At 36.7% G+C, this 72,089-nt stretch overlaps 2 protein-coding genes and 1 non-coding gene across 3 annotated transcripts; 1 reads left to right on the top strand and 2 right to left on the bottom strand.

The window, feature by feature from the left end:
- Positions 1-39,240: 39,240 nt before the first annotated feature.
- LOC138695300 (spidroin-1-like) lies at positions 39,241-67,302 on the bottom strand. The gene is made up of 7 exons (XM_069819728.1): positions 65,373-67,302; positions 58,177-58,371; positions 55,252-55,411; positions 52,584-52,786; positions 47,593-47,805; positions 44,194-44,217; positions 39,241-39,405 (listed from the first exon to the last, which is right to left on the bottom strand). The coding sequence occupies exons 1-7, from the start codon at positions 67,285-67,287 to the stop codon at positions 39,395-39,397; spliced, it is 2,721 nt and encodes a 906-aa protein (XP_069675829.1). The 5' UTR covers positions 67,288-67,302; the 3' UTR covers positions 39,241-39,394.
- Positions 45,237-45,309, top strand: TRNAY-AUA (transfer RNA tyrosine (anticodon AUA)). Its single transcript has one exon. It is a non-coding gene; the product is annotated as a tRNA-Tyr (tRNA).
- Positions 67,303-67,316: 14 nt separating the features above from the next.
- On the bottom strand, positions 67,317-71,868 carry LOC138695184 (uncharacterized). Its single transcript, XM_069819643.1, has 3 exons — positions 71,770-71,868; positions 67,408-69,755; positions 67,317-67,346 (listed from the first exon to the last, which is right to left on the bottom strand). Exons 2-3 carry the CDS (start codon positions 69,745-69,747, stop codon positions 67,317-67,319), a joined length of 2,370 nt encoding a protein of 789 aa, XP_069675744.1. The 5' UTR covers positions 69,748-69,755; positions 71,770-71,868.
- Between the last annotated feature and the right edge of the window lie 221 nt (positions 71,869-72,089).

Genomic DNA, 72,089 nt, shown 5'->3' with positions numbered 1-72,089 from the left:
GATAATTTTGTTTTAATGCATGATAATGCACGGCCGCATATTGCTCATGCGGTCGGAGATTATCTCCAAGAAGTGGGAATCCATGTTCTTCCATGGCCAGCAAGGAGTCCAGACATGAATCCAATTGAACACGTGTGGGACATGCTGGGACGGCGTGTTAAGAATAGACGACCGAGACCAGAATCGTTACAAGAGTTGAGGCGAGCACTTGGCGAAGAATGGGAACTTATTCCTCAATAAGACATTGCTAACCAAATTGAGAGCATGCCAAGACGTATAGATGCAGTTATTCAAGCCAGAGGGAGTAATACCCGTTACTAAAAAGAGTTTTTAATGTTTAAGGCACCATAAAATGAAAAAACAGTTAGACCAAACGATGCCATAGTTATACGCCTTTTGTAATTGTTTGTAAATTTTCTCATCAGAGATTTTTTTCAAATGTTGTCGTATAAGGTGCTAAATGGAACATTATTTTGTTTGAATGGGTTTTGTTTCATTTTGAAATAATTGGCAACAAAATACAAGCAAATATAGAAGTGTCCGGTTTTTTTTTTTTTTGTCCCTGAGTGTATTTTCTGTTTCTGGAAAAATACCACTTTCAAACTCACACAAATTAGATCTTTATTTCAAATCGCAATTCAAAAAGTAACCGCGAAGGTTTGGTCAAATTGTGTTCAACGAGTAATTAAAGAAGAAGGTTTACTTTGGAACCTGACCAGGCTGGCTGCCACCGTAGTAGGGAGGATTGTTATAACAGCAGCACCGGTGACAAGTAAGTGGGCGAAGGAGTTCCCTTATCGATTTCAACGGTTCAATCATACACTCGAGACTTTTCCCACATAATGATTTGAGACTCAAATTTTGTTAGCGCCGTAAGGCTGTGAACGTATAAAAAGGGTATAATTTAGTGATAACAGTGGGAAAGTTTAATAACACACAAACACGGCAGTACAAATGTATTACTCCGCCGAAATACTGAGCGTGATTCCCACTCCTACCACAGCGCGCGAATTAGTACGTGCATGCTGTATTGTCTGGTGAATGACGCGTTATGTTGTTAAGAACCGAGACTATAATTTACTTCACAGCTTTATTGCATGTGACAAGTATCGTTCAAAGTAAGTCAGTGTACTATTGTAGTTAATACTAAATTTGGTGATTTTATTATTGGAGACGGATTTATAGATGTCAACATAATATTAATATTTGATAACGTTTCTTCAATTCCTTAATTTCCAGTAGATTAACTGGGACTATTTTTTTGCACTACGTCACCATTAGCCTGTTGATACATTCATATAAATTTGGACGTTCTTTCATGTTTCTCATTTTTGTTTACATCAAGTTTTTTTTTGGACGGTTTAGAGCAGCGATGGGCGTTTGAGTGCATTTTCCCTCCGTGCGCACGGGGTATTCCAAGTGCGAGCGCTGTGCAGGGCGCTGTAGTGTGCCAGCAGCTGTAACAGATCTTACACAGCTTTTAAATGAGCTAAATTTAGGACTTCAGGGAAAAGAAATTCTTAATACACAATTTACTGAGAGAATTGCAGCTTTTAAGGAGAAATTGCTGTTATGGATACGTCAAATACAAAAGGGCGAAATATATCATTCCCCATTCTTATCTAAGCGCATAGAATTTTGAACAATGAAAATTTCGAAATGTACGCATGTATTCTATCCGGTCTATTAGAGGAATTTACATCAAGGTTCCACGATTTAGATTGCCTGGAAATGGATTTGCGTGTTTTTGCTACATGTTCCGATTCCAACTGATTATTGATAACGTCCCCCCTTCATTATAGTGTGAATTGATTGACCTGCGATGTGGTCGAGAGATGCGAGCGAAATATGATTAAATGAGTCTTATGCAGTTTTATGCCACGGCATGGTGCGTCCTCAGGTTGCGGATAGAGGAGACGGCCTCCAGATATGGAGGGTAGCTGCGAATATATTGAATAAGCAGTCGTGGACAGCCGATAAGGGGTGGTACTCCAGCTTGGGGGTTGGGCGAAGGGCTAACAACCCATCACCGTAAAAAAACAGCTTGTTACGAATCCCTACAATAAGCCTCGGAATAGGACTGATTCTCTGGCACGACCACAGCAAAGGAATAAGTTTTTGAGATTTGGCACTTGGAACGTAACTAGTCTTTATAGAACAGGAGGGGTAACATTAGTAGCAAAAGAACTAGCTAGATATAGAATAGACTTCGTGGGAGTACAAGAGGTTAGGTTAGATGGGAATGGCATATCACAAATAGGAGATTACTTGTTGTATTATGGGGAAGGAAACAATAATCACCAATTAGGAACAGGATTCTTTGTTCATAAAAGAATAAAATCAGCAGTAAAAAAGGTCGAATTTATCAGTGACAGGTTATCATATTTAGTACTTAAGGGTAGATGGTGCGACATCATAGTTATAAATGCTCACGCCCCTACAGAAGAGAAAGACGACCATATAAAGGATAGCTTCTATGAGGAATTGGAACATACTTTTGATCAGTTCCCTAGATATCACATGAAAATTTTATTGGGGGATTTCAATGCTAAAGTAGGACGGGAGGATATTTTTAGACCAACTATTGGAAAAGAGAGCCTACACGCAATTAGTAGTGACAATAGAGTTAGATTAGTCACTTTGCCACATCGAAAAACTTAATTGTCAAAAGTACAACATTCCCCCATAAGGATATACATAAATATACTTGGACTTCTCCAGATGGATTGACACACAACCAAATAGATCACATATTGATAGATAAACGGAGACATATTAGTATAGTAGATATTCGAACTTTCAGGGGTGCAGACTGTAATTCTGAACATTATTTGGTGATTGGAGAATTAAGAAAAAGATTATCAGTAGCCAAGCGAGTAGAGCAACAAGTTAATATTACTAAATTTAAAATTTTGAAATTAAAGGACGAGGAAGCTAAGCAAAATTATCAGGTCGAAATTTCGAATAGGTTTGCCACATTAGAAAGTTCCGACGAAGTTGAGAAAGAATTAGATGTTAATAGCGTGTGGGAAAATATCAGAGATAGTATCAAAATTGCAGCTGAGCAGAGCATAGGTTATTATGAAACTAAGAAAAAGAAACCGTGGTTTGATGAAGATTGTTGCATGGTAGTAGAAAGAAGGAAACAGGCAAAATTGAAATTCTTACAGGATCCAGTTGAGGAGAAGAGAGATAATTATTTCAATGAAAGACGGGAAGCAAGTCGTACACTTAAGAATAAAAAGAGAGGTTACTTGAAGGACAAACTGAATGAGGTGGAAACAAATAGTAAGAATAAAAACATTCGAGATTTATATAAGGGTATAAAGGAATTTAAGAACGGATATCAGCCAAGGGTAAACGTGATCAAGGATGAGAATGGTGACTTGCTTGCAGACTCTCAATCAATCCTAAACAGATGGAAAAACTGTTTTGCGCAACTACTAAATGTACAGAGGCCAAATAGAAATGATCGGGACGAAATTGAAATACAAACTGCTGAGCCATTTATACCCGAATCCACGCTTTCAGAAGTCGAAATTGCGATAGAAAATCTGAAAAAGTACAAGTCTCCAGGTATCGATCAAATTCCAGCAGAATTAATACAAGAGGGTGGAAGTGCATTATATAGCGAAATTTATAAACTTGTACTTGCTATTTGGGAAAAGGAAATTGTACCAGAACAATGGAAGGAGTCCATAATTGTACCTATTTTTAAAAAGGGGGACAAAACCAACTGTGGTAACTTTCGAGGAATATCACTTTTGTTGACGTCGTACAAAATTTTGTCCAATATTCTTTTGAGAAGATTAACTCCGTACGTAGATGAAATTATTGGGAATCATCAGTGCGGTTTTCGGAGTAATAGATCGACTATTGATCAGATTTTTTGTATTCGACAGATAATGGAGAAAAAATGGGAGTATAAGGGTACAGTACATCAGTTATTCATAGATTTCAAAAAGGCATATGGCTCGGTTAAGAGGGAAGTATTATATGATATTCTTATTGAATTTGGTATTCCCAAGAAACTAGTTCGATTAATTAAAATGTGTCTCAGTGAAACATACAGCAGAGTCCGTATAGGTCAGTTTCTATCTGATGCTTTTCCAATTCACTGCGGGCTGAAGCAGGGAGATGCACTATCACCTTTACTTTTTAACTTCGCTCTAGAATATGCATTTAGGAAAGTTCAGGATAACAGGCAGGGTTTGGAATTGAATGGGTTACATCAGCTTCTTGTCTATGCGGATGACGTGAATATGTTAGGAGAAAATACACAAACGATTAGGGAAAACACGGAAATTTTACTTGAAGCAAGTAAAGCGATCGGTTTGGAAGTAAATCCCGAAAATACAAAGTATATGATTATGTCTCGTGACCAGAATATTGTACGAAATGGAAATATAAAAATTGGAGATTTATCCTTCGAAGAGGTGGGAAAATTCAAATATCTTGGAGCAACAGTAACAAATATAAATGACACTCAGGAGGAAATTAAACGCAGAATAAATATGGGAAATGCGTGTTATTATTCGGTTGAGAAGCTCTTATCATCCCGTCTGCTGTCCAAAAATCTGAAAGTTAGAATTTATAAAACAGTTATATTACCGGTTGTTCTGTATGGTTGTGAAACTTGGACTCTCACTCTGAGAGAGGAACATAGGTTAAGGGTGTTTGAGAATAATGTCCTTAGGAAAATATTTGGGGCTAAGAGGGATGAAGTTACAGGAGAATGGAGAAAGTTACACAATACAGAACTGCACGCATTGTATTCTTCACCTGACATAATTAGGAACATTAAATCCAGACGTTTGAGATGGGCAGGGCATGTAGCACGTATGGGGGAATCCAGAAATGCATATAGAGTGTTAGTTGGGAAACCGGAGGGAAAAAGACCTTTAGGGAGGCCGAGACGTAGATGGGAGGATAATATTAAAATGGATTTGAGGGAGGTGGGGTATGATTATAGAGACTGGATTAATCTTGCACAGGATAGGAACCGCTGGCGGGCTTATGTGAGGGCGGCAATGAACCTTCGGGTTCCTTAAAAGCCATTTGTAAGTAAGTAAGTATGCAGTTTTATGACGGATTCCCAAAAGGACGCTTTCCCAATCTGCATAAGCTGTGTGAGAAAGTTTTGTGTTTATTTGGTCCCACTTATAGATGTGAACAGTTATTTTCTATTACGAAAATAAACAAATCTCAAACAAGAAATGATGGGCTTGTAACGGCAATTCTTCGCATAGCTTGTACTAATACAGTTTCTCCAAATCTTGAGAAATTGAGTAATATGAATTAATGTGCAACAGATATGTTTTGTTTTGTGTTTAAGGAAGTGTTTCATTACTTTGTGTTCTTAGTTTGGTAGAAAGAATAACATTTTCTTTTGAAACATACAGTACGTACCGCAACTTGAATAAACCGGTTTTCGTGTACTCTAGAAGCACATTTCTCTCGTAGTACACCGTGCAAGCACAAAGTGCATAATTCTGCCCAACCCTGGTTTAGAGTATAGCGACACCGAGCGAATGCGCTCTCAGCTCAGTAACCGTTTTCACAGAACGAACATACCGCTGGAACTACCCCAACACTCTCGAACGAAAATGTTCGTTCTCCTGGCGTGTATTGTACGTTGACCCGATCAAACGAAGCATCGTTCAGTGTTAAGCCGCTACAGACTGTGTACGCTAAACATACCTGTCTTATTCTAATCTGTGTGTATATACAGTTAAGGCAGCATTAGTAGAGCCACAGCCAGTATTAGTAGTATCACAGCCAGTATTAGTAGAACCACAGCCAGTATTAGTAGAACTACAGCCAGTATTAGTAGAACCAAAGCCAGTATTAGTAGAACCAAAGCCAGTATCAGTAGTACCACAGCCAGTATTAGTAGTATCACAGCCAGTATTAGTAGAACCGAAGCCAGTATTAGTAGAACCAAAGCCAGTATTAGTAGTACCACAGCCAGTATTAGTAGAACCAAAGCCAGTATTAGTAGTACAACAGCCAGTATTAGTAGAACCACAGCCAGTATTAGTAGTACCACAGACAGTAAATACAGTCACAGCCAGCATTAGTACAGCCACAGCCAGCATTAGTGAAAAGGCCTGGAATCGTTCAACATGGGAATGAAAACTGGTAATAAAGCTATGGAAACCAGGCGACAATTATCTTACGATTGTTTAGCTGTTGCGATTAGCCTATTCCATTCATAGTTTGAAATTAGGAACAGCGACCGAGCTGTATTGCCGAGGTCCAAAATACATGAAATTATTGATGCCGATTACTCAACTTTGTATGAGGTTGAGTGGATACTGCAGTAGAAGTTACAAGATGGCAGTACTCTAATTGTATAAATGGGACATTCCACATCAAATCGGACAATAACTTGAAATATTGACTTTGGGTTTTTTAAAAACTTCGAAATTTTTATATACATGTAAAAAAAAAGAGTCAAAACAAATATTATATAAAATATAGATCCCTAATTGTAATAGATCTCATAAAAGATTTCCCTAAATGTATCGCATAAACAAAAAAAGTTTAATTCGGAGGCCGCAATTTCAGTTATCAGGTATGATCCGAGTATGTATTTCTGCGTTATGGTGTGTTGGCTTTGGCAATTGTTGTTGTTTATATCTCCAATGAAATACAATTTCCTACGATTCATTCTTTCAGTTTTACTGTATTTAATAGTGGCGACGAGGATAAAACAAGTAATATGGGTAGGAAAATGGATCCTTTTTATATATGAATCCATCGGCGTGGACAAACTACAGAAAAGATTTTCATTCCTCTTAGAATCGCAGAAATATTTCTAGTCCATCACTTCAGAGAGGAACGTTTTTATCCCAGGTGGGTGAACAAATATTCATTTTGCTAAATGCAGCATTAATTATCCCAGCAACATTGAATAGCAACTCTTATGAAGAGTTGGTTGAAATATTATCTAAACAATTTATTACGCGACCTATTGAAATTTATTAACGATACTGTTTTCAAAAACGTTTGCAGGATTCGAACAAGTCAGTAATGTCATATGTAGCGGAATTACTCCGTTTAGCTAAATCACAGTCTAGTATATGCAGTCACGAAGCTTGAGTTGTTGAGGATACTGGGTACTGTAGACTGTGTCGGTACACTTTCGCATTGTCTGTGATGAGGTGATAGTAGCGATCCTAATGATTAGCAACTATCTATGAATGCATATTCCCTACGTATTGAGCTTCGTGACTGTATATACTAGACTGTGGCTAAATCATGTAATTTTGGAGTGTTTGTTTAGTCATGCGTATAAGAGACAAAATGGTGTGTGGAATGCAAGGTTTGGAACGACTTCAGAATACGGCGTAAGTATATAATATGTTGTTAATGCTTTATTGAATTATTTATTTTTATTGAACATATCTTTGTTATGTACTTTTTATTTATCTAGTCTTGTGCTATCAATAAAAAACACGAATTTTAATTATTTTTATGCTCGACCATGCCGAAATGTAGTAATTATACACCTGGTAGCAGTCCTTTAATGCATGTCATTAAAGTACACCTACTCATTAAAGTACAGGTGTTCAGCCAATGACAACTCAGCTTACAGGTGTTCAGCCAATGACAAGTCAGCTTTGTACTGTTATAAAACCGCAAGTATCGATTATTCTCGGATATGCAATCGAAAGAGAATTAGCGAAAAGTCACGGAGGCTGGAAATCCAATAATGTCGCAGAAGGTTATGTTCTGTTACTATAATAATTAGAGTTAATTGTAAATAATATTCAAATAAATTCAATTTGTCATCTCGTTTTTCAATTCTAAATCAATTTTCATTTTATATCAGAGTAATGTTCATCTTATTCTGTGCCAAGGTCAATGAAATTTGGCCTCGGAAAAAATCAATACTTTCGCGTCTGCGCACATCTCACAATTCAGGTCAGTTCGCACATAACCATAATTTTGAATACTTTCAAGTTAGAAATACGGTCGAGCATAAAGAGTCGTATCAAACTTGCCTATAATGGTAATTAAGACGCTCGTATGAAATTATGAAACTCGCTTGCGTTCTTTTCATAAACAATCATACTTGCGTCTTAATTACTACCATTATAGGCTCGTTGCATAATGTACTATTAATTTACACAGTCATAAGTATTTACGCGTTATTCTGAAGTAGGGCTATATAGGGCAAGATGAGATTACACAGAAAAATTGTTAGATATTAAAGATCTTACCTTGCAGCAAGCTATTACAGAAATTTCAATGGCCGAGAAAGCAGCTTCATATTCTCGTAACATCAGAGGTCTTAATACTAATAGAACTAAAGAGTTCCAGGTTTTTAAGAAGGGTTGTAAGGAAACTTCAAATTCTGGTATAGTCCATTCAGTATCGTAAGCGACATCGCACCTTGCGCAGACTCGAGCAGCAATACCTCCACTCAAGCGACCCAAGCCCCCGATCTCCCCCTGCGGAGGCTGAGTGGTCAGACTGGCGGCTCGGGTTCGAGTCCCGGTCAGGTCTGGGATTTTTCATTGAAAAATCCATAGTGACAATTATGCCGCACAAGGTCGCAATTGTTTTTCTCTGGGTTCTCCCGTTGTTTCCCATATTAGGCATCTACATCATTCTGTCGCCATTTATCCATTTCGTCATCATTTCATAGTATTCTCCGATCGCTGCACAGTGTGTAATTTAGTCTAGCCGGCCAAAACTTATTTTTCGAAAACTAATCGCTCAATTTTCATAAAATTTGGTATGTAGCTTCAATTATTGACAGTGAGTAAGTTTTAAACAGTGAAAGTAAAAAGTAGCAACTAATTTTACAAAAGAAAATAATAAAATTAACACTATTATTACAATTTTTTTGATTCGAATGAAAAAATAAATTGATGTTCATAATGTGGAATGCGCTTAAAATTGAAAGAGTAAGACGAAGGAATATTGATACATATCATACTCGTTAGAAGTCAGATGGATCCCCATCAGAATCTATACCTTCACTGGTAGTCTCTTCTTCGTCAGTACCGAGTAATGAAGGCTCGGAGAGTAACTGCAGCACTTCTCTTGAAATCGACAGCGATTTTCTCTCCTTAGTTTCCTCACGCTGCGCTGGTGATGTAAGAGTCCAAAGAAATAAGTAGTCTGAGCAGAAGAGCGGTATTTGTCTTTTCTTGATGCTTTTCTTGTGAATACTTCTCTTAAAAGTATATTATCTTTGTTCCTCGTTTCCTGGACTTCCTCAGATAGTTTACTAGCAGGTTTTCTCTTGAAATTATTCAAATCAGCTTCACAGGGGACGACTATACCTGAAAGCTTGATTTGCATAATACACGTCACTGTTCGTTGACAGAGAAACCTCAATTCAAGTCACACAGAGCAGTGTGCACTCAATGTAGGTTGATTGACTGTTGTCAGCTCACTTTGAGGTCTGTGGACGTAAAAGGCAAAAATTAGGCCGGTGTTTGGTAGTTTCTGGGTAGCTCAGTTGGTAGAGCGTTGGTACGTTAATCAAAGGTGCCGTCTTCTATGCCCAGCCCCGGAATAATATTTGCCTTGAAATTTGCAGAGTAGTTATTCCCTAGCAAAATGCAGGAATGTGAGTCCATCAATTTATCTCCAAAAACTGTCGTACCACTGCTGCACTGACGCCACTGCGCTGGTGCGTGTTAACAGTAATACGACTCAACTGCTCGCTCTTCCAAGCTCTTGAGGCCTGACTGGCTCTTACGTCATAACTGCAGCTTCTGCCGGCCACTGTTTATAGTGATGCATTTCGTGGTCCTTACCGTGATACATATGGTTAAATATATCGTGATCCATATCATGGTACTTGTCGTGATCCATGTACTGATCTTTATCTTGGTCCTTGTCCTTGCCCTTATCGTTTTCCCTATTGTGGTGCTTATCATGTTCCATGTCCTAATCCTTATCGTTGTCCTTGTCTTTATCCTGATAGAGGTCCTTGTCGTGTTTGCCATATTCCTTATTTTAATTCTTGTTTTCTTTGTCATGGTCCTTATTATGGTCCTTGTCGTGGTCCTTATTGTGATGCTTATTGTGGTGATTATCGTGGCCCATGTCGTGATTCTTGTGGTGGTCTTTCTACCGTGAATTTTGCCATGGTTCTTATGATCCATGTTGTGATTCTTATCGTTGTCCTTATCCTTGTCGCGATCCTTATAGTGGTCTTTGTTGTCTTTTCTATGGTCATAATTGTGATCATTGTTGCCTTTGTCATGTTCCTTATCGTGATCCTTGTCTTTGTTATGATAGTTATCATTAAGCTGCGGATTTCTGCCTATTTGCCTATTTTAATCCTTAAGCTGAAAACGTAGGATGTTTGATTAATTACCCATTTTGTGGTACTTGGAATATTATATGCGAATTTTATAGTGCCTATAATACTTATTTTACTTATAAATGACTAAAAGTTGCCTAAATCTTATGACATCCTCCACTCCAGTCTGGCCGATAGGAGCACTTGGTTTCTGCTTACTTTGAAGCAGATAATAGTAAAATGTTGGAGATCCTATAATTAAATTGAAAAATCCGAAGTGTGGCCAATAAGGTCGCAGTTGGAGTTTTCTCGGGGTTCTTCCCCTTTCTCACGTTAGACAATCATTCCGTCCGATCTCCATTCCGTTATCATTCCATTGCATTCCCCGAATGCCGGCTGACGATGCAAGAAGAGGGCTGGTCTAGGGAAGGGGGGGATGCATACTCGAAACCTGGATACGCAGCTCGAAAATAAACGCAATAAGTCTTCTAGGTCGCAGTACTTGTTCGTGGTGCCCTCCTTCCATAGTAGAGTAGAATTACTCATTGCTGAATGGGCTATTGCACAAAGAAAGAAAATTGCCAAGAATCCATCTGCAGAACCGCTTTACTTGCAAGATCGAGTTAGGATCGAGTAGTAGTTTCCTGTGCTAAAAATAAGTTTCATTTAGTAAGTGGTAAATATCTATAAGTACTGGTTATGTCTTTTCGAGAAAAATACATTCCAAAAACTCCCGACTTTTGCTCTAAAAATGAAAACACTAAGAAAAAATGAGAGGAAAATATTAAAATTTTAAATACCTTAAAATCCTAAAAAATTAAATTTTGAAATAACTTCAAAAAATCTAGAACTCTTAACTTCTGCAAGTACATTCAAAACACAAAAAATTAGCAAAAACAAAACACTTTTAATATAGATCACTTCAAAGTTACATTTCAATTTATAATAACGATCAACTTAACATTCCTAAGCTAAACTAAGCTAATCTAACCTATGTCAACGACAAAACAGTTCGGTAAATAGCATACGACGATCACAGTCTATCCTAACCTATGTCAACGGCGAAACATTTCAGTAAATAGCAAACTACGATCACTTACCTCACATTAATGAAAACGTGGGTACATTTCTCCCGCTTCCATGAAAAAACAATGCATGTGTCCACGATGATCTGGATATGCCCTCTTTAACATCAATTCTGCTAAATATCCAAGATTCGTAAATACAACCTCCACACAAATCACTATCACAAGACGTAGAACTACACGCTTCTTCCATCAGCAGAACTAATCTCAAAGTGAAAGAGACAAAATGAAAACAATCCAATATCGAATTAATGTGACGTCATCAAACATCGATTTATACACATGCGGCTCGCGACAGGATCTTGGGCGGACTTGGTTAATAAAAACCTAAACTAACCAAACCTAACCTTCGTATATGCAAGATGTGTAACCAGAGCACGAAAAGAACTGCTTGATTTGATCTGTAATGTAGACCTGCATGCGAAAATAAATTCACGTAAGCATCACGCCACCACTGCTTGAGAGGTTAGCAGATGCGCCAGAGCCAAACGGTTCCTCTCTTGTTATAAACATCAAACACAAAATGGCTGACCCCCACTTCCAATCGGCCGATATCCGTAACTACGTAAATATAATAAATATACACTAGCGGTTGCTTTCCACTCACTTTTTCTAAGTGTTTCCACATTAGGAATAATAATCAGAGGGTTTAAAAATATTTATTTCATAAAAGAAGAACAAAACCAATTCTTTAGATAATTGCCCAAATAAGTAATGATCCGCAAAAAATAATTTATGTGATAATCTTTTACTGTATAAAGTAACTGAACTTTTTGCTTAAATATTGGTATTTACATTTAACTGAACTGAAATTTATTTTATGCTCGACTATGCCGAAATGTAGTAATTATACACCTGGTAGCAGTCCTTTAATGCATGTCATTAAAGTATACCTATTCATTAAAGTTCAGGTTTTCGATTATTTTCGGATATGCAATCGAAAGACAACTAGGGAAATGTCACGGAGGCTGGAAATCCAACACTGTCGCAGAAGGTTATGTTCTGTTACTATAATAATTAGCGTTAATTGTAAATAATATTCAAATAAATTCAATTTGTCATCTCGTTTTTCAATGTCGAATTCAATTTCAAGGTTATGTCAAGTTTAACGTTTATCGTACTCTCTAGATCAAGGTCGTCGACATTCGTTGCCCGGAAAAAATCAATACTTTCGCGTCTGCGCACATCTCACAATTTACGATATTGCACAAGGTCAGTTCGCTCCCAAGTCACATAAGAACAACATGAATACTTATTAATAATTTCAAGTTAGAAATATGGTCGAGCATAAAAAGTCGTATGAAACTTGCCTATAATGGTAATTAAGACGCTCGTATGAAAATTATGAAACTCGCTTGCGCTCGTTTCATAAACATCCTCGCGTCTTAATTACCATCATTATATGCTCGTTGCAAAATGTACTACTGTTAACCAATTGTTTAATGAGAATGAATAACATTACTTCGATAGACAAATATTCACTACAAAATGCGATTTCTTTTCGAAAAATTTACTTCATATACGTATATTTTCATCATTCATTCATTCATTCATTCATTCATTTATTTTATTCCATAGATCTTACATGAGCAATGAAGCTTTAAGATGTGGAACAAGTCAACATTTTACAATATTACAATTACAATTTTTACAAATTTTTATAGTTTTACAATTTAGTAATTTTCTACAATTTTTTACTTTTTTTTTTTTTTTTTTTTTTTTGGGCAAGATGTAGTGACATGAGATGAGGTCCGAGGATTCGCCAAAATATTACCCGGCATTTGCCTCTTGGTGGGGGAAACCTCGGAAAAACCCAATCAGGTAATCAAATCAAAGGGGGGTAATCAAATCAAAGCGGTTGATGCCAAGGACTAGCCATAGACTCGCCAACAGTCAAGTTGATCCGGCAGTGTTTTGCTGCTTAGATATTATTATTTGAATAACTTACTTTAATGACGTTTACTTCAATTACTTATTATAAATAATCAAATGATACTCACAATTACGTCACACTATCAAAATGCTGGCCTTCTGCTCTTAAATATGTGTCCATCCTGTTCGAAAGATTGCATGAAGTTAATTTTGCTTCATTGCAAAAATCACTTGATGAATATTTTCCTTTAAGTCCTCCAGAACATGTGGATTGCTTATGTGCACTTCTTCTTTAAATGTTGACCACAAATAAAAGTCAGATGTAATACCATATGTTTGAAATTTTATCTCAAACATAAAAACTGTATCCCGCAACAGAAGCCATATTTATAATAATGTTTTTCTTTCTTTCACATACCTGCCATAAATTAATGTTCTTTGTTCTACATTATATCAGATTCTCACCATATTACACAATGAACCACGCACAGGACAGTAACTTTAACAAACCAGCACGACACACAACTGAACTGTGTACGAAACCGGTTATAACTCGCGGCGGCTGAACTTGACTATGTCAGGAATACAGCTCAACAAGTTCCGGCTGTTTCCGATCAACCTCAGAAGTGAACATCCGAAATTTGACTTATTACGACAACATTAAAACTAAATTTATTACCATGGAACTAAATATGAGCAAATATAATAATAATAAATTTAGCTTCCCTTATGAAAAAGTTGCCAGATTTGACAAAGCGTAGGCTATTACATATAATTTGGAAACACACCTAAAAGGTAAAATGATATGCATTTGAAACAGTTAGGGAATCGAATATGCAAAATGTCAGAAAAATTTACACCTAAGAAGCGTTTGTGCTTATTCACAGTTAAGAAGGGGGGGGGATATCATCAGATAGGTTAGAATGATTTGAATGCCATATACCGCGAGAAAAATAATAGTACGGATTGATTTGTTCATGTCAGTAAAATCTACGTATATGAAATCGGAAAGCCGTATAACTAAAAACACTTCAACTTAAATATGACAGATGATAGATGAAATGAGGAGGACAGGGAGAATATCGATGGAATGAAAGAAGGAAATGGGAATATCACAATATAATCTGTCTCCAACGTTTGCTTCGTCTACCACAAATGTCATCACTACCAAGGCGAGGAAAGAATCTGGGTCTTCTGCGTGGAAAGCCATCGCTCTATCCTTGAGCCACTGACACAGAAAACGAATGGTATCTCCAGTGTCGCCTGAAGGGAAGTAATCGAACCCACGTCAGATAGATTACTCGAATATTCTAGCAGTGGAGACGCAACGGAGAATAATAAAATTCTAAGGTGTTGTAAAAACATAAGAGTTAACAGATATTAACATTTGAATTCATGACAGGAAATGTAATTAACGAAGCTTTAATTACCTAAATCCCTACTACATTTAAGTATCAAATTTCACCGTGCAAAAAAATAAAAACCTGTTTCAAAAACTAAAGTTCGTAAATTTTACAAGTTCAACTTTATACATCGTAAAAATTAGCATAAAATATCGACACTTTTTCTGTTAATATTCAGTTTAGAACGCCAATGCATGGCAATTAATTTGAGTGAATTGTTATATTTCAAGACTAGATGTTGTATAAATCGCTTTGAAGAAGTATGAAAGTATTTTTCCGTTGAATTGTAATAACTGAAATAGAAATCTGTCTTGTTTGTTCTAACGATATTAAGTGGCTTAGGGCGTAAATACGCCTACAACAGCCATCCTCAGGAGGATAGTGAAAGTATTATGTTTATACAGTACGATGAGGCAATATAAAGCTTACCAATCGTGAGTCCAGTAGTCGCTCGGGGGATCTTCAGAGATTTGTAAGCACCGGGTGAAATTGCTGCTTCCCATCAGTAATCGAGACACGTAATACTTTGAGGAAACCTCAATAGCACAATGAAGTGTCTGAGTAGGCCTAGAACTACTCGTACCAGTCTTTGTAACTTTAAATTTGAGACTACCAGTAAGCTATAGTGACGTCTATAATGTATGCACTCGTATGTATGTATGTATGTATGTATGTATGTATGTATGTATGTATGTATGTATTATGTATGTATTATGTATGTATTATGTATGTATGTTAAGGTTCCTCTGACTTAGTGCAAGCTACGGTTTTGTGTTCGAATACCGCATATGGCTTATACGTTTATAATTTAACACTGTCACTTTACTGTGAAATTAGATGGAGTCTCATGTAGTGAGGACTATAGGCTAGATTATGAGAGGCCCATCGTGTAGTCGTCCAGTGTCAGGTCAAAAGAACGAAATCAGCTAGGACAACGGTTTGCGTGGTATGAAAGTCATAGATGGTTGAATGGATCCACGCATTTCATTTCATTTTTTTTTTAAATTTCATTTATTATATTCCATAGATCTTACGTTAGCAATGAAGCTTGAAAATGTGGAACAAGTCAAATTTTTACAAGATTACAATTACAATTTTTACCATTTTTTTTTACAATTTCAGTTTTTTAGAATTATTTGGTGAGATGTAGTGAGATGAATTGAGTTATAGAAATATGATGAGTCTTAATTAATAACAGTGTATATCTCCAATAAATCATTTCTTAGCATCGCCACAGATACACTTGACTGTACTTGTCACTATCTCTGTCACTAGAGAGTTCTTGAAATTTATATTTTCCCCACCATTCAAAAAATATTTTGATATGATACCTCTTGCACAAAAGGGGAGATCTATAACTGAAACTTGATTAATATATTTCAGTATTGTTTGTATTTATCCTGGTAATAATGAACAGTTTGACTCGTAGACATTTTGTTTTTCAGCATTAACTTCCCATGATTGTATGAGAAGATTCGAAGAAAACGTCATTTACATAGACCTTCGGCTCCCCCCTACTACCAATAATACATAATACAATGTCAATACGGCGGTTGCTGTCGTCTGCGATGAAATGAACTTTTCTGTTAATTTTCGAGTTCATTTTTTTCCTGGTTATTATGCTTATTTAAGTTGTATTAACTCTCGCTAAGTGGTTTTATATTTTATTTTATCCGTCCTAGTATTTATTTTATTACTGTAAATATTTTTGTTTTATTATTATTATTATTATTATTATTATTATTATTATTATTATTATTGAATTAATTTGTATTACTATCTTTGTATCATCTCCGTCACGGTTATTCTATTATTATTATTATTATTATTATATTATTATTATTATTATTATTATTACTATTTCTATCATCAACATTATCATTGATCTCTGTAAAATTTATGTAGACTACTGGACTGTACCCGAGCACGAGCATATGCTCATTTCGGATATCTATTTCATATGTATCATTTCAAATGTTAAATTGTGAATAAATTTGAAATTTGACATTTGAAATTTGAGATAGATGCATGGGTAGATCAATGAATGCATGTATGAATTGATGAATATACTGTATGAATGGATGCATAAATGAATTAATACCCAGTTTTAAGTAAAAGCAAAAACTTAAACATTCGTACAAAACATGAATTAGGTCAGTAATAAAGTATGCTTGCCCTGCACCTAATACATTTCGTAAAAGATTCAGATATTTCGTCGGCCTGGTTGGCAAGTTAGTATAGCGCTGGCCTTCTATGCCCGAGGTTACGAGTTCGACCCCGGGCCAGGTCGATGGCATTTAAGTGTGCTTAAATGCGACAGGCTCATGTCAGTATATTTACTGGCATGTAAAAGAACTCCTGCGGGAAAAAATTTCGGCATATCGGCGACGCTGCTATAACCTCGGCAGTTGCAAGCGTCGTTAAATAAAGTATAGCCTAACTTTTTTTTTCAGATATTTCAGAACAATGTACTAAGACACATTGCTGGACTTCCGAGAGTAACTCCTGTTAAGTTAATTCACAAATAACTCTTAATCTGGACAATACAAGAATTTATTTCTAGTCAATTCACAAAGAACTTTTAATCTTGACAATAGAAGAATTTATTTCTAGTCAATTCACAAAGAACTCTTAATCTGGACAATAGAAGAATTTATTTCTAGTCAATTCACAAAGAAGTTTTAATTTGGACAATAGAAGAATTTATTTCTAGTCAATTCACAAAGAACTTTTAATCTGGACAATAGAAGAATTTATTTCTAGTCAATTCACAAAGAACTCTTAATCTGGACAATAGAAGAATTTATTTCTAGTCAATTCACAAAGAAGTTTTAATTTGGACAATAGAAGAATTTATTTCTAATCAATTCACAAAGAACTCTTAATCTGGACAATATAAGAATTTATTTCTAATCAAACATACTGCAAATACACAAAATCGTATAACAGTAATAACTAGACCGCGTAACTCAGGGCCCTAATACGACGATTCAAGTTACGACGATGTCAGTATGACGTAAGCCCTCCCCTCTCCCTCTAGTTCAGTACGGAGTATCGAACGCCAGACTTATATTATGCAAAACATTACAATGAAGTCGCACGAGTCGTTCATACATTAAACGGTGAAGATTCAGCTGCTATTACAACGGCAAAATCCTCATTTCAGAAAATATGTATGACAATCTGCAATTTATAAAGACCAATATGGAAACTTGCCACAGGTTATAACGCAACTGGAAACGTCTGGTCTGCAAATGTCCAAAGATATTTTTTAAGTTGGTTATTTAACGACGCTGTATCAACTACGAGGTTATTTAGCGTCGATGAGATTGGTGATAGCGAGATGGTATTTGGCGAGATGAGGATTCGCCATAGATTACCTGGCATTCACCTTACGGTTGGGGAAAACCTCGGAAAAACCCAACTAGGTAATCAGCCCAAGCGGGGATCGAACCCGCGCCCGAACGCAACTTCAGATCGGCAGGCAAGAGCCTTAACCGACTGAGCCACGCCGGCGGGCCGAAGATATTAAAATAATTGAGAACGTACCGGAAGCAATTATGAAGGCACAGCAAGGACCGTATCGATGGCTAAGAAGTGATACCTCGTATCTACAAAAATGGTCATTTAGTTGAACTATAATGTTATTTAGAATAACTACATTATTATCACGTTCACAAAATTGGACAGTTGACTAATATTTTGCCCTCAAGTAGATCTTGTAGAGCAGAAAATGTATAACAATTGTGTCTATTTTGAGAAAAATTAATTTTTAAAACAGTAGTATGGTTAAACTGCACATTTACAGATATAAGGTATTACTTCTTAGTCATCGATATACTGATAAGATGCAAGACAAATTCCACAATGTTATCCAAAAAAAAAAAATAGTTGCTATGCAATGTTGTGCAATTTGTGAAAGAAGAGAACAAAATCGCAAATGACAATGTGGGACTTTCCACTTAGATTCATTCACCTTATGCGATGTCGAAAGAAGCTTTTCGCATTATAAAAATTGTCTAAATGATAAACGCAGAAATTTCTGTTTTGACAATCTGCGTACTATATGTTCATAGTCATACATTGTTATTGTTATGTTTTATTTAACGACGCTCGCAACTGCAGAGGTTATATCAGCGTCGCCGGATGTGCCGGAATTTTGTCCCGCAGGAGTTCTTTTACATGCCAGTAAATCTACTGACATGAGCCTGTCGCATTTAAGCACACTTAAATGCCATCGACCTGGCCCGGGATCGAACCCGCAACCTTGGGCATAGAAGGCCAGCGCTATACCAACTTGCCAACCAGGTCGACTATATATACATTGTTAATTCCTTATTGTGAAGATGATATTGACACCACTAAGAAGTCAAAGATCATATGAACTAGATATAAGCCATTCGTTATACCGTGAAACCAAATATTTGCATGTGCTATAGCTTACAGTAAGAACCTTGTAGTGGGGGTAAGTGAGCTAGCTTGCTACAAGTAGAAGCGTAGCGAAGGAGAAAGTTTCTCAGTCCACTTTCTTTTTTCCCTGACGCGCAGGTAGGTTTCGCGAGATAACGAATGACCTATACGTAAGTACTAAATGTAGGCCTATATTGCTCATTGTATCGAGGCATTTCTTATACTTAACACTTTACGCCTGTGCTGTGGTCCGTGTCTAGTTTACCTCGGAGTTCAATATATGAGTAGTCGCCACGGAACAGTCCAGTCATACTTAACCTACAAGTTAAGGGCCCCGAGCCACGCTGTCTAGTAATAACCCATTAATTTCTAGTTTGGGACTCTACAACCCAGCTTTAGACGAACACAGAAGCTGTAAAAGTACACTCCACGTTCTAACTTGGAACAACAACGTGCCAGACATAAACCGAATTGAAAACTAAACGATAAGACGACTCTACGACTATTGACTTAGAGCGAATCATCGGTGATGGATCTAAAAATAAGTGTCATAATATTGTTACTATCTGTCTTAGGATCATAATGCTACTAAATAAATTGATAATAAATAATGTAGCTACATTTTTTTATCAATAAGTAAAACCTGTACAGTATGTATTCCAATGCCCGAGTACGGTTGTCCCCCCCCCCAAAGAAGCCAAGGTTTTCCCGTGGTTTCCCCCGTGTGATAAAACAAATGTCGGGATGAGACCTAAAAGAAATGGGCCTCGGGCCTGCTCCCTTCTCTCTCAATTTTCCCACATGATTATCTCTTATCTCTCCCAATTACTACGTCGGATGGCCGTTTCCTCCCAGGATCTTCCTTGCGCCCACAATAAAATAAAAAATTATTGTAAATATTGTAGTAAAACGTAAATCTTTTAACAGGGGAAATAAATGTACTGATAATACACATAGGGCTAACGGCTTCGGCCCCTACCTGGTTCTAATCAAATGCATTACTGCAATAATTAACATGGAGACATGAGACAATTTACTCTGCATATTTTCACTTAGACTCAAATCTCCCCATTATAGAAAAATAATAAAAAAATGAAAAAAATGAATTAATAGTGAATGACTAGACATATTGATGGATGGATGCTTGAATTGCATGGTCGGAGAGTTGAAGGTTGAAATGTGAATGGCTGGACGGACGGACGACGGAATGAACGATCCACTCAGTAATTACACTTATCATTCCGAATGCCGATTGCTCTGCGCACACTTAAAATAATACAGTTACCCTCTTAAAAACTTGCCTCTTTTTACAATTAAACGTAAATTAATAGATAGGAGAAATAAATTAACTGCTAGTTCACAAGTCTAACGACTTCAGCAGTTCAGCAGCTGGGTGCCTGATTCTAATGAGTGCACTGATTCTATAATTAACATGGAGGCATGATAATAATAACTCTGTCTTTACAATTCACTTTGGCTCAACCCTATCTGATTGGTTGGTTGGTCGGCCGGTTGATCGATCTATTGGTTGATTGACCGATCGATCTGCTGATTGATTGATTGATTGGTTGATTGGTTGACTGACTGACTGACTGACTGACTGACTGACTGACTGACTGACTGACTGACTGATTGATTGATTGATTGGATTGGATTGTGAACGTACTTGTTGAGTGGAATGATGATGAATTAATGTATAGGTGGATCGATGGACTGACGGACGGACGGACAGATGGATGGATGGATGGATGAATGGATGGATGGACGGATGATTGAATGCGCAGGCTTGAGGTTGCTTAAGGAATAAATCGACTGAAGGTTGGATGCTTGGATCGGGTCGATTGATCTAACTGGCGCCATTATATCCGCATATAACTCAGACATTACATTATTTCGTAGGTGTTTCCGTTTCCTATTGGCTTCCTTCAATATGTTCTGCACTGGTTGCTGATGTTCTAATAAACAAACTTTCATCTCATTCCATATTTACATTTGGTCAGTTCGATATGATGACTTCACAAAGGATATTTTCGTCCCTGCGTATGGACGTCTCTGATGCAATAGCTAAGATACAGCCGCCTTAGTTTTATAATATTGGTGCTTAAAATAAGATTATTCTTTTTTTAACGGCCCTCTTAAATAACAGAATCTCTTCAGACTATGAACAGACCATAATGCCACTATAATGAACTCCAGTTCAAATGAAAATGTTGGTGTTAACCGAAGTTTTCGTAGAAAGTGTGTTTCTCGTCCGCTTTATTATCATTAATTCCACGAAATTTATTGGGAATCTGACTAATAACTAATTTGATGATAACCTGTCACCTAACTCAACTGCTACTCAGTCTGATTAATACTTAGGCCTATGATTTATTTAAAATTGTTAGAGTAAAATGTTTCTCCTGTAAATTCGCGCGTTAAGATGTTCCACGTAGAATGACAAATGGGTAATTTTCGTCATGAATAAAAAAAATTAATTAAATCGATTAGATTTTTATTCAATAGAACATATTCTTATCTAAAATTTGTTTCTTTAATATTATTCTTATTATTTTAAGGCAAGCTGGTTAAATTTTGTCGCTGAACTTTGGGCTCATTTCGCTGGAATTATCACATTCATCTCATTCACACGCTAGATAACCACAGCAGTTGATAAAGTGTGATAAAATAATTCAATTATAAAAGAGACAAGTTTATTTCTATGACTTACTCGGAGTTTGGTCATGGAATTTAGTACTATGCAAAACATTCCTGATAATCTGAGGACTAACCTGTTTGCCCGACTTTGTAGAAATGTCAGCAGCTAAGGATGCAGCGCTTCGAAATGGAGCTTTGATGACAATGTGGATTATTTGGCGTCTCTACCTAACTGTAAGAATTTTGGTCTTCCTGTTCGCGGTTTATTGGCTGTTGTTCCAGTCTCCTCGTACTTCTTGCACACATAACGCACAGTAGAAAAAAGGCAGGGACAAATCTTTTCCAATTTGACGGTAACTCTAGCCTTGCGAACGTTGAAAAACATTTCTACTCTGCACCGACTCTGGTAGCTCTTGTACTTTCGGACTCATGACTCTTATTGATGTTCTATCCTTCAATACACATACTAATCCCCACTATAACATCAAAATATTTCATTGGATGGGATTCACCCAATAAAATAGGACTTATTCATTGAGAGTTTTAATGTGAAAATACTTTTTTTTACTACAAGACATTGAAGTTTTCTTATTCTTATTTCAATTTGTAGCTGTAAGCAATTCGTATTAAGTACGTAGCTCTTAATTTTACTACTGTAACCTGTTACAATTGCATTTATAAAATCTTCCTTGATATCACTGCTTAACAAATTTTAACTTTTTTTGCGCTGGGCATGTGATACATGTTTTCTATATAATTTGAGTCTCCTGAATATGAATATGACAATAAAAACAGTTGTTAGTTACGGGTTTTGAGAAATTTTCGAATTTATATCTATTTAAAATACTGCTTTATTTAATGACAATAAGGTTAAATATTCACTGTTCAGAAGATCACAGTTTTCTTTTTCTGCATTTTCTTTTATACTGGGCATCAGGCAAATCACGAGATAAACTTCAACAATAGTCTGCTAGCATATTGTTACTCCACTGTCCTTGTATCTTTTTTTCCATAGTTGAAATTTCTTGATGAAAGCGCTCAACATGCTCATCACTGAAATCGTCACAATTCTAGGGAAAAAAAGTCAAGATGGGAGTGAAGGAAGTGAATTTTCAGGCACATGTTAAAACCCATAGTTTCATACGCCAACAGTAAATTTTGCACTAGTTCTTTATAGTTCTCATTTCTACGGTTATCCAGAAAATTTAATACAACCTCCTTGAATGCAATCGAGGCGGCTCTCTCTTTTCCTTCCAACAAAGATTCGAAGTGATTGTCCTTCATCATTTCTCTAATTTGTGGTCCATTGAAAACTCCTTCTTTTATTTTCGAGTCACTAATGGCAGGAAATGTTTTCCTGGATATGTTTAAATGCTTAAGTTTTATGATTCATCTCTTTAACAAAATTCTTCATTAACCCTAATTTAATGTGTAAGGGGGTAAAATTACTTTACTTTGAGTACAAGGGAATGATGTATACTATTTTTCTTTCCTGGCTCTATTGATTGTCGTTTTATTTTATAACGCTTATCTCGAGCGCGACTGTCTCGTTTACACAGAAATCAGCAAAATTTTGTGTAACCTAATTGCATCCCAAGAAGCAATACTACAACCTTCAAATCCGCACATATAAACCATTCGTAATTTGAATATTATCATTAAAGCACACTTTAAATAAATACATGTCTTACAGAGAATACTAATACCACGGAAATCTCCTGGTAAACTGAAGCGATTTCATTTAGCGAATCTGTTTCTCCCTCTCCAAATGTAACCGAAAAGGGTAATAAAATAATATCCGCTTCTAGAAGTCGTTTTGACAAGGTGGACTATTGCAAAATATGTACAGTAATGTCATTAAAACTCACAGTGAAAGAAATGCACATCTCAAGTAAAATCAGATAAACTCAAGCGAATTCATACCGCGAACATGTTCCCCCCTTCAAATAGACTCGTAAAAGGGCAATAAAATAATTTCATTTTCTACGAATGCTTCTAACATTGTGGCCTACTTATACTGATATTGTTTCCACATAATGGGTCGTCACTTTTGTAAAACAAAGTAGTTACACATGAAATATTGTGATTTTTTTTAATAGAATGCATATAAAATGAATTATATTATGCATCTCAAAAACTCGAACGATGGAATATTTTGTTTGTTACTTTTTAATTCAGGAGGTCGAAATTAGTGAGAATTTGTTAGTTTTATGTCTGGCGCAAAATGGCTGTTGACCAGTGTATTTATTTAAATATTAAGAAAAACAAGGGTGTGCAAATACTTTTTATTTCTACTGTAATTTCTGTATTTATGTGTTTTTTTTTCCTTATACTGTAATTCATGTAGGTCTATATTTATAAATGCATGTTCTGGTATTCTGATAATAATAGTAATACTATTATTATTATCATTATTATTATTATCGTTATTATTATTATTATTATTATTATTATTATTATTATTATTATAAAATACTTTTGCTAATAGTATTGATCTTAATAACTGTATGTAGATCCAAAAAAATGTTATTTTTCTACACCTGAGAAACGATAATACATTGTATTCTATCCAACATAATATTTACGTTTGTCCTTCAAGTGAAGATTTATTTTCTTTCCCTTTGCTGGACCTGTATTACGCTCCATTCGACTGACATGGTATGTGTATGAGGACAGAGGACTACCTTGCCAGTTGCTTTGTAAACACTGTTCTATTCTGTATTAATATGACTTAAGAGATGTGTCTCAACTTCGAAGTCTACTTATTATCATTCAAAGTCTGCAGCGGGATGTGGTACCTTTGACTTGAGCATACACGGCATGGTTGTGAGAAAGTTACAGAACTCTCAGGAGGACGGAGGGGCATTAAACGAGGACATCGTCGGAACCGAGTGCTTTGTAAACTGAATAGCTAGACGACACCAAATATTGAATTACGATATTCATAGGAATGCGGTCCTACGAATTTCAACAATCATTCTTATGATATGAATAGTAAATACAATAAGCTTCGGGCTGCGGTGTAAGCTTTCAACCCTGTAACCCTCCAGTACTCGCGCGGCATACATTTGTAATTCAATGCTGTTTATTCGTCACCACATCTCCCCTTTCAATGCTGACAGCATGACATTTTCAGTACCTTCCTGTTACAATTTAGCTCAGATGTCTGGAGTATTTGAATGTAATTTTGACTCTTTTCTGTAAGTTTTTAGAGTCAATTACAACTGTAATCCGCGCGAGTGATGATGCCGGTGTTTTTAATAGGTGAGAATTCAAGGGCGTATTTGAGATTTCCTTATTTGTAATGTGATTTATTCCTATAATCCGTTCATAAGACAATTTTACACGTATTTTCTGTTGTTACAGTTGTTATTTTACCCCGCAATATAAACTATTACGTGGATATATTTGATAATACAGAACAATGACTTCTTCTCACATGAAACAGGCATGAACTTGGACGCAGTAGTGGCTTAAATTTTAGGAATAGGCCTAGAAAATTATAACTCCAGAGTGAAGTTGATAACTAACAATTAGACCTATGTAATAAAAATAGAGTTTTTTAATTACATGGTTTGCATCATAATACCATTCATATTTTATTGACATCATTGATTTAAATATTGAAGTTCAAATAGAGTTACACTGTTATATAACAAATAATTTGATAGAATCAGTAAAGTAATGTTACTATTATAAGTTATAAAATTCCATATTCATATGTGTAAAAATATTGTTTATTAAAAAAAAAAAGAGATGGATGACAAATGTAATCCGCGCGAGTACTGGTGTCACAAATTATGGCGCGAGCACTGAAGGGTTAAGGAAGAAAAAGTTTCCACTTCAGAAGCCTTGAATGCACATAGAGGGCGTGGAGGTAGAGTTTTATGCTTACATTATCTCGGCACTGGAATGAGGTGGTGCGTCATTTTATTCAGTTTGACTGGAGGCTGAGCGGTCCTCCGAGCCGTTTTGGAATTTTCAGACGCCAGAATTTGAACCAAGTACCTTCCAGTCCGTAATCAGTATCTCTAACAACTGAGCTACCTAACTATCCAAAGAATAACGTAATCATGAATATGTTGAACTTCAGTGGAAAGACGATTGCACGCAGTACCCATTAGGCGCTATTTCCTTTCAAATAAATTGATATCATGTTCACATGGGATATAAATGGAATTTAGTACCAAGCAGACGTCACGGCTGGAAAGAGCAGCAAACGAGAATATCCACCCGTGACGGAAACTGCTGTGATCACAGACAAGCAAATATTGACTTTAATCCTATCAGCTTAGCATACAAATTTAGCAGGTTTCCATACCTCAAGCATTATCCAATGTTGCGCCTCTAGGTTTTTTTAGTGATTTTACGATACTCGGGAGGAAATTAAACACAGAATAAATAATGGAAATGCCTGTTATTATTCGGTTGAGGAGCTTTTATCATCCAGTCTGCTGTCAAAAAATATGAAAGTTAGAATTTATAAAACAGTTATATTACCGGCTGTTCTTTATGGTTGTGAAACTTGGACTCTCACTTTGAGAGAGGAACATAGGTTAAGGATGTTTGAGAATAAGGTGCTTAGGAAAATATTTGGGGCTCAGAGGGATGAAGTTACAGGAGAATGGAGAAAGTTACACAACACAGAACTGCACGCATTATATTCATCTGACATAATTAGGAACATTAAATCCAGACGTTTGAGATGGGCAGGGCATGTAGCACGTATGGGGGAATCCAGAAATGCATATAAAGTGTTAGTTGGGAGGCCGGAGGGAAAAAGACCTTTAGGGAGGCCGAGACTTAGATGCGAAGATAATATTAAAATGGATTTGAGGGAGGTGGGATATGGTGATAGAGAATGGATTAATCTTGCTCAGGATAGGGACCAATGGTGGACTTATGTGAGGGCGGCAATGAACCTCCGGGTTCCTTAAAAGCCAGTAAGTAAGTAAGTATTTTACGACGCTATATCAACATCTCAGTTTATTTAGCGCCTGAATGAAATGATGCCGGTAAAATATGTCCAGGGTCCAGCACCGATAGTTACCCAGCATTTGCTCATATTGGGTTGAGGGAAAACCCCTGGAAAAACCTCAACCAGTAACTTGCCCCAATCGGGATTTGAATCCGGGTCCCCTGGTTTCGCGGTCAGATGCGCTAATCGTTACTCCACAGGTGTGGACTGTGGGCTTTTTTCCTAGCTTATTAATTTACACACTTTCGTTTAATTAATATCTAATTTGCTCATTCATTAAGTCAAGAATTTGTATTATTTTATTAATTCCCTCAACCATTCATTTTAAACATAACTTTGGGCGTATTTATTTTCGTAGCACTTATTTGTAGTTACATTTATTGAAACATTCACTGATTGACTAAAGAAGTACACACACAATACATACACGACACATAAACACAAACTCAACAAAAATACACACACGTGATAAAAAAAGGAGATAACATAACACACATACTGTATAATACAACACACATGCAAAACGACATACACAACACATACGAGTATACAACATCCTACACATAAAATTTCACATACACGACGGATTTATACGAGTAACTAAGGCCGTGACATCGGTTTATTTGTATTAATTTCAGGTCGATTGAAGGTGAACCCAAGACGCCGGACGTGTTTCAAGAACAGGCACCGGAAGCGAATTTGACAAACGCCTAAGCAAGAAGTTTCCGTGTTTTGTATACGATTATTGCGTATTATAAAATCAAGACAATACAATTATTATGTATAAGGGTAGAAGGAATCATACAGATGTTTGACGGAAGCAATGCAGCTTCCATAAGTAATCCTCAAACTCTCCTTGGTGACCCAAATATTAAAAAACAGTGTGATCATATTTCATCTAATTTTGGATATATCCTCTCTACAATCGAATGTCTCGAAAAGACTGGTGTAAAATTGGTGGAGTAAATTTCGATAGTAAATAATCTCGTCTCAAAAGTGAATGACTTGCAAGATGATATAAGCAAAAAAGTTAGTGCAAAAATGAACACAGTAATACAAAAAAAACGGTAGTTTCAATTCATTATGCAAAATTTCTAGAGTTTTATCAGATGACAAGTGCGATTGTTATCAACTTTATGTAGAAATGTAATTTAAAAATTATGGTTTATTTAACGACGCTCGCAACTGCAGAGGTTATATCAGCGTAGCCGGTATGCCGGAATTTTGTCCCGCAGGATTTCTTTTACATGCCAGTAAATCTACTGACATGACTATCGCATTTAAACACACTTAAATGCCAATGACCTTGGCCGGGATCGAACCCGCAACTTCGAGCATAGAAGGCTAGCGCTATACCAACTACGCTACCGAGGGTGACTGTAGAAATGGATGATGTGAAATATTTTACATATGCGCCCTTGGTTTCAGCCGATGTTGAACGTAGTTTTTCCGCATACAAGGTTATACTATCCGACACTCGGCGGTCATTTTCATTTGAAACTTTGAAAATGAATGTTGTTTATTGCAGCAGCAATCGAAACCAGGCTAACAACATGCAAGGAAAGTAAGATACGGAATAGATGTGATAAATAAATTAATGTAACAGTTAAATATAGGGAAAGGAAATTGTACGCCATATACGTTTTCGGCATTCTAAAACTGTAATGCAAAACTCTAAATATAAAAAAAAAACATCTTTTCAGACATGTTTTACCACATTTGTGACAACTTAAGTATGATTTCCAACAATTATTCTCAACCTCACCAGCATTTTAGACCTTTCCGATGTACAATGATTGTATTGTCTTGATTTTATAATACGCAATAATCGTATACAAAACACCGAACGTGCTTGCTTAGGCGTGTGTCAAATTCGCTTCCGCTGCCTGTACTTGAAACACGTCGACTACATTCTGTCCGGCGTCGCGTGTTCACCTTCAATCTAATACAAATATATCGATGTCACGGCCCTACGTAGGCCTATACAATACAACGTAGCTACATAAAATGCGAACATACCAACAAAAATCTTACACATAAAATAATACATACGCTACATATAGACAAAAACTCATATACGACAAACACATAACACAATACGCATACATTACAACACACATGCAACACAACATACATACAAAATACGACACATACGAGTACACACAACAAAGACACAGCAGAACGTGCACAAACTATGACACATATTGCACAACACATATTTCGCATACACAGCTCATTGAATGAATGGTTTTTTCCGAGGTCTTCCCCAGCCGTGGCACTGAAGCCGGATGGTCTATGGTGAGTCCTCAGCCTCATTTCTTTTCACCCTCTTTGGTCTGATTACCTGGTTGGGTTTTTACCGAGGTTTTCCCCAACCATAAGGCAAATGCCGGGTAATCTTTTGGCGAATCCTCGGGCCTCACATCATCTCAATACATCTCCCCAAAATATTGTAAAGAAATTGTAACAAATTGTAGAAAATTACAAAATTGTAAAACTGTAAAAATTGTAAAATATTGTAAAAATTGTAAAAATTTGTAAAAATTGTAATTTTAATATTGTAAAATTTTGACTTGTTCCACATCTTAAAGCTTCATTGCTCATGTAAGATCTATGGAATATAATAAAAGAAAATGAAAAACAGCATAACACATATACGACATACATATAACACAATACAATATACACAAAACACGACACACAACATATATTACACAACACACACAATACAACATAAACACACGTAACACACATAAATAGTAGAATAATTTATACCCTCCAGTACAGCCGCATCTACTGTCGAAGTGTACGGTCAAGCAGAATACGTCCAACATGACAATCCGTGCAGTCCGTTGTACATTATTTACGGTTCGTACAAAACAGCTGAGAGGTTTGTGTCCACACAGGTTGCGTAACTCTTGTATCAGTCATTTTCGCCGAATACACTTATACGTTACGTATCCGTTCATTAATTTCCCATAACACAACTATGCAAGAACTCAGTATACTGTTATGTCATTGTCTTGCTTTATGTACTGTATAAAATTTACGTCTGGCTCTTTAAAATAAGTGTTAAGGAATTATTTATCGTAACAAGTCCCATTCGAACGCGAAGTTCAGCTAGAAACTATAGCGTGGGTTGGCATTGCTGTATCCACAAGTCTGAATTATATCGTCTTTAAATTCCATTCATCTAATTGAACTAAGTGGACGGAATTCCAGACATAAAATAGAAAGAACAGTTTCAAGAGTTTCTTACGGTATTATTCTTAACTTTAGTCAAAGATAAGTTTGCTTTGCTCTACCATCTTACATGGAAAACTTATTAGTCTGAAATTATATTTAGTAGTTGTGCGCCATACTTTCCAAGAATACGGGATTTCAAAATCAGTCATATATTTTCTGTTGTCTTAATGGTGCAGAATGGAATCCCATACATCTTAGCAGAAAGCCTTAAATAATTTTTAACTTGCTCAGAAAACACAACAAAAATGTTGCGAGATGAAAACCGAGAAACGAAGTATAATCAGCAGTGATTTATAACTTTGTAATATAATTATAAACTTTCCACTATGAATGGTGCAGCTATCACTAAGTTCTTTCTGTAAAAATATAGATTCTCGCAAGACGGTTTTGTACAGCATTCGAAAAGCAAAAATTCACCATAAAATCGCATAGTCGATCTCAAAATATTCAGTATGTTGCATCAGTCACTAATAAATGTTTGTCAAATAATTAAATCATCGTAACCTTATACTCACCAACAATAATATCACCATCATCATTACCTTCCATGACTGGCCTTTTTTTCTTGCCCGTACTATATTCACTCCTGTGAGGACTACCACAAACACCAGAACTCTTAAAATCAAATGTCAGCATGGCGCAAAGAAACCGGTTAAAATAAATACTTGACAAACACCTACTCTCAAGTGGAGTGAAATTCATTCTCATTTTTATAATACAGTAGGAATTGAAAATAGATAACTGATTCTGTGGCTAGAAGTGTTACAGTTCGAGCCACGATTGAGGGTGATTAATTAAATTTTAATTCAATTTTGCATTAACTAGAAACTAATTTATAATCTTATACTTTATTGCAGGCGCACCGTTAGCCGAACGGCTAAATCTTCGTCTTTCCACGTTGGTGACCCGAGTTACAATCCCGGCCGATCCAACTGCAATTTTGTTGTTGTAGGTTTTCGTAGGATAATCCCGTTTCCTCTACTGACCTTAATTAATTACTCCATTAATCATCATACGGTATTTTACACCAAGCAACCCTTCGTGGCGGCTGTAATAACTACAAGTTTAGGCCCGTCGCCAAGTAGATGGGGTCGCTTGAGTGAGTGACGGAAGTCAAGTGCTCGCCATTTAGTCAAAAAAATATGAGTCATTGAAACATATGTATAAAGATGAGTAACTACTCTTTACTCGAAATCCTTCTATTTCTTATGGACAATAAGAAATTACTCTTTGCTCTAACAAGAGAAATTCTCAACAAGAGAATAATTATTCTCTTTGGGATAGTTACTTAAATTTTTGTATTTATATCGAGTCAAGTATTCACTTTTCGCAGAATAGTTACCTTATATTTTTTTTATGATCTTAGTAAGTGACTCATGTCTAAAGAGTAAAGTTTAAAAGTGAAGAAATTGCAGATTTTATCCGAGTATTACGGCGTAGGAAACTAGGCTATATAAAGCAGAGCATGACTCTTTCAAATGTGACTATAAATCGCAATATCAATTTACTGTAAGGGAGAAAATTCAGAATGGATGGGCGAGCATTTTCTAGAGGAATCGAATTGAACTAGAGTTGTTATTGTAATGTACCGAAGTACATATGATATTTCCGTGCAGGAATTCTGCATTATTATATGATGAAGGATGAGTGGAGCGGAGAAAAATTCTCTCCGGCACCGGGACCCGAACCCGGGTTTCCAGCTCTATGTGCCACACCGGATTCCACCTCCGATGCCGGATTGAATCCTCTCAGTTTAAGTTCCACCTCTTAGTTTCCCTTTAGTAGCCAACCCTCATGCACTGTGACACTGATCAGAAAGAGAAAAAGGACTTTGTTGGGTCACTGGCTGAGAAGAAACTACCTACTGAAGGATGCACTGGAAGGAATGGTGAACAGGAGAGGAGTTCGGATATATGGATCATATGCAGAGACTAAGAGGAAGGCAAAAAATAGGAAACATTTGAAAATGTTGGGTTTGCAGTGAAAGCCTTGCCATTTGGCAGAACACTATGTATGTATGTATATATGTATGTTATGGTATGTATGTATGTATGTACGTATGTATGTATGCATGTATGTATGTATGTGATAAGTATCTTTAGCAGACGAGTATTGATGCTTATGAACGAGGCGTAAGTCAGTTCGTAATATCATACAATGCCGCTGAAGGGTTCACGTGATTGTTACATACAATATTTTTTGGCACTCAGTCCGTAAAGTGGTTTCTAAAACTATTATTAAACTACAAGTTAATCTTATGTTTAATATTTATTCATATTGGCACGGAATGGCTTTCTATTTAATAGAATGTATTTCCGATATCAATTTTACAAAGGCAGCCACTTGAATAATGTGTTATCGTCGTTACGACAAATTCAATCAGTAATGTTGTCAGGAGAACATTATAGGATTTATTCATATAATATTTCATTTTACGAACTGTTATTTGTCTCTAAAAAGCAACCACTTTCTGGACTGTGTACCAAAAAGACTGTTTATACAGGAAAAAAATAATGCTATCGAACGAAGTTCCATGAAATATTTGTTGTCAGTCCGCCAATTTATCTTAGTGGTAGCATGTCTGCCTCCAGACTAGCCGACCCGTGTTCGATTCCCTGCAGTGTTAGAGATTTTCGTGTAAAATTTTCGGACTATGAGAGGTGGTAGTGTACAACTTCTAATCACTAGATTGTGCACCAATATGCCTGGGTTAAATCCCAAATATTTTCGCAGTGCATATGAATGTCACTGTTGATAGTGATTCGTCCGTCGGATGGGGATGTTAAGCCTGGCGGCCCCTTGCTGCTATTCGACAGGAGTAGGCTACGTGCCGGCATCGGGTTTCCCCATCTCCCTTCCTCATCATCATCTTCTCAACCATTCCCTACACTACATTTACACGAACACTTACACTTACCCTAATACATGACATAACTCTCCATATATACACATCATTCCTCATCTTTTACAATATCCACCTCGCGTCAATGGAATTCCTTGTCACAAAGTATTAGGGGCTGCAAGACAACAAACACCTTTAAGAACAGCTTAAAAGATAACCTTATTAGCATTTCACTCCAATCATACTGATTTAAAATATTACTGACTACACTGTTGCTTTTTTTCTTTAGACATCATCCTGTTTGTGCTGCATTTTCAAAATTGTCTCATAATAATTTCTTTCTATTATCTAATATCATTTGAAATATATTAACATCCTATGTATTTTAGTTTAATTCTGCTACACAGTTTATTTCAGTGTTTAATTAATAGTTCATAGTATTTTGTTGTTTAATTCGTAAATAACTCTTGTATACATGTAACTCTCATTTAAATCAAATTGTTGAATTCTTTGTAAGTTCATGCATATGTGTATACACTTTTTGCTGGTTGAGTGGAAGAGAAAGCCTTACGGCCTTAACTCTGCCAGCTAAAATAAATCATTATTATTATTATTATTATTATTATTATTATTATTATTATTATTATTATTATTATCATTATCATGCACAGCGTGGCCCGCCAAAGTGGTGTGCAACTTGAAAATGGGCCACAGTTCTGCCATCTGTCCGCAATATGCGGAACCCGAATCATGTAAGTTAAGTGGGTGGGCATTGGATAAACAACATATTTGTTGTCATAGCAAATAATTCTTCATAGTCCGTGATATCAAACTACTCATCATACAAATTTGATGTGTCATTTCTCTATTATTTTATAATGCTGTCACATAAAAGCCGCGTACAAAACACGTTTATAATGTTATGCAGTTGTTACATTCGTCCCATTACGTGGCGCTCGTTTCCCACACGATGGCCCATGCGATGAATTATAACATTATAAACTAGTTTCATAATTATACTGTTATTATTGAAATACATGGTACTTCATTAATTTTAATTATTACAAAGGCCTAATTGAATAATTATACCGGATGACTCAAAAGAAAATTAGTCATTTATAATAAGAAGTGTAAATACAAATTGTTCCTATTATACATCGTTTTCAAACTGTGAGTTGTTTATTATCACTACAACTTCAGCTGAGTAAACCAAATGTAGCGAAACAATATCCAATTAATGAAATTAATGAATCATAGTAAATAAAATAAGTCCCCGACCACTGTGTCAATTTTGTATTTGTCCATTACAAGCCGGTCTCATCGTCAGTGGTTAACTGTCTTCTAGAGAGACTACAGTTCTTTTACTTCAAATTATAGTATTTATAGTTTTAAAACTGTATAAAATGCTGAAATACAAATTTACAAACCATCAGCCCTCTTTGAAAAGCATGTTGTGTCCGGTAACTGCGCAATAATATTCAACATGTATTGTTACAACCGTGAAACTTATCAGTATACAAATGTGACTGAATATACAGATGCTATTTATACATATAAAAGATAAATGATGAACATTTTCGGTTCGAAATAATCATTTTCAGATCAATTAATGAACCTAGAGAGTATATTACATAACGCAAACAAACAGTGAAATATGTATGAAATGAAAAAAGAACATAAAGGATTAGTGCATATAAATGTCATTGGTTAAAATAGGTTAAAATAGAATAAAAAGTAGAACATTAACAATAGTAATAAAGTAGCTATATAAGGCATATACAGGGTGTTTCAAAAATACGGGGCATAATTTCAGGTATGTATTTCCCACATGTAGACAATCAAAATAGTTCATTACAACATGTGTCCGGAAATGCTTTATTTCCGAGTTATGGCCTTCACAACATTGAAATTCACCGGAACGTTTTTCTTTCCGCAGGTCGTTGTCATTACACAAGATGTTCAAAATGTCCACCTCCTGCTTGAATACAGACCTCACATCGATGTCTCATTGACCTGCGAACACGATCCCAAACTCCAGGACTAATGCGTATGTCCTCAGAACATGCCACAATTCGATTCCGAAGGGATTCCAAATCAGGCACCGGAGACGAATAAACCAATGATTTTAAATGGCCCCACAAGTAGAAATCGAGAGTGTCCAGATCAGGTGAGCGTGGAGGCCAAGCAATTGGGCCACCTCTACCTATCCATCGATCAGAAAACCTTCGATACAAGTACCGGCGAGCCGTACGATTGAAGTGTGCAGGAGCGCCATCATGCAAGAAGTGAATGTGTTAACGATTGATCAGTGGAGTGTCTTCTAAAACATGAGGTGTGGTGTTTTCCAGGAAGTTTGTGTACGCCTGCCCCGTAAGTTTGTTTACAAGTACATGGGGTCCAACTAATCGATCACCAATGATACCGGCCCACATGTTGAGGGAGTACCGCACCTGGTGATGAGATGGAACAGTTGCACGTGGGTTTTCATACGCCCATACATGCTGATTGTGGAAATTTGTTATGCCATCTCGTGTGAACTGTGCTTCATCTGTAAATAATACTAAGGCAGGAAAGTTCGGATTTACACCACACTGCTGCAAGAACCACTGACAGAACCTAACTCGTGCAGGGTAATCTGCTGGTGACAGGGCCTGTACACGTTGCAAATGATAAGGATACAATTGATACTCTTTCAACAGTCTCCAGACAGTCGTATGAGGAGCATTGACTTGCAACGCTACCCTTCGTGTGCTGATAGAAGGAGTCATGTTCACAGCCTCCAGAATCTCCTCCTGTACTTCTGGAGTTGTAGATCTTGGTCGTCCCCTTCCCAAATCAGAAGAGTTAAATTTTCCATACTCGCACAGACGGTAATGGAGACGTACAAATGTCTTCCGATCTGGACATTGTCGCTGTGGGTACCTCTCCTGGTACAAACGACGAGCCAGCGCAGCATTGCCGTCCGCCTTACCGTACATGAAGTGTATCTCTGCCAGCTCTTGATTTGAATACATGTCGCACAGTCTAACGCCTACACAACACTGAATGTAACCTTCGCCTCGGAATGAACTGTCAGAGTGCCCTCTTAATGTCTTCTTTGACGGCAACGACCTGCGCAAAGAAAAACGTTCCGGTGAATTTCAATGTTGTGAAGGCCATAACTCGGAAATAAAGCATTTCCGGACACATGTTGTAATGAACTATTTTGATTGTCTACATGTGGGAAATACATACCTGAAATTATGCCCCGTATTTTTAAACACCCTGTATAGAAATAAAGTAGCTATATAAGGCATATATAGAGGCCTATATATATGTATATATATATATATGTATATGTATATATCAGGTAGTACAACTACGTATTGACAGGACGTAATGTAATTAATCATTGAGAACTTGTACTAGAGGGAAGGGTTGTCAGAGGAGCAAGAGCATCATATGGCAATGTCATGAGACATATGTTCGTAAGAATCACAAATACCAGATACAATTAATGTGTTTGCAGAGAATGTATTCAATCACATTTGTATACTGATAAGTTTGATGGTTGTAGCAATAAATTTTGAATACCATCAGCCCTCTCATCTTCCTGTATATTAATGTTATCTTTTAAATCATACTTTAGACCCTACACAATAACTAATTCTTCAATAGCAGCAATTATTGATAGTCCCATCACCGCAATCAACCGAAGACTTTTCCACTGTTGCATGCTTCCAAATTTCATTTATCTTGCTATATTTTTATTTCCATTACTTTCTAATTTATCTTTACTTTCTCTTACTTGTAGGCTACACTTACTTGGTCTTCTAAAGTTATTTTTTAACGTAAAAGGTTTATGCTCGAGTATCAAATGAATAAAATGTTACGAAAATTTCAGCATCTGACGTCAGTTACTTGGAAAAGGCAACGATTTACGTCACACTATACTGACGGCACTTGCTTAGCTACGTGTCATACAGACGAAACATAGTAAATCCACTGTAAATAGGTACTTGTACTGATGGTTACAGTAAATGTAGACACTTATTCTCTAGACTGAGTGGCATTACGAATAATTTTACTTTAAATACTGAGAGATTACTTACGTACATACATAATCCATTGTGAAAGAATTACTAGCACTTGATAGTTTAAGCTCCTGTATATATTCAATAAAGAAATAAAGGAAAAATAATAATACAGTGAGAAACTTAGAACTATCGATTTGCCGCTTATATACGCGATTTCTTTCCATCAGCCGACATCGCCTTGTTTCACCTCGCGGCGCCCCAACACTTCATCGGCATTCTCCTACATTCCCCTCCGTAAAGTTTCTGTATAATTAATTAGACTATTACACTTTTACTACGTCATACTACTTTTGACCAATAAAACCAATTATGGCTGTTTACCCTACAATTTTATCACTTCCCTAGCATTTGTTTATTTTTATCACTTCCCTACCATTTGTTCGTTTTTATCACTTTCCTAGCATTTGTTTCTTTGTTTGTCAACATTTCAAACTGCAAAGTCTATACGGTACTATAAAACATGCTTTGCGATCGTCATTTGTTTCCCGCATAGATAGTCGACTGAAAATGGCGGCTCCGTTCAAACGTTTTGGTGAAGCTAACATTAGTGAAATAGGATTTTAATAAGTCAATTAATAGGTACCTATTTTATTGTGTTACAATACTTTATTTATTGTAATTTTTATATACTTTCTTCTATTTTTATCACCTCCCTACCATTTATTTCTTTGTTTGCCAACATCTCAAACTGCAAATTCTTTACGGTACTATAAAACATGCTTTGCGATCGTCATTTGTTTACCGCATATAGATAGTCAACAGAAAATGGCTGCTCCATTCAAACGTTTTGGTAAAACATTACTGAAATAGAATTTTAGTAAGTCAATAAATATTTTATTGTATTACACTACTTTATTTCTTTTAATCGTGTAATAGTCAATTAAATCCCACTCAATAAATCAAAACCTCTAGTGAGATTACTGTTGACAAAAAAAAATAAGCGTTGAGAAAAATACAAAAACTATTATGTAAAATGAATAATATTGACAGGAACTTCGTCATTGTCGATTCTAATCCTGGTTGAAAAAGAGGGGGTAAGAATATTCTTATTTGCTTATTTTACAACGCTTTATCAAATGCGATGGTTATTTAGCATCTGAGTGAAATGAAGGTGATAATGCCAGCGAAATGAGTTCATGATTTGAACCCGGGCCCGCTCGTTTCACGGTCAGACATGCTAGCATGTTACTGGAAAGCGGTGGACGGATAAGGATAAACATATCTCATCAAAAACGCGACCACAGTAGACTCGGCTGTCAGTGTCACCTTGTACCTTCTGTACAGAATTGCAGTTGTTAAATCATAAATTAGAACATAAAATAGGAATGGCAACGTGAGCGGAACAGACATATAAGAACCCTAGCCTTGTAGTTGTGGTGGTAGCTGTAGATCAAACATGGGCATCGTGCCTCACTTGAGAATTTGTGCCTCACTGACCTTCACAGAGATTATCGCTCTGAGTGACATCATCTTCACAGTCCCCGTTCCTCCCTTACGTAGCTCCTAGGCGTGGGCAGGTTCTATATCAATTTCATAAGCAATATCAGTGGTGGCATAATGGCATTATCAAAGCAGTGTGTACGCGTTAGAAAACGATTATTTCATGAGAAATGCGAGGAAGAGTTTTTTTGCTGTTTAGAAGGGGAGAACATACGATGTGTGTTATGCTCGAAAATTCTATTAGGCATTAATAAATTTAATATACAGTAACATTACTCCTTATGTCATAAAGAACATGCTGAATTAGAAGGTAAGACAAATTAAATGTTATTTTTTCATGCTATTCCGAAGAAAATTTATGATCTTAACATTTCCATAGTATACTAAATACGACATTATACCTTAAACACGCTGCATTAAAAGGTACGAGGAATTAAATGTTGTTTGTACGTACCTATTATTTCCAAAAGAAATCTATAAAAAAATATCAAATGTGCGTTGAAAACGAAATATGATTTTCTGAAATTATTTTAGGTGGAGAACGTGCAAATCTATTAAGTAATCTTGATAAACGCCGGAATATTCAAGAAAATAAACGTAGACAACGTGATGGAATATTATTGGCTAATTACGCAATTTCTCGCCTGTGATTTAAATCAATTCAATGATGGAGAAATAGTAAAGAGGTTTATCATTAAAGCTGCCGAATTAATTTTCCAAATTGAATAAAAGTTTTCGAGTCTCTCACGTTAACCAAGCGCTTTCCTAATAATTCGCCACTGACCGCCTTAGCGATTACGATAAGGTGACGCAGGTCACAGCAGTTTATATTTCCCATCCTACTCTGCTGTCTTCTCTCCTAATAAACAATTTCAAATCGTGTGCCTCACGTAACAGAAAATTGTGCCCATGTATGCTGCAGATGGTGGGAATGACTTGCAGATAATGGAGGAATAATTTTAATTACTCCAGTTACTTGTAATTACAGTGAGATTATTTTATTTGCAATTAGGTACAAAAATATTGAAAAAAAATAATGAAATGGCTTGCTAAACGAAAGTACTACAAGTTACAATTGGAAATTAAGTCTTCTGTCATTGTCGTGTGGAATTCACCAGTCTGAAGGAACTCTGTTTCATTTCGGACCTGTAAGCAGTAAAATAAAACAAGTTAGATATTTACTTCATGTACTCACTTACTTACTGGCTTTTAAGGAACCCGGAGGTTCATTGCCGCCATCACATAAGCCCGCCAATGGTCCCTATGCTGAGCAAGATTAATCCAGTCTCTATCATCATACCCCACCTCCCTCAAATAAATTTTAATATTATCCTCCAATATACGTCTCGGCCTCCCCAAAGGTCTTTTTCCCTCCGGCCTCCCAACTAACAATTTATATGTATTTCTGGATTCGTCCATACGCTCAACATGCCCTGCCCATCTCAAACGTCTGGATTTAATGTTCCTAATTATGTCGGATGAAGAATATAATGCGTGCAGTTCTGCGTTGTGTAACTTTCTCCATTCTCCTGAAACTTCATCCCTCTCAGCCCCAAATATTTTCCTAAGCACCTTATTCTCAAACACCCTTAACCTAATTATGTTCCTCTCTCAAAGTGAGAGTCCAAGTTTCACAACCATAAAGAACAACCGATAATATAACTATTTTATAAATTCTAACTTTCAGATTTTTTGACAGCAGACTGGATGATAAAAGCTTCTCAACCGAATAATAACAGGCATTTCCCATATTTATTCTGTGTTTAATTTCCTCCCGAGTATCATTTATATTTGTTATTGTTGCTCTCAGGTATTTGAATTTTTCAACCTCTTCGAAGGATAAATCTCCAATTTTTATGTTTCTATTTCGTACAATATTCTCGTCACGAGACATAATCATAAACTTTGTCTTTTCGGGATTTACTTCCAAACCTATCTCTTTACTTGCTTCAAGTAAAATTCCCATATTTTCCCTAATCGTTTGCGGATTTTCTCCTAACATATTCACGTCATCTGCGTAGACATGCAGCTGATGTAACCCGTTCAATTCCAAACCCTCTCTGTTATCCTGGACTTTCCTAATAGCATACTCTAGAGCAACGTTAAAAAGTAAAGGTGATAGTGCATCTCCTTGCTTTAGCCCACAGTGAATTGGAAACGTATTTGACAGAAACTGACCTATACGGACTCTGCTGTATGTTTCACTGAGACACATTTTAATTAATCGAACTAGTTTCTTGGGAATACCAAATTCAATAAGAATATCATATAAAACTTCTCTCTTAACCGAGTTATATGCCGTTTTGAAATCTATGAATAACTGATGCACTGTACCCTTATACTCCCATTTTTCTCCATTATCTGTAGAATAAAAAATATCTGATCAATAGTTGATCTATTACGCCTAAAACCACATTGATGATCCCCAATAATTTCATCTACGTACGGAGTTAATCTTCTCAAAAGAATATTGGACAAAATTTTGTACGACGTCAACAAAGTGATATTCCTTGAAAGTTACTACAGTTAGCCTTGTCCCCCTTCTTAAAGATAGATACGATTATGGATTCCTTCCATTGTTCTGGTACAATTTCCTTTTCCCAAATAGCAAGTACAAGCTCATAAATTTCGTTAGATAATGCGCTTCCACCCTGTTGTATTAATTCTGCTGGAATTTGATCGATACCTGGAGACTTATAATTTTTCAGATTTTCTATCGCAATTTCGACTTCAGAAATTGTGGGTTCGGGTATAAATGCCTCAGCAGTTTGTATTTCAATTTCGTCCCGATCATTTCTATTTGGCATATGTATATTTAGTAGTTGCCCAAAATAGTTTTTCCATTCGTTCAGGATTTAATGAGAGTCTGCAAGCAAGTCACCATTCTCATCCTTGATCACGTTTACCCTTGCCTGATATCCATTCTTAAATTCCTTTATGCCCTTATATAAATCTCTAATGTTTTTATTTTTACCATTTACTATTACTTCATGTATTTTTTTTAATTTCAATAACAGTCAATAAACTATTTAATCGAACTGTATTAACTGTGCGTGTGCCGGGATAGAAAGGACAAAATGCAATTAAATTCTTCACCAAAGTCCCAGAGTAATTCAGGCTAGAGAGAAAAATCAATACACATATTTTTAAAAACGGCACCAATTTCTGATTCTGTAGAGAGTGATGTGGGAAACTTCAGGTCGTGTGCCTGTTATAACCCATGAAGGATGTTTTGTGACCTGACTATAATACTAACACTGTATAATAATAATAATAATAATAATAATAATAATAATAATAATAATAATAATAATAATACATTTTGAATCTTGCGTACACTACTTTTACACTTGAATATAGTTAATCAATTAATAATAATAATAATAATAATAATAATAATAATAATAATAATAATAATAATAATGAACACTACTGACCACAATCGATAAGAGCATCTGTCATTTTAAACAATATCACACAGTTCAGTCTTTCGTGGCAAAGTAAAATAGCATTAATTCAATATCGATTTAATCACTTCCTTATTTTTCTCCCTTAGTTACGTATATAACATACGGATTTTCAAAATTCTCTTAACCATGCAACTTACAGTTAGTAATCTGAAGAGAAAGATTTTCGTCCTTCTAATATATACAAATATACAGTAGGCCTAGTATTTAATAAAAAATTATCATGTACTTTCGATGAATAATTTTAAATTTAGATTTTAAATCTTAATTATAAACCAAACGAAAGTCAGTTATTAAAAAACCTAATGTAAGATAGGAAGCGTCAATCCTTGTTTAAATCTAAGTATATCTACATAATAACATTTTAATCTTGTAATCACTTAAGCTGTTATAAATCAAAGTTTATTATACTAACTTTTGTCATTTTGAAGGTAGAGAGATAAGTTAATGGAGTTTTCAGTTTTTTATTCCACTTAAGATATCTGATAATAATAAACAGGAAAAAAAGTTTAGTGATAGTTTAAAAATTCTCTTGGATATGATACTTTCATTAAAAATTATCTTCCTATACGCATATTCAAACATTTTATCCAACAAACATAATTGTGCAATAGTTTCTTACAACTAATAAATAAAATTAAAGCATAATGTACTAAAGTTTTCCACAATTTACTTGCTTATACCTTCCTCTTTCTTTGTTTCCCTGAGATGAAATTTAAAGAAAATTCAGTACAGGCCTACTGCATACCCGTGAATAAGACAATATTCTAGCTACCGGATCTTATTTACATACGAAACATTACCATACATGGAAAACATATTGTGTGAAACGGAACTGTTTTCCATTTTCGATTTGTATGACGTGTTATTTAACTCTCTGAAAGTCGCATTTTTTAGATTCCTCTCTATAGCGACCAAGTCTTCTGCTACTTAGTAAAATTTGAATACAAATTAAATACATGGCCCAGTGTATTATATCTTACAATATAAAATAAATGTTACAGACATTTTGTAATATTCAAACGTGTTATAATGTATGTGGACATTTGTTAAAATATTGTCATATCTTTTCTAGTTTTTTATGAATTTCTTGATAAAATTTCTAATCACTATCACAATCATCATTATCGTCATCATATAGACATTCAAGTTTTGTGTACTGTAGGCTGTTCCAAGAGACAAAATTTTAAATTTTCCTGACCATCTTCGGTTCTATCTTGCGTTATTTCTTCTTCTACACTTCTTTAGTAATCTTATAACTTCAATTGTCCGTATACTTATGTATTGTACATTATCGTTTGTCTTCCAACTAGAGGAATAATACAAATATATTGCTTTCGCCCTTACTGGATTGACGATTGGAAAATTTAAATAAATAGAGCATTCAACTAATGAAATAAATAAGAGTGTTATTACTCTTTTATGTCAATAACCAATTATTTTAAATAAGAAACATTCTACTGAGGTCAGCAAAATACTTTTTTACACCTCTAACAAAAATAATCCCTAGTAATATTGTAAAATGGAAGTTACTTTATGAAATGGTGGCATAGGTAAAATGATAGACAGGAAGTTATAAAAAGCTTAATCCAATAATGATCTCCATGTCCTAACTTTAACAGGTAATACTGCATTTTTAAGGCTTTAAGCCACTGATGCATTACCATTACCAAGTGTGACATTAATCATCCTTGGGAACAAATTTTACTCCAGTCATATACTGCGATATGTTTGTCATCCGGGAGGAATGACTTATTCTCCGCATCTACTGATTACATTCCAATTAATATTTCTATATTTTTCCTTATCGGTTAGTACCGCCAAAGAGAAATCACTAGATAATAAGACGGAGAATAATGTCCAGAAATTAAACACAGTTCTCAAATAGTACAGTATTATTGCGACTTCATGCTTTCATTATCTTCAAATTTACGTTCGTTTATTAATAATAAAACATGAGTCAGTAGAAAAATTGTTAAACAATATTGAAATATGTCCTTTATAAGAGCAAGTTGCTGATTACATTTTCGTCTTGGAAAAGACATTTCAATATAAAACAAGTGTATTTAATATTTAAGTTATTATCTTGAATACTAAACATTAAAGACTACCTTGTATAACAGTTTTAAGGTTTAAAGAATGTGGACGGCAAGATTAAGATATAGTGCATATTGGTCATATAATGTTTCAAGGTGAAAGTGAAGCTAGGGAACACCACTTCGTAGCACGTATGAAATCACTGCAATGACCTTGGAGCTAAGTGTCACAGACTTCGGGGTTATAAGTCGCAGATCTGGGGCTGTATGTAACTGATTCGGCCTGTGATTTAGCTAAAACCTCAACAAACCCTCTCTAACAAACTTCGGTGTATTGCTATCATGGCCCTGCCCTGATTTAATGTATAGTAGTGTACCCAAACTTAATATTCAATAGAAAAATATACAGATAAAGAAACATCAATACTCACATTCAGCCAGGGTGTCGCCAAATGCTGAAACAAGAAAAATAGAAATATGTCAATATTAATTTTAGTTGATATCACCTGAAGATGAAATACCTACGTACAACATAATCGCGGAAGCTTGTTACAAATGGAAAATTCTAGAAGTTTACATGCAAGTGATAATCTTGCTACCTATACACAGTATGTTGCTAATTACTTTATATTAAGTTAACAATTGATTTACTCAGGCTTTTAGTATGTGTTAATCATAATTATATTTGCCGTTGACATAGATGTAAGATGACTTAGATTTTAGACGTTAAGTTAAGTTATATTAGGTAACATTTGATTACATTGTGTAAGGTAGTATTAAGTGGGGCCATGTTAATTTATTTTAGACTATGTCATGTTACTTATGTTGGAAATTAGTAGGTTATATTTGCCTTAGGTAGGATATTATGTTAAAATAGGATGGTAATGTTGCGTAATTTGATTAGGTCATGTAAATTATGATAATAAAGTTTGGCAACTACGTAGTTAATTGACAATTAATATTTGAGGAGAAAAATTCGCTCCGGCGCCGGGGACAGAACCCGAGTCCTTGGTTCTACGTACCAAGCGCTCTGACCACTGAGCTACGCCGAATTCAATCCACAGCACCGGATCGAACCCTCCTCCTTCAATGTTTCCCTTTTGGCCTGACTCCAAGCTAGGCATATATGTTGACGTTTTATGTCCAAGTCAACTGCCATTATGCAAGAGGTGCACTCAGCTGAGTGACTTATTTGGTCGGGATTCCGCAGTTAAGTGCACAGTAATCTGTATAGAATATGCACTGCTAGCTATGAGAATATTAAAGATTTATTAATTTGTCCTACAGAATAATCTCTGTAATGTTAATTGACAATTAATATTTGAGGAGAAAAATTCGTTCCGGCGCCGGGGATCGAATCCGGGTTCTTGGCAGTTGACTTGGACATAAAACGTCAACATATATGCCTAGCTTTGAGTCAGGCCAAAAGGGAAACATTGAAGGAGGAGAGTCCGATCCGGTGCTGTGGAATGAATTCGGTGTAGCTCAGTGGTCAGAGCGCTTGGTACATAAAACCAAGGACCCGGGTTCGATCCCCGGCGCCGGAGCGAATTTTTCTCCTCAGATATTAATTGTCAATTAACATTACAGAGATTATTCTGTAGGACAAATTAATAAATCTTTAATATTAATAACTATGTAGTTAGTTTAGTTTTCCAACTTGTTCTAATAATTAAGTGGTAGCGTGATGGAAAAAAAAATAATGTCCACACTTGAAGTGAATTTCCCTTAAGGCAGGAAAAAATTGAAATAAATGCAGGGTGTTACATAACAAGTAGGCTTAAAGTAAAAATGTGTTAAGTTAAAGTAAAATAGTATGAAGGAAAACAAGGTAAGAGAAATAAAGTGGTAGCTTATATTGTAAGAGAAAGATAAATTACACTTCTAGACAGCCATTACTAAAAGTAAACCTTTTCACGATTGGAAAGCATGTTGAAATTCACTATTATACGGTAGCGTGCGAAAAATACCTCTAACACTGTTACAAAAGGTGTTTCTAACAATGATTCCGTCGTATGTCTATTGTTTCCCACCAGATGTCGCACGAAAGCAATCGCAACCTATCAATAAAGCTGTTCAAACAATGTCATGCTTACTTTTAAAACTACTCTTGTTAAGGAACGTATACGTGAAATAAATTGCTTCAGAAATAATTTTATTGATGACTAAATGAAAAAATTAATAACTAAAAGTAATTATAAACAGCTGCATACCAGCAGGGTTTCAACACACGACCTCCCGATTTGCAGTCGAATGCCCTATCATTGAGCTACACCACAACCTGCGCTTAATAAGTTTAACTATTACAATGAGGGAGAATACAGCTGTGGAAAAACGGGGAATTGTATTACACAAGCGCGGACGAACGGCTGTCTAAATAATGTACCACACACATGTTAAAATGATGTTATTTTGTTGTAGGTTTCATACATACGCTCTACAGTCTCATTACGCAAATATCCCTACTTACAAAATAAATTAATGGCCTTTTTAACATTTTTATCGTAAATAAACGTTACAATAATGGATATTAATTGATTACGTTATTCATAAAGACATCAGTCCTCTCTTTAAACATATCATTTCCATTACTTTCCCCATGAGCAACGTAAAATACGTAATTACCACCTCATTTAATACAGTAACTTAATATCACCTCATTTAATACACTTTAAGCATTATTTATTGAAACTCTATGAACTGCTCCGTTATCCAACATTTATAGATATTATATTTTGACGAGATGAGTCCGAGAATTCATCATAGAATAACCTGACATTTTCACTACACTTGAAAGAACCACGGAAGAAACTCAAAAAGATAATCAGCCCTAACGGAATTCTAACCCACTCCCGAGTTCAGTTTAGGAATCATGATTTCCTCTCGTTACATCTAGAATACGTCGACGGTCGCACCTAGATCTATTCCACCTTATATGACCTATCTCACTTTAACATCACCTAATTTAACCTCACATATCACAAACAAACATGACAACACCTCACGCAACTGAATATAATATGTAACATAACATGACTACCTAACTTAACCTCACTTAACATAGTCAAACACACTTAAAATAAACAATCTAACCTAACTTAACGCCACCTAATATAGCAAATATAACAAGACCCAATCTAAATCTATATACGGTAACCTAACATGACCTAACCTAACTTCACTTAACACAGATAAACGTAACAAGATCTAACGCAACTGAACCTAATCTAACTTAACGCCACTTAATGTAGCCAAACAGAACAAGGCCTAACCCCCCTTAATGTAATCTGATCTGGCTAATCTAACTTAATTCCACTTAAAAGCCTAACTCAATGTAATAACCTAACTTAACCTAATTTAACTTAACCTCACTTAACACAGACAAACGTAACAAGACCTAACCAAACTGAATATAACCTAATATGACCTAATCTGTCTTAACGCCACTTAATATAGCCAAACACAAGACCTATCCTAATTCAATATATACTCTAAAATTATCTAACTTAATTTCAACTCACTTAACATAGGCAAACGTAACAACACCTAACCCAACTGAACATATTTTAGCATTACACAATTCAATATAACACATGACCTACCTAATAACATAATATAGGCTAATCTAATAGAACTTAACCTAACACGCTCTTACTTAGCATCACCTAATGAAATTTAGTATGATAATATTTCACTACTCAGGTCCTACATACAAACTGACCAAATTAAAATGTATGTTACATATTTTTTTCAGAAGTGGCCAATGAATCATAAATAAGAATTCATAACGAAATTTATCACTCAAGCATTGTAATGGATTATGCTGTTACCTTTGAGTAAATACTGGACAATATTGTTGAAAGCCTTGAAGTCTGTAACACCATAGAAAAGAGGTGCTCCTCTTGAGTCCACAGATGAGATTGGTTCCAGCTGGCTTCTGTCGTAACGTCCGATACCCACAGTGAACAGAACGTTGCCGTTAGCTTTCGCTTTGCGGGCCTCTAGCGAAGGATCCGTGGAGCTGGCGCCATCAGTGATCAGGACTGTCAAGGATAAATAAAATTACAGATTGTATAACGTATTTACAGATACTGTTGTCATATGGCATTTATTATTTTGCTTCTTTATTGATTAGATATTAGTACACATAGGACTATAATCACTAGCATTTATGCTTTGTTACAGAGCTAGTAAATCCATTTGTTGTCAGCACCGTTACAAATTTGAGGCCTTTAGCTCGTCCAGTCCTAATTCTTGCCCGGATTTTGAAACTTATGTATGTATATGCAGATATCATTATTAAAAATTCTCACAATATCACAACCGTCACATATACTTTAAAAAAGTATTCAATACAGAGAGCTAGAGCATCATATTATGATCTCTTATACGTTGCTATCTAAAGTATCAGAAAAAAAAAAGTTGATACTACTTGCACTTATCCCAAAACTTCGTAGAAATCTTGTCTCAAAGAACTTAAAAAATAGTATGTTTTGTAGCATCTAAAGTACCGGTATCTATTATAACTTTCTTTTAGAGATTTTTAAGTACTTCTGTAAATACTGTAGAAAGAAATTTTGAACAAATTCGAACACGTACCGGGTCATCACTTTGTTTTTACTAACATTTTTAATATTAACCTGGCTATGCCTTTGGATTAACGGTTGAGAACCGCACACAATATGTTACATCCTTCCACGACCGGAGTTTGATGATACTAGAGTAAAATACAAACAAATCATTTTATTAGATATAAGAGGGAAGACAAGTAGTGCATCCATGTACGTAAACTGGGAACTATTACGATTTTCAGTTTGATAATTTTCGTTAGGTTTTTATTTACTCAAAATATAATACAGTATTAATAATAAGTAGACTTCGTGGAATTGCCACGAGAATCACAAAGTTTACTGTGCATGCGGTATAGACTGTATGAGAAGGGGACGTGCAAGGACGTGTCCAAATGGCATTATCAGTGGAAATAAATCCCATGCAGTCTTCCCAGAACTTCAGAATTACATACATTTAGATATCATTAAGAAATCTCATTATACAACTTCTGTTTTAATCTGAAGTGTTGATATACTCGTATTCTTGGAATTAAGTAACGCTATAAGCAGCTCGTAATTAAACTTTATGTGTAAAACCATAAATGTAATCTGAATTTTTAAAATGCATGTACACACCTTCGGCGGAAAGCAATAATGAAGATAGTGGTAGAGATAAGATAACACTGCAAACCAGTCCACGCCTTCCTAAAGAGATTTTGAAATTCTGATAAAACTCTCGGCTTTATTACTTCAATGTTAAGATTAAAAATGCTGCAACTAAACATGCCCTTGACTCAGATATTTACATGAACTAAATCAGCTAAATCTCTGGCAACAGGAAGTAATGTTGGATGATCCACATAACCTCATTCTCTCTCAAGGTCGAACTCGGGGATTTCGACGGAACAACGCTACCATATGCAACGGAATACACATACCTAGGCCAACTAATTTCCTTTAAAGACAAGACTGGAAAAGAAATAAGAAGAAGAATATCCTTAGCTTGAAAATCCTTCTGGTCCTTCCAGTTCATATTCCTGGACAACACAATCAACAGAAGACCCAAATTCGAAGTACTATAAACCTGCGTCTACCCTACCCTACTTTATGGATGCCAAACATGGTCGACAACAAACAGACATATGAATGCGCTAGAAATATGCCAAAGGAAAATGGAAAGAAAGATATTGGGAATAACTATGAGACAGAATTTCCAATGAGTCGCTGTCTCAAATGGCATCAACAACAAACGTCACACAAAGAGCAAACAAATTGAAGTGGAAGTGGGGAGGCCACATCGCGCGGATGAAAGACGAAAGATGGACATACAGAGCCACCATGTGGGACCCGCGCACAGGAGACCGGCACAGAGGCAGGCCAAGGAAAAGGTGGGCAGACTTCTACACAACACAAGCAGGTCAGCAATGGTCCAGAATAGCAAGAAGCAGGCGAACATGGAGAACAATTGGAAGTCGACTACAAATGAAGACAGTGCCAGCCACAAACAACATCCCAAGTTGACTCAGTGATAGTGCATTCAATATAATCAAAGTGTTCGTGAAATCAAATTAATCAAAGTGACAGCGAAATCAACTCCAACCAGACAAAGAAACCTAGACACAACCTAACGCGGAGTAGCTGACCGCGTTAGTGAAACAGAGCTACCCTCTAGCAGGAGGCCTTTGCCCTTCAAGGGACACATTAGACTATTATTATTATATTATTATTATTACAATAGCATGCACCTCTGCAAAGGCTTGAATTAAATGGTCATTATACCGAGTGAAAGGAAACATACTACATTAATTCACAGACATATTACGAGTATTTTTTATAAAAATATGATGTTCTTGATAGACTAATAAGCCATTATAAACTCCAACCATGCTTGAAATACAATGATAGAGGGCTCAAACATACCATCATATGGTATGTATAAATCATAAAAATGCCCAAATTGACTGAACGAGTTTTGAAATCACATTCTTTTTTATTTTATTGGGTTATTTTACGACGCTGTATCAACATCTAGGTTATTTAGAGTCTGGAAGAAATGAAGGTGATAATGCCGGTGAAATGAGTCCGGGGTCCAGCACCGAAAGTTACCCAGCATTTGCTCATATTGGGTTGAGGGAAAACCCCGGAAAAAACCTCAACCAGGTAACTTGCCCCGACCGGGATTCGAACCCGGGCCACCGTTACTCCACAGCTGTGGACAAATCACATTCTTCAATATCAATGCAGGATAACCTTTTTAGTGTCGCATTACATATTTTTCGTATTTTTGGATAATATACTGTGTGCTGAAATGCACGTCTTCTCTCTTAGCGTTAGTCTACTACAGTGGTCGGCAGGTTGTGCATTTGTGACGTCGGAGCAAGGTCAGACTAGATGAACACCTGAAGAGGGGCACAGCAATCGCACAGCGGCAAGCTATTACAGTTGTAAAATAAGTGGTTCAGGGGAATTGGTTAAGTTCTGATTTTATTTATACGTTGCATTGTATCTATACAGGATGACCCGTACGTAATGCCAGTAATTTCAGGGGTTTATTCTTTGAAATATTTCAAACAAACAAGTTAAATACAATATTTTGCTCGTTTTTACTTCCTTATCGAGATAAAAATTATTAAAAATTATTCTATACGAAATATTTCATATGATTTTTGTGAAAGTCATTGGTTTAATTCCCAATATGCACTGTCAATTTAAGACAGCGGTGTATTATGATTAATAATTTATTGAAAGAATTTTAGTTTTGTTCCTTCAAATATGCAGAAATTTGATCGGAACAAATGTAACATTGTAAATTTCCTTTCGCTGAACGAAAAGTTACATTACTTCGGATCAAATTTATACACATTTAAAGGACAAAACTCAAATTATTTCAATAATTTGTTATCATAATACACTGCTCTCTTAAACCGGCCACTGGTCTACTACAAACATGTAATAAGAAGTAAATAACTCACACCACTTATAAAGAAAGATGTTTATGACAATCGCAATCTGTAATTGATAACAATCACAGCTATAATTAATCGTAAACAAACTCCAATCGTCAATTTTCACGTTATAAAAAATGTTCATAATACACCATTCAAGATCTGAATCGCATTATTAGCCGATGCCAGAGCATAGCCACTAAGTCTAACGTTTCAAATTGAATTTTTTCGCTAAACTGGAGAATTTGCTACGGTAGCTTTGAACCGTGCCGTTACGGTTACGACCAAATTGAACTAAATACACAATGTCGCCAACATAAGGACATGACGTTGGTCTGTGGCATCGTTAGAAGGAGAATTTTTTTCTCTCTCTACTTCCTTCGTTCTGAATATTACTGAGAAATAGCACCACTGTTAGCGACAAGATGTATTTTCGTAAATAGTGCGAATAGATTACGTGTCTTAGATTAGGAGCTCGTGACAGGAACAGTTTTGCTGTGGCGCATTTGCTGACCTCTCATGCAGTGGCAGAGTGATCCTTACTTGGATTTATTTTCGTGTGTACATTCCAGATCAAATCAAGAAGATCCCTTCTTGCTCCGGTTACACATCTTACATATACGAAGGTTAGGTTTGGTTAGTTTAGGTTTTTATTAACCAAGTCCGTGCATGCGCAGATAGCCAAGATGATCCTATCGGTCATGGCCCTTATGGTAGTTTTTGTTTCGTAATATTCATAAACAATAATATGATGATAATGTCATGGCCGCTAAAAGTTTTCTTTGTAAAAGACGAGGTATTTTCTTTAGACCACAAATAAAACGGTAACGCGGTCATAATTACGTACTTAACGCTTTGGCGAACATTAACCGGAAATTTACTTTCCTTCATTTGAATTATATTCCCTGAAACACACCTTTTCCTCCTTTATTTCGTTGTGATAACTTACTTTAAAATCTTACTACATCTGCATTTTCTTTTAGTGTACGGTATTCAAAACACCGCCGTTATACTGCATAAACCTTGCACTTGATTAATGGAGTGAATTATTTAAGACTATAGTCGCGAATTTTACTACCACCATTTCGATTGTCTTTTGTTCGACACGGCTCGGTACGGCCCGATGACTAGTGGCCAGCGAGCAACGTCGATTACAGACGTTGATGTACCGTGCATATTATCCAGTTCTGATTTTTTTGTGAAGGTTTGATTGGTATATTCCTTTTTTCACCGTTATTCTATTGTCTATCATATCGCCATCTAAACAACAAGATCAAGCTTATTAAATCTGTATGCTGAAGAGAACATAATACAAAAGTGACTCACTGATAAGCGTGACGTTGTGGACTGCGATGTTGATGTGCGCATTGGCCAGTCTGAGTGCCTTCCGGATGTCTGTGGCGCCTCCAGCATACCTGATCTTATCTGTGAGTCTCGCGAACTCACAAGTGTCACTGTGCTCGAGGCTGACGTCCACGTCGGCGCCACTGCTGAACGTTATCACGCCCGCAGAACGGTTATCCGACAACCTGCAGCATCCAAACATATTTCAGTAGCATTGTAGCATCTTGTCACTTCAACTGTAGTCTGATTTACAATACATTTCATTCACTACACCAATTACATGAGAGGCTCCAAATCTCTTAGCCAAATAGCGCAAGTAAGCTGAAACGGAGTACAAATAAACTAAACTGTCAAGTCTGTTAACCAAACATTACAGGTTTGCTGAAATTTTGGTCAAATGGAGTAAAATTTCTCACATCAACTGAACTGGCAGCTAAATGGAGTAAACACTAGCTAAAATTCAGCTGTCAACTCACTTGACGAAAATATGTAGTAAAGGGTTTCAAATATATCAGCTAACCATGACAATACACCTGAAAGAATATTGAGATATAGGTCTAACAGAAGAAAGCCACATCATTCAGTCAACCAGAGAAATTCCACCTGAAGTGGTACACAAATTAATTGAAATACGTCAAATCCATCAACTAAAATTGGCATCTCTGTTGAAATGGTGGCCAAATACAGTAAGAATTGCCTAAACCGTCAGCAAAACAGGATTTGCCAACTAAGTATCTGAATATTGCAGTAATACGTAGCATATTTCCTAAATACGTCAAGTCTTTTCAACTGAACTTAGCATCTCTGTTGAAATGACGATCTAGTAAAATAAATAATACCTATTTCACAAGCTCAATATGGTTCGTTAATTAAAACAGTAGCTAGATATAGATATATGTGGCATAATTCTCAATTAGATAAGAATATCAGATGAAACAGTGACGAAATATGACAAAATTGTGAAATTCGTAAGCTGAATATCAACTCGAATGTAATACTTAAACAAAGAGAAATTAATTTAAACTTACCTTACTGTACGTAAACTTGAACTTTCAATGTAAATTACATAGTAAAAGTTATTAAACAAGTACCGGTATTGACATTTAAATATCTGGGATAGAGGAGACTAGTGATAGGAGTTTAGAGAGAAATATTTGGCAGCAGGCTAACAATTCATCCCCTCTCTCTAGATAATTAAATAATATCATATGCAAGAACAAATACTTGAGAAAGGAACCAAAAGTAAGAATTAAAATTGATATTAGACCTTTCCTAACTTATAATGAGTGAATCGTAAGTAATGTTATTAATTTCAAGGGATTGTTCTTTGAGATATTTCAAGCAAAAAGTTAAATAAAAACTCATTGATTAAATTTCTAACATAATCAACCAATTTAAAAGAGCAATGTATTATGATAACAAATGATTGAAATATTTTATTTTAGTCTTGTTCTTTAAACATACAGAAATTTCATCGGAACAAATGTAATGTTTTTAAATTCCTTTGCAGAACGAAAAGTTACATTTGCTGGGATCAAATTTCTGCAAGTCAATGGCTTTCCCAAAACACGCTATGAAATGTTTCACATAAAACAGTTTTCATATCGAAAAGGAAGCAAAAACGAGCAAAATTGTAATAATTTTTTTTTGTTTGAACTATCTCAAAGAACAACCCCCTGAAATTAATGACATTATTTACGGTTCACTCTGTATAGTGTAGAAACTCAACCAGATGCTGTAAGAACCTAACAATTATTACTATAGATTGTACGAGATGGAGGAAGAAGATCGTCAGGAAGACCAAAGAAAAGACTCTTAATCACAAAACACAAGCTGTAAGCTACAATAAAAAAAGAAGAGGAGGACGAATTTAAACACGTGGTTGTAACTTTCTATTTCTGAAACCAAAGAAACAAGATAAATAAATTGAGCTTTAACATTCTACGACTAGTGTACTGTAGTGCTTTGTGTGGAGTGTAATATTGTATATGACAGAAGCATGGATATTACGGCGAAGTGAAGAGAAACGACTGTAAGAATTCGAAGTGTGCATATGAAGAAGAATGGACCGTTTGAAATGGACAGACAGAATAAAAAATGAAGCTGTGCTAGGAAGAGTGGGTGAAGAAAGAATGATGCTGAAGAGATTAGGAAGAGAAAAAGAATTTGCTTGAATTTACTAAAGATGTTATTAATTGGTCCAACAGAATAATATCTGTTATAGTGACAATTAATATTTGAGGAGAACAATTCGCTCCGACGCCGGGGATCGAACCCTTTACTGCGGAATCCCGGCCATTAGTCACTCAGCTGAGTGCGCTCCTTGTACAATGGCAGTTGACTTGAAATATAAACATCAACGTATATGCCCAACTTGGAGTCAGGCCACAAAAGGGAAATAACACTGTAGGAGGAGAGTTCGATTCGGTTCTGTGGATTGAATTCGGCGTAGCTCAGTGGTCAGAGCGCTTGGTACGTAGAACCAAGCACCCGGGTTCGATCCCTGGCGCCGGAGCGAATTTTTCTCCTCAAATATTAAGAATTTTCTTGGGTCACTGACTGAGAAGAAACTGCTTACTGAAGAAAGGAATAGTGAACGGGAAAAAGGTTCCATGAAATATGTTTCAGCTAATTCTTATGCAATACTTACGGGAAAGCTGAAACTATTGCCTTAACGAAAGAAAGTTCCATGCGGAACTCCTGATTTCCGACACTTCCCGATTCGTCCAGTATGAAGAGAAGCCCCACCTCCGAATCAGACCCGGCCTCGATCAGTTTTTCCACGAGGTCCTCGCCCACTCCTTCCGGTGCTGCAAAACAATTTTTAAACAATATAACGTCCTACCCAATAACAACTGTCATAGGCCTAAACACATTCAGAATGCAACCCGAATCACATACATACATACATACATTACATTACATACATACATACATACATACATACATACATACATACATACATACATACATACATACATACATACATACATACATACATACATACATACATACATACATACATACATACACACGTTTAACATAATTTATGCACCTACTTAAAATTTTATTTCTGTTTATAATAAATTGAATAGATACTTAAATGAAGGAGAAATAAATTAACTGCTAGTTCACAGTGCTAATGACTTGAGCAGCTGGGTACCTGATTCTAATGAATGCACTAGATACTATAATTAACATGGAGGTATGAAATAATTAATCTGTTTGCCATTACAATTCACTCTGGCTCCATCCCTATCTCTTGTTTATTTGTTTGCTTAAATTTCAAGTGAAGTTAAAATAGGAATTACAACAATTGTAATACTTGTGCGTTCGTGCGCAAGATAGTATTTTCTTCTTGTACACAATATGGAAGCATTAATATACTCCTCTTAAAAGGGAATGAGTTAAGTAATAAAAGACAGCATTTTCTCCCATTCGAATTGATGTCATTAATTCCTTAATTTACAAACAGAAGGTTGCCATATTAAGTGAACTAGCTAAATAAAATAACATCAATTTGTGAATGTGCACCGCAGATACTAAGCAGCGAAAGGAACGTGGAAAACTATAAACAACCATCCCTAAGCTCTTCAGCCCAAGTAGGCTTTTTGTATCCCGTTATATAACGGGTTACGTGTCAATCGTACTACCCGGCTAAATTGGCTTCTCTGTCTACAACACTACGCATTCCTCTCCAGCCATCAACCACTGGTAGTGGTTTTCCGTACCTTACAGATATGTACGATTTATTTCCTTTGAATTTGTTGATTTTGAATAATGGCATTGTTACATTTAGATTATAATTACTTAAGTAGAATATTTTTGTTATACCTGTGGAATTAGGTTTTTCAATTTTATTTTATTTTATCTTATTTCTTTGCTCTGTGATTTTAACAATAATTCATAATCTAACTCCCCGTCAGGAAAGAAATAATCTGAAGGGTTCCGGTGTCTCTTATGCAGATTTATGAGTATTATAGAATTCACCACCACTGCCACTATTAACTCTGACAAACCGCAAAGAACACCCACTACGGCGAATGACTGATTAATCTATTATTAGGTCTACTTTAGAAATATTAATCTAAGTGTATTTGGAAATTAAGCTGTTGAATAAGTTTCACATCCTATACGAAGAAATCACCCCTGAAGCAAAGTATAATATAAGGTTATCGATCACAGTAAGCAACAATAACCCTTTAATTCGGGGCTGAATAGCGAAGGGACAGTGTAAATAAAAAATCTTCGGGTTCAAACCATCATCGAACAGTTCATTTTACTCAAAACATCATGCCGACAAGTTGAATATTGTCGATTTTCGAATTCTTTCTTCCTCTGCGAACCCTCCTCTGCCTCCTACAGTTTTCGGTAATTTTCTTGCTTTTGAACAGCAGTTATTCTCGGCATCGTGAAGCTGTAGAATAAAATTGTATGATTTTTTTTTTTAAATAGAGTTTTCTTTATTCCTCAACAAATTTTATTTCTGCATGTTGTTAGGCATCGTTAGAGTTTTCTAAAGAACATTTGTTCGTTAGCTTATGTCGATTGCTTCACGAGATATTGTTATGTTTTAAATGGTGAGAATGTGGAAATCGTAGTTGATCTTTATATTGCCGCTATTTTGGGAGTTTTCAACATTTTTCGGTGGTTCTTTTTTAACGTGTACACATATTACTTACCTTTCAAACTACACAGGATTCTAAAAAAAAAAAGTATCCAATATTTTAGGAGGTGATAGTATGCATCAAAACAAGAAAATAATGTCTAATAAACATGAATCCTACAATACATACTTTCAGAGATCTGAACACTTGTTCATAGGAGATGCTCAATATGACGTCTATTTATGGCAATGCATTTCTCTGCCCTACAATACAGCAGGCTACCAGATAATTGTACCGTAGTTGACACCCCTGGCATGGAATAATGATACATCGCAAGGAATACTGAAAACAAAACTCTGGTTGCGGATATGAGTGGGGTTCAGCAGAGATTATTTTGTGAATTTTCGTAATCAGCATGTGTAAGCTGATGAAAATCCCCATGCAGTTGAAGAAACAAGGCATCAGCACCGATTCTCAATCGACTTACGGATAGGTGTTCTTGGTGATAGATTAATAGGGCCATAGTGCTACCACAGAGATTACCTGGGGATCGTTATCAGGACTTTCTTATTAATGTATTAAAACAAATTTCAAATAGTGTGTGATTCCTTACGCCGAAGGAATGCATTGCCATGAATGGACGTCACATTGAGCATCTCCTATGAACAAGTGTTCAGATCTCAGAAAGTATGTGTTGTAGGACCATGTTTATTAGACATTATTTTTTTGTTTTGATGCATACTAGCACCTCTTAAAATATTGGATACTTTTTTTAACATCCTGTATATCGTTCGCTACTCTAGTCGAAGTAGGCGCGGAACACTATGAACAAGTAACGCGAAAGTCTGATATCGCGAGGCTGAGGTGATTCTCCCCATGTAAGACGTTTTATTCAAAAAGTATTAAAAGAGACGGAACTCCAGGGAGAGGGAAATGTAGGCAAGAAACGTGTCGTGTACGTAACGTACTCTTGCAGGTGGGAATGTTGTCCAGTCCACCGGTGCCGTTCCAGCCGCCCTCGGTGCACTGGATGGTGCTGCTGCCCTTGAGTTCGTAGCCCGAGCCGCACGTGATGTGACACACGTCGCCCTCCTTGCTCAGCTCCTCCACGCAGCTCGGCGGGTTCCAGTGCGTGCCTCCGCCCGCGTGCAGCCTATTGCACACTGCGACACAATGTGTTAATAAATGTAGTTTATCACAGGCAACTTAACCAGCAACTCTGGCTGAACACATATATGCACTGCAACAAGTTACAAATACGAATGTTTCTTATTTTCAATCTTTTTTAAGAAACAGTCACATTATCTGTTTGAACTTCATAGGAAATTCCTACATACCTTAAAAATGAATATTTTCTTAATGATATGGAATAACACTTCGAATCAAAGTAGGCCTTTTTATTTCAAATTAAAAAATAAATTAACACGTTTTTATTTTTATTTTGACAGAAGTAAGAAAGATCTGCCAACAGATGCAAAATAAATATATTATCGAAATGTGTAAAACTCAATGATACAACTTTGAAAATAAGAGAAATAGCATCATGATGTAAAATCAGTGTACAAGTAAGGAGGCGAGATCTGGCATGTGAACCGTTCGAGAGGGGAAAGATTAGGTGATCAGAAAAAGAGCTTGGGGCGTGGGGGGAGGTGGTCGTTAATATTACACGAATCTATCGACACAGAAGTTCAGTTCAGACTAAAAACTTATCTTTCTCCTTCATACCCATTGGTGATATAGACACGGCGCATGATAGGGTCACAGGACAGGTTTTGTCTCCGCTGCTTGTACATAGTAACATTTTGCAAGTTTTGTTAGTTATAAAAAGTATTGCAATAGTTTAAGAAATTAATCAGCAGAAAAAATACTCATTGAAGAAGAAGAAGAAGAAGAAGAAGAAGAAGAAGAAGAAGGTATAGGTCATGATTATGGTGATCATTATGTTGATAATGGATAGAAATAGGTAGTAACAGTAGCCATAGAACAACTAAAACTACTAGGAGGAGAAACAGAAAAAGTAAAATGCATAGGAAAATGCAAATAAATAGGAACTATGTAAAATAGTAGTAGTAGTAGTAGTAGTAGTAGTAGTAGTAGTAGTAGTAGTGGAATAAAGTAATAGACAGAAGGTTATGTCGTAAAAGACAGGAATTGTAAACCAATTACAATAATTAGAATATAAATATCAATAACATTCAAACGTACACATATTCTTATACACTGAAAACATTATAGAGACTATATTAGTGGTTGTCAGCACTCGCTGAAATGTGCAAAGGGTACGCGGTGCTGTCCCGTGTGCACCAGGGTGGGAGGGGGAGGGGGAGGGGGAGGGGGAGGGAGAGGGAGAGAGGGAGAGAGAGAGAGAGAGATAGAGAGCATACCCGCTGGCAGCTACAGAGTGCACCCTAGTGCACTGCGTTTTCCGCGGGAAGAGAGACTAGCCCCAGCGTGCTCTGTGCTGACGATCCCTGCGCTATATCCTTAATGTCAGAGATGAAAATTGAACGAGTATATTAATTACTGAAAACAGATTCAATAAATCACGGCAATGACGACAAAGTTCATCGACATTATCTCGTGTTCGAATAATCTCACCACTAAGACGAAGACATGCCGATTTTTCCACTAGTTATTTTTGTACTTATGTCTTTTTTGCGTACGTTTTTTATGGATCGTAATTGTTTCCTATTACTTATCTGCATTGAAACTCGCCGTATCGTTGCAAGTTAAACAGTTCTGAAAACTCAAACCTGTTATTATGATAATGACTATAATTACTAGTAGGTCCATCACTATCATTATCGACATCATCACTAATATCACTTCGAAAATTAAATCACATTCTGATTTAGTAACTTCCACACAGAATGAATTGTGTTCACCTTTAAACAAGGAAGCCCGGGAGAAAAGCAAGAGTAAAATAAAATTGGCTTCTTGGAACTGGATCCCTCCAATGTCGGGATGTCAGCTGTTAATGCAAGACTCGTCTTTTTCTCTCCCCTTCGCCAATTACACTAATGAACTGCATGAAATACAGAAAGTACCAAGTGTCCTTAGACATCTCAGTAAAAATGTATAATTATTTATGTAGTTTATAATGTCTCACTTACTCAGTCACGCCATTATCCGAACGGTTAGATCTGGGAAACAGAATTAAAAATTTAGAAATTAGTGGGATTTGTTGGCTCGACTTTTTGAGAGCCGGAACCGGCATGATACCTTGCACTTAAGTTTTTTCCTCTCTTTACGGAGGAGGGAACAAAGACTTGCACTGCAGCTTGAGGCTTATTGTGCTTATCACTCCTATTCTGTGAATGATTGGGTAGCCGAACGCCCGAAAACTTCACGAATTTCAACAGTGCGACTTTTTCGCAGTTCATGAACCTCAAGAGAAAGTTTAGTCACTTCATACCCTTCCACTAGCCAGACATATCTGCTATTAATGGAAATTCCAAAATAGTACATAGTCCAAATCAGTGCCCTTGAGATGGTGAAGCTTTTGAAGGATGGCCCGCTATACAAAGACGGAATTCCCGTTAACCCTTTTATCCGAAACAACAAAAGACTGAGGATGTAAAGACCGCAGATTAGATCGCTTTCTCCAGTGCAGAAGAGAACAAAAATTATAAGATGTACAGTAGAACCTCTATTATCCGTGGTAATGAAGGGGGTGGAGTGAACAGTTAATCGAAAAAATCGGATAATACGTACTACTATGAAAGATGTTCATAAACTAAGTGCATAATACAGTTCCGTCATTTCTCCCGCGGTCTTTCATTTAACACGTTAGGTAGTGGGTCATAAGTTCATTATTTAAGTCTCGTTTTCAACGACGGGTTTTTAATGGTTAAGGAAACTCCTTATGACAGCTGGCTGTGGAAAGATAGGAATAGTAGAGGTCTCATGTTGTTGATTTACAAATTTCATGCACTTTATATTTGGTTTTCATTAAATCGTGCACAGTTGTAATTCCTATCTCGTATTGTGATGAGACAGTTTCTCATTTCCCAAACCATTCAATTACTTGCATTTTTTTTTCGTAGCGAACACGTTTTCTTTTGATACCTGTGGAAAACATTTTGCATATAAGTTAGACAGTACGACCACTCGAAGAGTAGATCATACTACGTAAGGGTAAAGGTTTGTAAAAAAACACTCTGTAAAATATCGTCCTAATATAATGTACAATACTCATATTTTTTCTGCAAAACAAAAAGAGCGAGAGAGAAAAACAGTCGGATAATCCACTAATCGGTGGACGGATAATCGGGCTTTTACTATATTTAAATTTCCAAATATATTTATATAAAATGCAGTAAATATAGAAATATACAGGGTGTTTCCGGGCTAGTGTTACAAACTTTCAGGGATGATGGGGAAGGGCACATGTATCAATTTGAGATAAGGAACCCTGGTCCGGAAATGACTGATAGAACCAGAATTCGGTCTTCCACAGAACGCAACTGTAGCTCTCCTCACCAAGGGAAACCGTAGTTTGATTACGAGCAGATTCATAAGAATTTGTGGTAAATAAAGCGGCTGTGGGTAAAATTTCGCTACCATTCTCATTCTATATTTCCAACATTATCATGTCATCATCACGATTTTGGTTACTACCCTATACCATATTTTATGAGATGAAATGATGGAGAATTAGGATGAAATAGTGTGTGCTGGCGGAATTAAATACAGAACGTCGTGAAGTTGAAGGAAACTCAGATCCCCATGGAAATCCTCAAACTCCGATCTTGTCTAATATCGCAAGTAGGCCTATCATTTAAAATATTCTGAGTTTGCGGAGTGGTATATTCATTCTCTTTTGAGCTAATCTATGCATCATCTTTAAGGGTGATAAACAGGAGTCCTGCGTTTTTAACTTCATTTTTATATAAAAAAATCGGTATTATTTTTAAGGTTTTCGATGTTATAGTGACAGTTTTACAGATTTATAAGCATCAGCTTGTCCACATAGGCCTACATTCTGAATATAGTAACTGTGAAATCATGAGTTTAGTACTGCACAAGTTGTCTGATTTAAACAGTTCATTTTTATTTATGCAGCCCAAATATCAGTCCAGACATATTGTAGGTATTTAATGGTTTCGCAGACGGAATCAGGGGTGTGTTATAACGTCCACTGACATCGCCACGTGAATGTTATGAATTTTAATTTTCGTGTGTTAATTTTATGTTAAACATGCGCAGTCAATCTTTTATGTTAATTTTTATTTTCTTTCGATTTTCCAATGTTTCTTGTAGTCGCATTTTTCATTGGATAGTGTTTTATCGAATCACTTGCTCTTCCCATATTATTTGTTACCGGTAATGCGTAAGTTACCTCCAAACCCACAAATTAATTTGTTTTGTTTCATTCGGAATAAATAACGGATATAGGCCTAATAAGAAAGTACCTGTAAAGAACAACCACAATTTATTAATTTCTTTAAAGATATTTTGAGTATGTGACTTGTAGCGACATTACCATGAGAACGTCACAATTTGGGTAGACCATGAAAAACGTTGAATTCAGACTATGATATAGCAAACGGTCTACGACATACGATATCAATGACAACCCACATGGAGCTGAACCATGTCGACGTATACTGCTTGCTGAAATATCTTACATTCAATTCTTCTGTCGCTATCATTCACTTTTGCTGTCACGAGTTTCAGACATTCGAACAGTGAATGATTACCTAATGCAAGATTCAAACTGTTATAGTTACGGCTGTGGAAATTCCAGTTCATAAGATGTTTCATCGATTACCTATTTCCGTTTTAAAGTAATATTAACTACAAACTTCTACAATCATATATTATCGGACTTCGACAATAAAAATTGCGAAAAAAACCGGGAATCGAACCATCACAGGTAGTCAAAATATTCATAGAACCCATTACTCTAGCTGAGAGCCATTAACTACCTTGAGAGATCCGCGTATTAGAAATTAATGTTTCTTTACTCAACCGCATCGTATGAATCAATATATTAATCAGTCAACCCGTTTATATCTGTTTATTATTTTAGCTGTGTTCAATCATTATTGAAACTAAATAGAACGGCTACGAGTTAGAGAATTTCAAATTGTCCACCCTTAGTCGTGTTGTACGTGATGATTAAAAAAATTTATGAACGACTTGAGAAGACAGATACAAATTTCATGCTTCTATAACTATAGCAGGTCTGGGCGTTATTATCTCGATTGAGTAACTGCAGACCACCCCTTAACTTCCCATTCCACCTTCCCCGGCTAAGACAGTGATGTTTTAGTGCGGTACGAGGAGGCAGGAAGGTCAGTGACGGGTTGTATCAGGCGGGCATTATAGCTTTTACGAACTTTCGGCTCTCACTGGTAGCCTAAAATCCACCACTGATGCACAGAGCCTTAGTGTCCATTTGTTTATAAGGCGGTGTAAGCAAAAAGGACATGGGTGGGGGTTTCTCCGTCTCTTTCACTTCCCCTCTTATGTTCACGGCTGCACTATAGTTTCAATTAGCGCAAAGATGTTAACTTGGACCTGAATCGCGTTTACAGATAAAGGCGAGAAATGGATTTTATCAATATACTCCTCAAGTGACAATAACACTTTGTTGAACGTCAACAATGTAACAGTCTCTTTAATTTTATGGAAAAATGTACACTATGGCCAATGTCAAGGAAAAAAGTCACAGGGGAATTATAAAATCTCTTGTTTTGCTTGAAACGTCTTTATTTTTGGTATCTAAAAATGAAAATTCAAAGTCTTTCAAATACAAAACATCTTATTACAAATTTTTAGGGACTCTTTACATATCATTCAATATCATTCATATTTTCAAGAAAGATAATTTTGTTAATATGACATTTTGGCATCTAACGAATCCCAAATCCAAAATTTAGTATTTTTTTAATTAATCGACTTAGAAAACATAACTGCTCTGTATTCAGGATCCTTGTGGTCACCCTCACTGGAGGACAGATGATTTAATGAAATCCTTTGTCTCTTGGTAAGGATTAATTGAAGGATTAAATGAGTTCTATTACAGAAAGAATAAGTAGATCTACACCTTATCCAGCAATTAGATATGAAGTCCCGAATCCATTCTCCTAAATAACCATTTCCACAAATGTAATATTCTGAATATCACTTTTTCAAACATTAATAACCCTGAATGTAAAATTTAAATTTTAACAATTCATAATCCGAAAGGGATGTTAAAGAAAACAGAACTTACTTTTGTACATTCATAGTTGTCGATGTATAGAATTTGAAGACGGAAATACAGGCACTCAGTACTCTGAATAATACGTGACTGCAGTTGTGTTCTTACGCTGTTCGGTATTGGCCACTAAGGTTCCCAGACATTATTCCTGTCAATTTTTGTCTTTGGGGTGGATGAAATGCGAAGTGTACAAAAACAAAGTGAACACAAAAGACGAAATAGCCTCTCTCATTATAAACAGTGCTGCTCTCAAAAGAATAAGACGACCTCAAAACAGCAACACTTACCGTTATCAACATATCAGAAAAGTGCATTGAAACTGGTAGTGGATTTTTTTAACCTTACTTCAAACGTTTAAAATGTATTGACACCATGTAAATATCCAATGGATGTAGGATCATATTTCTATTTCCTTCTTGCCATTTATAACCCCTGTTATCCGTAACATTCAAAGATCTGTATCTCCACATACTTACTCACTCACTCACTTACTTACTTACTTATGGATTTTAAGGAATCCGCAGGTTCATTGCCGTCCTCAAATAATCCCGTCATCGGTCTCTATCCTGTGCAAGATTAATCCAATTTCTATCATAATATCCAACCTCCCTCAAATCCATTTTAATATTATCCTCCCATCTACGTTTCGGCCTCCCCAAAGGTCTTTTTCCCTCTTTGTATCTCCCCAGCCATTTAAAATTGGACTTGTTTACATAAAGTTTTTTTTACTCAGAATAGCCCATAATACTATTTCTCTTGAATCACCCTGTATAAGCAGCTGAATAGAGAGGGGTTCTTAAAATAAACGCAATAACCAAGAATTTAATGTAAAGGATATAAAATATACTTGTGAGTTCATTTAAGAATGTAAGCCTATACTATTTACATAAGTTCAGAATTTCATAAAGCAAGTGCTGTCTTATGTAAATTACTAACAAAAAACCATTGGCTTACCTCCTTGACAGTGTGCCTTATGGGGATCGTCGCACTGCCCCAGCTCGGCGTTGAAGTGCTGTCCTTCGGGACACTGGCAGGTTCTAGGAACGCCCCGCTCGCACTGGCAGAACAGGCTACAGTTCGTCTGGTGAGGAAGCTGTACTTTGCCGTTTAGTGGATCAGCTGCTGGACACTCGCCCACAGCAGCGCATATTTCCGAACCACTTCCACACACCGGACCAGTCATGTCGGTGACTGAAGTGTTCCCCGCAGACGCTGCTCCACTCCCTCCCGCACCCGCGTCACTTCCAGACTCTACAGGACATGGCTCAGTTACCCCTAACTCAGTTTCACCACCGCCTGAAGCGGCTGCAGTTCCTCCAGAATGTGTTCCGCTCCCTCCTGCTCCAGTTATGCTCCCGCTAATACCCATTCCACTACCTACTGAGCTGATTCCACTTCCTACTGAACCTATACCACTACCAATTGAAGTGATTCCACTCCCCATTGAACCCATTCCACTTCCAACTGAACCAATTCCGCTTGCTACTGAACTTACTCCACTTCCCACAGGACGCGATCCACTTCCAACTGAACCCATTCCACTTCCAACTGAACTAATTCCGCTGGCTACTGAACTCACTCCACTTCCCACAGGACCCGATCCACTCCCAACTGAACCAATTCCGCTGGTTACTGAACTAACCCCACTTTCCACCGAACCCGATTCACTTCCAACTGAACCTATTCCACTCCCAACTGAACCCATTCCACTCCCAACTGAACCAATTCCGCTGGCTACTGAACTAACCCCACTTCCCACCGGACCCGATCCACTTCCAACTGAACCCAGTCCACTCCCAACTGAACCCATTCCACTTCCAACTGAATCAATTCCGCTTGCTACTGAACTAACCCCACTTCCCACCGGACCCGATCCACTTCCAACTGAACCCATTTCACTCCCAACTGAACCCATTCCACTTCCAACTGAACCAATTCCGCTGGCTACTGAACTAATTCCACTTCCCACCGGACCCGACCCACTTCCAACTGAACTAATACCGCTTGCAACTGAACTCACTCCACTTCCCACAGGACCCGATCCACTTCCAACTGAACCCATCTCATTTCCAACTGAATTTATTCCACTTCCGACTGAACTAACTCCACTTCCTACTGGACCCAATCCTGTTCCTACTGCACATGGTACATTACCTCCAGGACCCGTTCCAGTCCCTCCGATACCTATTTGATTTCCTACAGAAAGTGTTCCGCCACCTAATGAAACGCTTCCACTTACCCCCAGACCCATTCCACTTCCTCCTGAACCCATTCCATTTCCTCCCACACCCATTCCGCTTCCTCCTGAACCCATTCCATTTCCTCCCACACCCATTCCACTTCCTACCGAACCCATTCCATTTCCTCCCACACCCGTTCCACCTCCAACCGGACCCATTCCATTTCCTCCCACACCCATTCCACTTCCTACCGAACCCACTCCATTTCCTCCCACACCCGTTCCACCTCCAACTGAACCCATGCCATTTCCTCCCATACCCATTCCATTTCCTCCCACACCCATTCCACTTCCTCCCGAACCCATTCCATTTCCTCCCACACCCATTCCACTTCCTCCCACACCCATTCCACTTCCTACCGAACCCATTCCATTTCCTCCTACACCCGTTCCTCCTCCAACTGAACCCATTCCATTTCCGCCCATACCCACTCCATTTCCTCCCATGCCCATTCCATTTTCTCCGAAACCCATTCCAACTCCAACTGAACCCGCTCCACTTCCAATTGAACCCATTCCATTTCCTCCCATACCGAAACCACATCCTACTGAACCCATTCCATTACCTCCTCCCATTCCATTTCCTCCTCCCATCCCATTACCTCCTCCCATTCCATTACCTCCTCCCATTCCATTTCCTCCTCCCATTCCATTACCTCCTACTCCATGTCCTCCTCCCATTCCATTACCTCCTCCCATTCCATTTCCTCCTCCCATTCCATTACCTCCTATTCCATGTCCTCCTCCCACTCCATTACCTCCTCCCATTCCATTACTTCCTATTCCATGTCCTCCTCCCAGTCCATTACCTCCTCCCATTCCATTTCCTCCTCCCATTCCATTTCCTCCTCCCATTCCATTTCCTCCTCCCAGTCCATTTCCTCCTCCCATTCCATTACCTCCTATTCCATGTCCTCCTCCCAGTCCATTACCTCCTCCCATTCCATTTCCTCCTCCTATCCCATTACCTCCTCCCATTCCATTACCTCCTCCCATTCCATTTCCTCCTCCCATTCCATTACCTCCTATTCCATGTCCTCCTCCCATTCCATTACCTCCTCCCATTCCATTTCCTCCTCCCATGCCATTACCTCCTATTCCATGTCCTCCTCCCACTCCATTACCTCCTCCCATTCCGTTACTTCCTATTCCATGTCCTCCTCCCAGTCCATTACCTCCTCCCATTCCATTTCCTCCTCCCATTCCATGTCCTCCTCCCAGTTCATTACCTCCTCCCATTCCATTTCCTCCTATTCCATGTCCTCCTCCCAGTCCATTACCTCCTCCCATTCCATTTCCTCCTCCCATTCCATTTCCTCCTCCCATTCCATTTCCTCCTCCCATTCCATGTCCTCCTCCCACTCCATTACCTCCTCCCATTCCATTACCTCCTATTCCATGTCCTCCCAGTCCATTACCGCCTCCCATTCCATTTCCTCCTCCCATTCCATTACCTCCTATTCCATGTCCTCCTCCCACTCCATTACCTCCTCCCATTCCATTACCTCCTATTCCATGTCCTCCTCCCATTCCATTTCCTCCTCCCATTCCATTACCTCCTATTCCATGTCCTCCTCCCAGTCCATTACCTCCTCCCATTCCATTTCCTCCTCCCATTCCATTACCTCCTATTCCATGGCCTCCTCCCAGTCCATTACCTCCTCCCATTCCATTTCCTCCTCCCATTCCATTACCTCCTATTCCATGTTCTCCTCCCAGTCCATTACCTCCTCCCATTCCATTTCCTCCTCCCATTCCATTACCTCCTATTCCATGGCCTCCTCCCAGTCCATTACCTCCTCCCATTCCATTTCCTCCTCCCATTGCTGCACCAGATCCCACAAAACAAGGCCCATTTCCTACAGAACCAGACCCAACTCCTCCCGTGCCTATTTCATTTCCTCCTGTTCCCATTATACTCCCTATCGACCCTACTATACTTTCTCCAACACCCATTTCACTCCCTAGTCCACCCGTTCCAGTCCCAAGTCCTTGCCCGCCATTCCCTCCACTGACGCTTCCTCCAGATCCGTGTTGTGCATTTCCATTACATTCGCACCCACTTCCACCTGAATCCGACATCCGGTTTTTATTACTTGAATTCCAGTCATAATCATAATCTCTAGGGGAGCTGAAATCTCTTTTCAAACCGCGGCCTCCATTTGATGCAAATCTGCCTAGACCGGGATCCCTTCCTCCGGTAGTACAACCGCATTGGCTACGTTCATCACCTGACTCGTCGAATCTGTCGAAGTCATCATAGTCGTTACGCGAGCGTGTCTTGCTCCACCGTCTGTATGAACCACGATCCCCAGACCTCCACCTGCCCGAGCCATTCCTTCGTCTTCCGTTGCCTGAGCGCCTGTCCCTAGACTTCTGTGAGTTGTCGTATTCCTCTTCCTCATCTAATACATCTCTTCCACGTGAATTTCTGCCCGAGTCTTTTCTCCTGTCACCTAAACCGTAACCCCGTCGAAAGTCTGCAGATTCAGACTCATCTTCGTAATCAATCGCGTCGTAACCGTCGTCATCTTTCGAGCACTCCCTATGAAATGATTCAGAGTCTTCGTCAACACCTCTGTAGCGCCTTTTCTTAGATCCGCTTCTCCTTTTACCTTTACGGTCAGACTCAAATTCGCGTTCTTCATCATAAGAAGTTTTACAGTTGTGTGTAGGCCCATTCCCTCCACCTGAACCTGACGCAGAACTTCCTCCTGTATGAGATGCACTTCCACTTTGTTCATTCCCTCCTGCCCCCACATTAGAACTTGTTTGTGAACCTTGATTACAGGAATTACTCCCACCTCCTACATTATTCTGACTACCTTGTGATCCTGTACTTGACCCACTAGTTGCACCCCCTCCGCCGTTCTGTTCTCCATTTGTGTAACACACTGTATTCTTAGGCCAGTCGCAGACTTGATTTACCCTGTTGTATACGAGACCTTCAGGACATTTAACGAGCTTGTAAAACATATTGCAGTCTGTAGGGTGTGGTATAAACAACTCGTCAATCTGCGGTCCTGCATTGACGAAAAGATGACACATCCCAATGGCAAACCACAGTGCAATATTCGTAATGGTCGCCATTACGAAATCTGCAAAAAGAATAAAAAGTCCATTGAAAGTCAACAACCACAACTAATGACACGCATCATGGAATGAAGGCTTATTTAACATCACTTTGAATATTTTGCAAAATGCTGTATGTATGTTTCTTGTTCAAATTTATTCTGAAAGTAGGATTCTCCATATAATACGTCTTCATGTAATTCTGGATTTAAAGAAAAGATCTAATAATTTTTTAATTAATTAGATATATACAAGAAATGAAAAGTTTCAAATAAGAAGTTTATGTGGGTTAAAAGCTACTTTTAAAGTTATTTATTTTAGAGTTTTGGATTATTTGCGAAAATTTGTGGCTTTCTGAATTAATGACACTGTATTCACTCAGGACACATATCTCATTCGGTGTTCATTTCATAAATATTTAACATTGTTTCCTTCCTCCCTTTAAAACATTTGACTAATATGTATTAATTTTGTGTAGGATCTAAACATAGTTCTTACACCTATACAATGTTCGTTTTTTTTTCCGTGGAAAGAATAAAAGTTGTTGATTTTCATTAAGACAGACCTTCTAGGCTTCTAAACACAAAACGGAACGTTTCCGGACATATGTTCCTGTATGAAAGTTGTTCATAATTGTCTCCTCTATCATCCCTATAAGTTTGTAATACAGTCACTGAATCACTCTGTATGTCATTATTATTATTATTATTATTATTATTATTATTATTATTATTATTATTATTATTATTGCAACTACTATAACTATTACTATTAGCCCCCTATTATTATTATTATTACTATTATTATTATTATTATTATTATTACCATTCCCATCATAATTACTAGTAATTTATTTGTGAATAAATTAGATCACTTTCCGCGTCAGATGAAATACTGTACGTACGTGTTTCTTAATTATTTAGTCACTAATTTTCAATGTTTAGTTATATGACAGTTGTGCTTAAACACTACATTTAGCAAGCAGAATACTGTTTATAATCTCTCAATATTGGAAGTTTCTTACTCATTGTCTGAAATAATAATAATAATAACAATAATAATAATAATAATATTATTATTATTATTATATAATATATTATTATTATTATTATATCAATATTTAAACTAAAAGTTATATGATTACCAATTTTTTATTTCATAAATCATTAATTACATTTTTTTAATTAGTTGATTCTTTAAATTTCCTTATATAGTAGTGGCATTATAATAAAATAAATACTGAAATGCTGAACTATCACTGTGTACCAGTTTTATCAAACTAATTTGTAAAAGTAAAAATTCACAGATAAACAAAAATTTTAACTCGGAAAATACCAACCAAATGTAACTATCTAAAAAACTAAATGAACAACATGCGGTAAAAACGCTCCATGTCCACTTTCGTTGCAAATTATCATCTAGAGAATTAGCATGAACACTATGACGCACCTAAAGACCGAAACGGAAAACCGATCCAAGACGTGCGAAAAGCCACTTTGAAAGTTAGCCGCCACAGGGAAAAGAATGCTTCATGACCACGTAAACCAGAGATTATCTCAACGCCATAGACATAATTTGTCTTGAAATATTTTAATTTTAATTCACTCAATGGATTCCTGATTTACTTAAAAAACTTCTTTTGAACACGGGAAGTACCAACTAAATATAACTATCTAAAAACAAAATATTTTAATTTTATTGCACTCGATAGATTCCTAATCTATTCGAAAATCTTCCTTAGAACAATTTCCAGCTTTCAATAAAACTGACTATTTCCAATTTAGAAAAAAGTATAATTATGAAATTTTGTCCTAATTACGTGCACATAATAAATCCTCTTGTAAATGTAGTATCAATTAAACGAACAATCTTAACTACTTTCGTCAAAGACCGTCTTAATCAAGGTAGGCCTAAATTATACCAATGAACTTTTGAATGCGACATTCAAGAATTATAAATGCAAAAGGAAATTCAAATTCCTTAAAACAATTAATTTGTAAATATATAATGCTGAACTATCACATATAAGTTGAAGCGTACTTCAAAATGTTTGGCAAATATGACTCGAAGAACTGGCTGCTAGACTCCGTCGTCAAACTCCCCCTGCACAAGCACACATCCACCCTCGTCGGAGTCCCCAATCCAACTGACTGTCAGCACCTCTGGTCTCCCTTTTCATGTCAACAAGTCGGTGCATACCAGCATGGAGATTCGCTTTTTCTCGTCCTTAATAATTCTAACCTTAAAAAACCTTTAGGCAAGCGAAACTAGTAAGATTATCATTTTACCACTTGATTATAATGACCCTTTATTAATGGCCTGAAACCCCCCTGTCAATTTCCAACACGTACAATGCAACG

This window comes from Periplaneta americana, chromosome 2 (assembly GCF_040183065.1).
Source record: "Periplaneta americana isolate PAMFEO1 chromosome 2, P.americana_PAMFEO1_priV1, whole genome shotgun sequence".
Classification (NCBI taxonomy): domain Eukaryota; kingdom Metazoa; phylum Arthropoda; class Insecta; order Blattodea; family Blattidae; genus Periplaneta; species Periplaneta americana.
Note: the sequence above shows the minus strand (reverse complement) of the source record. Positions and strands in the feature narration are given on the sequence as shown.

Bases quoted from the DNA above. Each gene is read 5' to 3' on its own strand.
- LOC138695300 (XM_069819728.1), bottom strand. From the start codon at position 67,287: ATGGGAGGAGGTAATGGAATGGGAGGAGGTAATGGGATGGGAGGAGGA. The intron at 47,806-52,583 runs GTGAGTCACTTT...TATCCTTGACAG, and splicing joins CCACAACGTCACGCTTATCA to TCCTGATCACTGATGGCGCC. The intron at 44,218-47,592 runs GTAACAGCATAA...TTCTTGTTTCAG, and splicing joins TGTCCAGTATTTACTCAAAG to CATTTGGCGACACCCTGGCT.
- LOC138695184 (XM_069819643.1), bottom strand. From the start codon at position 69,747: ATGGCGACCATTACGAATATTGCACTGTGGTTTGCCATTGGGATGTGT. The intron at 67,347-67,407 runs GTGGGAGGAGGA...GAATGGGAGGAG, and splicing joins GAATGGGAGGAGGTAATGGA to GTAATGGAATGGGAGGAGGA.